This window comes from Panicum virgatum, chromosome 2N (genome assembly GCF_016808335.1).
Source record: "Panicum virgatum strain AP13 chromosome 2N, P.virgatum_v5, whole genome shotgun sequence".
Lineage (NCBI taxonomy): Eukaryota > Viridiplantae > Streptophyta > Magnoliopsida > Poales > Poaceae > Panicum > Panicum virgatum.
Window position 1 is genome coordinate 12,145,891 of NC_053146.1, and position 69,443 is coordinate 12,215,333.

At 44.1% G+C, this 69,443-nt stretch overlaps 1 protein-coding gene across 1 annotated transcript; it reads right to left on the reverse strand.

Moving 5' to 3' along the window:
* Nucleotides 1-33,571: 33,571 nt before the first annotated feature.
* Nucleotides 33,572-36,365, reverse strand: LOC120659770. The gene is made up of 3 exons (XM_039937995.1): nucleotides 35,060-36,365; nucleotides 34,888-34,975; nucleotides 33,572-34,807 (listed from the first exon to the last, which is right to left on the reverse strand). The coding sequence occupies exons 1-3, from the start codon at nucleotides 36,115-36,117 to the stop codon at nucleotides 34,388-34,390; spliced, it is 1,566 nt and encodes a 521-aa protein (XP_039793929.1). The 5' UTR covers nucleotides 36,118-36,365; the 3' UTR covers nucleotides 33,572-34,387.
* Nucleotides 36,366-69,443: the final 33,078 nt, after the last annotated feature.

Here is a 69,443-nt window from a genome sequence, read left to right on the forward strand (position 1 = left end):
CTTTCAAACGCTTAACCACCGCTACCACACACTGCGGCCTTAGCAGATTTATCAACACAGACGGATTTCAAATGAAGCTGTTGACCAAATCCGTCCATGGTCCTTATAGTGATTGCATGAAGTAAACAATCAACTCCTATGAATCTCGCGGGTGACAGGAAATCACCCGACTTTTACCGGTCCTATTAGCATAGCATCTAGTCGGACTCTATTTCTAGTGTTCAAACAAAAAGTACCTAAGATTATGCATCTAGGTTTTCATTCAACTCCAAAAACTTAAATGCACAACAAAACAGTAATAAGATGCATAAAATAATAGGATTATGCTTTGGGGCTTGCCTGTATTGGGGTCAGTAGACCTTGGTTCTTCCAAATCAGAGTTCGGGGCTTCAGTTAATTCAACGTTGGTCCGAGCTTCAGAGAAATCCCCGTCTGGTTCCTGAATAAACTCGTACGTTCCGTCTACTAACGATGTTATTTCTATATGCAATGCAGTAAAAGCAAATTAGTAAAGTGCTTGAGTATAGCTTTCCTTCACTAAAAAGTTGTTATCAAAATAGCTCAGGTCCAGAAAGCAACCATTTCATTTTCTATTTACTGGGCAATCATTTATGGAGTAGAAGCAAACATAACAAACTCCATAAAATAACATGGCTGGCTATTTTAAACATCAAAGAGTGGTTTCATTCAAATTCAAAGTTTGAATGCAAGAGCAGACAAACAACTTAGATTTAATTACAAACATGGCATGATTCAACATTTAATTACTTACATTTAACAAACATTGATGGAGTAGTTGTAGTACTTTACAAAGTAAACACGGATCAAGCATTAAATATCAAAATATTTAAGAACTCATGCTAAAGACTAGTGTTGGTCCTACAAAATTTATACAGTGCTACTCATAACATGAACAACACATGGTTCAAAAATTACAAACAACACATTATTGGAGCATGAGATATAAATAAAACATGCATTTCTTAGCATTTTTAATAAAACACATGAAATAACAAACAAAAGTCAAGCATTAGGGTCAAAATTTTTACATTAATACAAGAATCACATATACATGCAACCATAAAAATTTCCTAGCATGATATGACTCCAAACATTAATTATTTAAAAGGTAAGAACAACTAGTTTTAAATATACTATTAAGCATAAATCTAATTTTTGCAACAAAAACTTCTAACTAAAACATGTCATATTATAATTCCAGAAGATAGATATTTTGATAAGGATTCCAAAAAGTATTTATTTGCTATTTTAGGATTTTTCTACAAATTACTATGAATTTTTAAAGTTCACAGTAAAAAGATAAAAACAAAACCAAATATTGCAGATGGGTCCCTAGTTTTTACACTGGGTCCCTAGAAACAAATCAGCTCTTGCAATCGGGTCCTTCACCGAATTAAAACAGGGGAGGGTTATCGGCGGCGCTAGCCGGCCGGGTTCCGACGCCTTTGGTCGCCGGCGGCGAGGGCCCCGGGGTGGAGGGGCTATAGGAGGTCCGTGCGCACCTGTGGGTGGCTTCGGCGTGGCTCGGGGTGGCCTATGGCGGCGGGTCCGCGTGCTCCAGCGGCCGGCGGTGGTCGGAGATGGCGGATGCGGCACTCCGGTGAGCTACAGCTGAGGGGCTCGGGCCGAGAAGGATTAGGGCAGCAAGGAAAAGGCGCTGGTCAAGCTAATTTGGGTCGAGGCATAGCAGAGAGGTGGCTCCACGGGAGCAGGTGACCGGCGGCGAGGTTGTGCCGTGGTGGTGGTGCTCCGGTGAAGGCAAGGAAGGAATGGAGGGTTAGGAAGTTTTGCTGGGTCGAACTGAAGCTAACGGGGTGCTCTGTTTGGGTTGAGATGGGGTGGAGGAAGGGTCTCCACGAGCGGGCTATTTATAGCCAATGGAGGGAGAGGATGAGCAAGAGGAGAAGATAGGCTTGCCGAGTGCTATGGCCGGAAGACGGCGGTGGAGGAGCTTCTCCAGTGGGCGGGTCAGCGGCGTGGCACGTGCGGCGGCGTGGCGTGCGCATGGACGGCCAGCAGGGTGGAGAAGGTGGTGACGGGAGCTTCAAGTGCGGCACGTGGAGGCGGCGCGGCCAGTCTGGGGGCAAGACCAGCGGCGGTAAAGGCCAAACGGCGGTGAGGATGCGGCGCCCCTATTTCGGTAGACCGAGGAAGAAGAAAGGAATACAGTGGGTGGACCCAAATGCAAAAAGGAAAGAAGTTAGGGAGTTTTCTGTAAACCTAAAATTTCCTGTTGTTTTAGGGCTCAAAAGAAAATTTGTTCAACATGAAAATTGCTCAGTTTTTCAAGACCTATAACTTTCATGTTGTGCAAAAATCCACTAGATCCAAGGATTTGAAATTATTTTGAAATCTGTTAAATCTTTTATTTGCAAATAATCCTAACTTAAGTTTTAAAATTGCAAGGGCAGTCCAAAACATAAATATATCTTTTTATGAGGGTAAAAAGTGAAAAACAAAACATACATTTTAACCCCTCATAAATTTTAAAATTTTTGCCTTTTGCCAAACTATTTTAAAAAGGACTTTGTACTTTTCCAAAATAACAAAAACACCCTTGCTCAATTATGGTTTAAATTTTTAATCATCACAAAAAAATTTATTTTTAAATGAATGGTTTTGGCCCAAAAACCTGGGTTGTCATACCCAGTCAACTGCTTGTGCTTGAAGATTCCGCTGTTACTCTGAGACGTTATTTATTCGCTTAAGACTAAGATATTCGGTTATATAATAGTCTTTAATACTCTCTTTTGTTTTAACATTGTTATGATATTCGCTTTATTGTCTATCGTATGTGTGTAAACTGATCAAGCGCACATATGAGAATGCATTCAGTTTCCTTCTTAAACCGGGTGTGACAACAATTAAATACTGAACAAAATCAGATAGAGCATCGGATAACGTATCTGAAGATTGTACCTCTTTTAATAGATCAATCATGAATGGTGGCTCCCACTCCTTTATCTTGATGTGCCTTGTTCTGTTTTATGATAACAGGATAGAAGCAACCACTACTGGAAACCGGGATTTCCCAGTCGGTGCAAAACCGACAGGAAAATAGAGAAAACCAACAGGGAAATAAAAAACCGACAGAAAATTACGACAGGGATAGCTGCACAGGGAAATAAAATTTGCCTGTCGGGACACCGACAGAAACAATTTTCCTGTCGGTTCGTGACTCACAGAAAAATTGGTACTCACCAGGTTTATGTTTTCAGCCCTGTCACCGGGAACCGACAGGAAAACACACTTCAAACGACAGTAAAATTAGTTCCCTGTCCATCTGGAATAGTCGAACAATGCATCCGCAGCCATAGAAATTGAAATCCACAATTTGAGATTTAATTCTGATTATTATTTTTATAGCAGCTGCTGCTACACTGGAATGAAATAACATGGATACACATCGGACAGAGAACCATAGAGATCAGCCATATTGATTGATTAAGTATAGAAATGACACCATCAGTTTGAAATATCGTATGTAAATTGGCAGAAACCATACAAAAGAAGGGGAATAATCTCTGTTCTCAAGGCGGTAAGGCGGACGCCTAGCAAGGTGGGGCGGCTGGACGCCTAGGCGAGCAAGGTGGGCGCCTAGGCAAGCAAGGCGCAAATCGGTGGACGGCACATGGACGCCTAGGCGACGCCTTGAGAACAGAGGGAATAATCTACTCTATAAAGAAAATCTGTATCTTCTAGCCCATGGATGCTTCAGCAAACAATCCACATGCACATCATATAGGGTTCAATTTGTCTTCCACTTGCCATCAATTAGGACTTGTATCAGCTGGGTCATTGATCATCCATGAAACCTGCAGTGGAATATTTTGCCGTTAGAGATTAAATCAAACCAGATGTGACACAGCTAAGAAGCTAACACTAAAAGAATAGCCAGAAGCTAACACTGAAATTATTTGTGCTTGGTAGGAAAGATGAATTATCTGTATTTCAGTACTACAATTTAGGAAATCTTAATAAAGTAAAAAGAAACATTGACAATCCATAATTGTAGACATGAACACCTTGATGCCACTTCCGGAGATATCCTAGCCTGCACACTGCAGCCAGAAACTTGAGCTCCTTGTTTGCTGCACCAAATGCTCTACAACCAGAGGTATTTTCCATGTGAGATATGACTCTAAAATGTGGCAAGTCTTAAGCAATTATCACAGTATATAACCAATACAAAATAGAACAAGGCAACATTGCAAGAAATGTGGCAAATCTAAAGCAACTATCATCACAACACTTAACTGTAATCCAGCATAATAGGCATCTACACTTGCTATACTAAAATTTCATAAATCATTTGGGCAAAGTGACATCAGTAGTATTCACTTGTGGCTTGAAAGCATAGACTAGTTGAAACTTTCTTGAGACCTTAACATGAGATTTAGACTGATTGTCATTCTGACAAACAAAACAATTTTACAATTTAATTGTTAGTACAATAGCTGGAAAGATATGACTGAATTGAAATACATCTGGAAAGATTTTAAAGATATCTTGGTACTGCGCGCCATGGAACAAATGGTTTGCTAATCTCATCCGTAACTAAACAAGGCAGTAGTTGCTCAGGGAGACTCACAAGGCAACAAATGGGCAAAGGGTCGCGCAGTGCGAGCTCGAAGGAGGAGGAGGACATACCCCGATGCCTACAGCCCAGCCCCAAGAGCTTAGCTCCAGCTGATGCTTCCGCACAAGAGCCCGAATGCCTCGTGGGCTAGATTTGCAAAAATCACACATACATGCCGGCAGCTGCTCCATCACGACTCCTCACCTGCACTTGTGTCGCTTCTCCACCACGCCATCTCACCTGCACTTGGTTGTGCAGGATGAGAGCAGATGGTGGTGCCGGCACCAGCGCTGGGCCCGTGCAGATGGCGCCCCAAGGCGGGTGCGGACAGCGGCGCCGGAGTCAGCGGAGACGTCGACGCCAGGGCGAGGAGAAGCTCGGCGGCGGTGCTGCCATGGGGACGAGATGCGGGGGCGGCCTGCAGTGGAGACGAGATGCGGTGGCGGCGGCGGCGCTGCGGGGGAGAGGAGACGGAGGGGCTGGCGCTTGTGGCTAGGGTTAACCCTGATGGTTTTATACATCGAGGCGCACAAGTGCGCACCCTGTTGGGCCGACTAAAAGGCCACAGCGGCCCAGGCCCACGTTAGCTGCTTACTTTGCTTTGCACTCCGTGGCAGCAGACAATTTTCCTGTCGGTTTGTTACTATGCACAGAGAAATATAATTTTTCTGTGCGTTTTTCCGGTGACGCACAGAAAAATTTATTTTCTCTGTGCGTTTTTATAATTTTTCTGTGCGTTTTGTTACAACCGACAGAGTAATATTAATTTTTCCGTGCGTTATTGCAAAACCCGACAGAAAAATTCATCACGCACAGAGAAATCTTGGTTTCCAGTAGTGAACCTTTCATCCGCTTGATCGCATTCTCGCCGATACTCCTGAAGCAGTTCCTCATGTGACGATATATTGCTAGGGTTTGACAGATCGGCCATCATAGCCTGATTCTCGTCCGCAACGGAGTCGCCAATTTGTGTTGACGCCTTTTACGGGCCAACACACGAATACGCTAGGTCGCGCGGCGCGAGGAGGAGCTCCTTGCAACACCTCCTGCGTGGAGCGGTCAGACCAGTTATCTGGACCGGTAGACCGGTCGCCGTGCAGAACGGCGACGATCCGACGAACGCTCACCCGGGAGGGACCCCGTCGGGGCAAGCGCGCGTAGGGTTGCCTTAGGCTCGGCAGGCCAGCTAGGGCATCCTCAAACGCCATGGAGACGAGAGAAGAACAACATGTCAAAGTTGGAAAAGTAGGGAGGAAGAAAGGTAAAAACGATGAACATAAATGTATTTGATTGGTTTGATTGGGTTGTCCTCAATCGGCCGTGACCCTTTATATTTATAGGGTGGAGAAGACTTACCCCCACAAAAAATCATGTTTACAGATCTAAATCTATTAAGAACTCTAATTACAGTCGGACTCCTCCTAGACTGGTCAGACCGATTGGACCCACCGGTCAGATTGGTCGGGCTCCTGCTGGATCAGGTACAGCACCAGACCGGTCAGACCGCTTGGTCAGACCAGTTGATGCCAATTTTGGCTGTCAACAGGGTGGATGTGTTCCAAAATGGTCTTTCCCAGAGCTCTATTATTATTATTTTTTTGCAAAGAACAAATCTATTTCTCTACAAGGAGCTGCTGACATTGTTGATTTGCAAGAAATTCTGCATCTGCCCATCTCGGCTGAAGCTATCAGTTAGTTGGAAACACTCTTGGATAACGTAGACAACTGCAATCTTCATAATGACAATGATTCTTGGGTCTAAATTTAGGGGAGTCCTGTTTACGGTTCACAAAAAGCCTATAAATACATGAAAGGACACAGAGAGATTCATCCTTCCTTTTAGTGGCTTTGGCGTTCTTGCAGCCAACTCAAACATATTTTTTCTTGCCTACTCTTGAAAGATTGGTTAAATGTCAGAGGAATGCTCAGAAGATGAACAATGCATTTGGATGGTTATACTTGCGTTTTCTGCCCCTGTCAAGACGATGAGACTATTGAGTATCTGTTCATGGACTGCCCTTTTGCTCAGCAATGCTGAGTAATATTGGCTTGCAGACACAACCTAATATGTAAATGTCGTGGACGAAATTAAAACAACTACCACGAACTGAGAGAAAAAAAAAGTAAGTTAGAAGCAGCTAGCTTATCCTGCAACGAAACTGATACGTAAGTGTCATTAGTTTGTAGATAAACACTATAAAAAAATTAAGAAAGCAGTTATAAACTTACGTAAGCTTATCCTGCAACCAAAATTAAGAAACTATAAATATATATGTTTAATATATATCTGTTTTCTTAATTTTGGTTAATATATATGGCTAGTTAATGTTGATGGACTAGGGGTTGTTCCGAAAATTGAAATATATAGAAGCTAGTACCAAGCAAATCAAAGAAAGGGACTGGAGTCTCGAGCACTTCATACGTTGCAAGTACATATTGGATTCCAAAATTTCTCTCTCCAAACTTCACTATTCATATATCACATCAAATCTTTTGCCTCATGCATAGAGCATTAAATGTAGGTAAATAAAAAAACTAATTACATAGTTTTGATGTACACGGCGAGACGAATCTTTTGAGCCTAGTTAGGTCATAGTAGGACAATAATTACCACAAACAAAAAAAATACTACAGTGTCCGATGTGACTTTTTTATCACTATTTTACAGATCTAAACACAGCCTAAGTCAAGATAGTGACAGACTGACAGTCAGTGTTGAGTCGTTGTGCAGAAGTTGAAGGTGGTTTTGTCTTCAGAAAGAGCCAGCACCTTTATCCTTGCAAGAAAAAAGATCCAAACTTTTATGCAGGGATTAAACTGCAAATAGAGTTCTTTTTTTGCAAAAAAAAAAAACACAGTATATACAGATGCAGATGATCATCCTTTTGCCATTTCATATCCTTTTAAACTTAGGATCGGGCATCAGCCATATTACATTGCTATTTGCTAAATAATTTTCATGCTACTGTGATTTTGCTAGGCTTTTTATACACGACGTGCACGTCACGGAATATGATGGTACTTTGTGAAGATTCAGGAACAGTAGAGATTGATGATCGACTCTATGAAGACTTCAAATCAAGCACAACTCAGCAAGCAGCCAGGCAAGTGTTCACGCGTTGGCTACTTGGCTGAGATGAATAAAGACTTGAGCTAGTCAAGTCAACACATGTTCTCTTCGTCTACTGTCATAAATGCAGCTTGACTCGCTGTGGAGAGAAGACAAACCCAGCGCGGGGCCAAAATCATCCTAGTTCGGGTCCTAGCTAGGGCCGAGAAGAGATGGAATTGGCGATGATGTACCCCATTTGAAATTACTCTAAGGCCCTGTTAACCTCGTAAACGCAAAAAAAAAACGTCACATCGAATATTTGGACACATGCATGGAGTACTAAATGAAGTCTATTTACAAAACTTTTTGCATGAATAGGCTGTAAATCGCGAGACGAATCTAATAAGCCTACTTAATCCATGATTTGCAACAGTGATACTACAGTAACCATCTGCTAATTATGAATTAATCATGGATTAATTAGCATCATTAGATTCGTCTCGCGATTTACAACACATCCGTGCAAAAAGTTTTATAAATAGATTTCATTTAGTACATTAAATTAGCAAAATTCCATCGCAAAAAATTTTGCGTTTCATCTAAACACGCCCTAAGTACAGTTTTGTATTGTTCATCAGCTCCCATGTCATTGTTCCGTTAGTTAATTTATTTTTCTAATTCCTTCAAATTAAAAATACAAAAACATTCCAAAGATACAAATGAATCTGGTTCCTTCATTTCAAACAGTATCCCCAATTTCTATTTTTAATAAAGTTCAATTTATACACCCATGTCAAAACAGGGGAACAAAATAGAAAAAATAGATGCAGATGAAGGACACACATGCACCATCTCACAAAATATCATTTTCCTTGGCAAATCTCACAGAGCTAAACTCACCTTTTCTCCTCAACAATGAGATCACTTGCTTCCTTCCCCAAGAGATAGGTGCATGGTTGATGCCCAATCTGAGCATGCAGTCAAATTTTATAGGAAAAAAATCCAGTTTACACCCTTAAACTATCGTAAAAGTATGAGTTTCAACTTTCAACTACAAAACCAGATGTGATAAGGGCTATCCAACTATCAAAATCGGACAAATTTGGCCCTTAGAGTGATTTTGTATTGTTTTAAAAATTAAAAATTTACTTAGATCTGAAAATCAAAATTAATTCATTTTAAATCATAACAATATGAAACAGGTCCGAACTTTTTTCTAAAAATATCGTCTATCTACTATTAATCTATTTAAATCTTATTTATTAAAAAATAATAGTTCTAACTACAAACAAACAAATACTAGGAATATAAAAATGAATTCGAATAGTTAGAGTACCAGATAGGCTGCATTTTCAGAAAAAAATTGGTTCTAGTTTCATATTTTTCTTAATTAAAATGAATTTTTATGATTTTATAGTATAAATATAAATATTTATTTTCATAAAATGAAAAACCAACTTTGAAGCATTCCCGGTTTGACAGTTGGATGGCCTCTGTTATCCGGTTTTGTAATAAAAGGTTGAAGATCGAACTTTTGTGACAGTTCAAGTGTGTTAAACAGATTCTTTTCTAATTTTATATGGCAACCAAATGAGTGGTCCCATTCCTTCTAGCTTGGGTAAACTTATACTAGACTAAACAGCCTTGACCTGAGCTCCATCCCAGGTGAGCTTGGCGCTTTAGTGGATACTAAAACAATGCATCTATGTTTAATCCAGATAGCCAGGGTCAATTCCTGCATCTCTTCCAACCCTCACAAGCATGATATATACTAACAATCTGAACTCTTACCCTACCTTTCTGATGGGCCTATTAAAAGTGCATAAAACTGTGAAGCAGTCAGATAAATACAGAAAACATCTTTTATGGAGAGGTGTAGATTCCAATGGAAAAATCCCCAAAAGCTGCTTGGCAGATGGTATGTCTACCAAAAAGAGAAGGAGGTCTTGGAGTGATTGATCTTTGTGTACAAAATGATGCTCTCTTGTTGAAAACTCTGCATAAGTTCTTTAGCAGAGAAGATGTCCCATGGGTGGGTGCGTCTTATTTGGAATTTTTATTATGAAAATGGAAAATTACCAGGTATTGTAAAAAAAAGATCTTTTTTGGTGGAGGGATATTATCCACCTCTTAACACAGTTCAAAGGCCTATCTAGCTTTGGTAATTTCAAGATGTGGGGCTACAATCTGTCTTCGGGAAGACTTGTGGGCTGGATGTGTTCCAAAATGGTCTTTCCCAGAGCTCTATTATTTTGCAAAGAACAGATCTATCTCTCTACAAGGAGCTGCTGGCATTGTTGATTTGCAAGAAATTCTGCATCTCCCCATCTCGACTGATGAAGCTTTCAGTCAGCTGAAAACACTCTTGGATAACATAGACAACTGCAACGTCCATAATGACAATGATTCTTGGGTCTACATTGGGGGAGTCCTCTTTACAGTTCAAAAAAAAGCCTATAAATACATGAAAAGACACAGAGAGATTCATCCTTTTAGTGCTTTGGTGTTCTTGCAGCCAACTCAGACATAAAATATCTTTTTGGCTGCTCTTGAAAGATTGGTTAAATATCAGAGGAATGTTCAGAAGACGAACAATGCATTTGGATGATTATACTTCAGTTTCCTGCTCCTGTCAAGACGATGAGACAATTGAGTATCTGTTCATGGACTGCCCTTTTGCTCAGCAATGCTGGAGTAGTATTGGCCGGATGGTGGTGGTGGACGACACATGATGTCATTGCGAAGTTTGCATCGAGGTGAAGTAGAGTCGTGAAGGCGGCTTGGTCCGTCTAGTGGTCCATGGTCCGATAAAAAGTTGGACGTTTTACCCCTTAGGGTATTTGGATCGTGAGCTTAATGTAAGAAAGTTTTGGTTATTTGCCAAACGCCTATATATATGTATAGAGTGGGCTGGTTTGAGAAGCAACCTCTTCGACAGTTTATCATTTTGAGATCCTCTCATTTTGTTTTGAGAGCTAGGTTAGAGAGAGAGAGAGAGAGGGGATTTTTGATTGAACTTTTTGCCATCTTAGCTTTGTAGTGCTCAAAAGTAGTTTGTAACTGGACCTCGTGTCTGGTGTGCATCCCGAGCATTTTGTTTTCGTGATTTTTCAAATTTCGGGTGACTTTCAATTTGCGAGATTTTCTTATTATTTTCGAAAGTTTATTTTTGGATCTGGTTCAAATGTCGTTCGGATCGACGGAGTTTTGAGAGAGTAATTTACGTATGAAATCTCGGTTTTGTTCTAAAAGCATCTCTAGCAGCCCCTCATTCCCCAATAATCTTCTACTATTAGGAAAAAAATATGCTCCAGCAGTTCCCCAATATAGGTCCCTTTCCCAGTAACTATTGGAATGTACTAATATTTCATCCCATCTCCCCTCAAATAAAGGGAGGGTTTATGCTCTCCCAAAATATTGTTGTATTGGGACAAGAGTATTGGGAGACTGTAAAAGCAACTCCCCCAATAATTTTAAAGTTGCTATTGAGACATCTCTCAATACCAGTTATTATGAAATGATTATTGGGAACTGCTGGAGATGCTCTAGGTTCCCTTTGTTCGTGCGCAGGTTCTTTCGAGCAGAGGTGGACTACGGAGCGGCGCATGGCCCAGTTCGCGGGGGCGCTCAGCCCAGCGCGCTTGCGAGGCCCAACACGGGGCAGGCCACCCAGCCAAGGCCACTGCTGGGCACGTGGCCCAGTGCGGGCGTCGGGAAAGGCTGCGCCTTTTTTATTTTTGCATTTTTCAAAAAAACTTTTTACAGAAATATATTTTTGGATTTAGGTTTTACAGATCTATACCCCTACCGCCCGGCAGGGGGGCGGCAGGGGGCCTACCGCCCGGCAGGTGAGCGGTAGGGACCTATATGTAAATAAAAATAATTTTTTTTTGCGCAGAGGTCCTTGGAGGGAGCCTGCCGCCCCCTTGCCGGGCGGCAGGCCCCTGCCGCCCGCCCGGCAGGGGGGCGGCAGGCTCCCTCCTCAAATATAAAACTCCAACCCTTCCCTCTGCGCCCTCATTTTCTGCCTACGAGATCCAGAGAGGGGAGAGGGAGAGAGGAGGGGTGAGGGAGGTAAAAAAACCGGCGAAGCCCTGCAGGATTTTGGATCCGAACCGCAGGTAACCAATATTTCTCAACTTTGTCATTCCAGATTTTTTTATATTTAATTTTATGATTAGTATTTTTTATTGTTGTAAGCACTTAGGGTTCGAATTAGTGGTTATAATTGAAGGCATAGTATATTTGTAGATATTAGATTAATTAAAATGAAGTCTTTGCATGGCCAGATATGTCGAGCAAAGTGACATTTCAAGTTCATTACGGTGACTTCTATAGAATTACTCATGATTCCTATGGAGTAAATCTATCAGCATTGGAAAGAAGACAGTGCACTCTAGACAAACCCCTAGAGAGGAGTTTTGAGTCCATACGGAAATGTCTTCACAAGATGTTCAATGTGAATTCAAAGACCCATTTGCTTACGGTTCATACCTTGACTTCCTGGGAAGCTAATGGGGATTTCTGGGAGTTGACGCATATAAGTAGTACGGAAGAATGACAACATTACATGCACGCAGCTCTTGAAAGTGGGTGGCCTCTCGCAATGGTAATTCAGATTCACCAGAAGACCGGTGATTTAGATGAAGGGTCAACACACACAACATCTGACTGCAATGAAGAGATGGAAGAGGATAAAAAAGAAGAGAACGTGCAAGCTCCAGAACCAGAACCAGAACCACAAGGTTTAGCAGATGAAGGCGAGCGGATACCTGGAATTGTGGAGGACATGGAGAAAGAAGACCAGGATGCACAAATAATAGAGCAATGTGGGGACTCATTGGACGATGAGGACGATGAGCGCTTCCCAGTGCTAGGTGAATGGCGTAAAGAGGGTTTTGGTAATCCAGTGGTACAAGATATTAGATGTCCGGAGTTTGAATACAGAGTGAATGAGGTCATACAAGGGGCAAAGTATCGTACCATTGAGGATGTGAAGGATGCTGTGAAGCTCTGGGCTGTATCTCTGAGGAAGGAATTCAGAGTACTGAAGTCTAGCAGCAAAGAATACGAGGTGAGGTGTGCAGATAGAGACTGTACATGGCGAGTGCATGAATACAAGGGAAAGTTCAAGACACACTGGGAATGTTCAATTGTTACACCACATACTTGTAGATTGACAGGTGTAGTGGGACATCATCGTAATATCACATCAACTTTCGTGGCTAAGAAGATGTATGGGGTGATTCTTGACAAAATGGATTATGAGCCTGCATTGATAATTAGGGACATTGAACAGAATTTCCAGTATGTGATCAGCTATGCAAAAGCTTGGCGGGCTAAACAAAAAGTATTTGAAATGAGGTTTGGCACTTATGAAGCATCATATGACAACCTACCTCGTATGCTTGAAGCAATTGTGCAAAGAAATCCTGGAAGTGCTTTTGATACATACAGTGTACCGTGCTTGTCAGGGGGGCCAAGCATTCTGCTGCGAGCTTTCTTCTGCATTGGAGCATGTGTGAGGGCATTCATTTACTGCCTTCCTGTTCTGTGTATTGATGGCACTTTCCTGACAGGGAAATATAAGAGAACAATATTGACGGCAATCGGAATTGATTGCAACAAGCAGATAGTTCCCATCACCTTTGCCTTTGTTGAGAATGAGAACACAGAAAGCTGGTACTGGTTTCTTAAACGTCTGAAGATTCATGTTGTTGCTGGAAGGCCTAATATTTGCCTTATCAGTGATAGGCATGCAGGTCTACTTGCAGCTATAAGGCAGCTCCAAGAAGGTAGTCAATTTTCACCTCCTATATGGCCAGATGTTGTCAATAGGTGGTGTGTGAGGCATATGGCTGCTAACTTTTATGAGCGGTTCAAGAATAAGGATCTGATGAATTTGTTCAAGCGATTGTGCACTCAGAATCAGCAGAGAAAGTTTGATGCTTTGTGGGGTATAATTGATGACATGAGTGCTGAATTGCTTAAGAGCCAGGCCTCGTCATCCAGCAGGAGACGTTCTACAGATTCATTAGTTGGACATGCTAAGCCATTTTCACAGTGGATTGATGGTGCACCTAAAGAGAAGTGGTCACTTCTGTATGACACAGATGGGAGACGTTATGTGATCGAGACGACCAACCATGCTGAATGTTACAATATGGTAATGCGTCGTGTTCGTGGATTTCCTCTTGTTGGCATTGTTGAGTTCATCATGTATGGATGCATAAGGTATTTTCGGGAGCGATACACATCAGCCGCTCCCTTACTTAATGATCCAGGAGTGCATTTTTGCAGAAGGGTCAATGAGTACATGGAGAAAAAAGTTGAAAAGGCTCGATTTCACTCAGTCATATCGATGGGCACAAAGGAGCAAAGATTTGAGGTATCGTGCAGGGACAGGACCGGACAGGGTGTCCGCAGACAAAGGGTAATTCAAGAAGTTTTGATAACCATTGACGGGAGGGTGTTCTGCCGATGTCAGAAGCCAAAGGTGCATCACTTACCATGCTCCCATGTCATCGCGGCTTGTTCTGTATCTGGGTTAGATGCTGCGTCATATGTTTCTCAATATTTCACAAAAGAAGCCGCAGCACAGACTTGGTGTCATGAGATATACGGCATTGGTATTCTAGGCCCATTCACTCAAAAAAAATCCCCATCCAATTCTCATCCCTGATGCAGCTACGAAGCGGGGCATAGGCCGACGGCAGACACGTCGTATCCGGAACGGAATGGACGAGGCCGAGGCTGGAAAGAAGAAAAAACATTGCAACTTGTGTGGAGCGGACGGTCACACTTACAAGAAGTGCCCATAGCTATCAGTACCCAATGCTGCTGCCGAGGCTGGACCTTCCGGGAATCCGACGGATGGATCGGCTCCACCTACAAGAATTCGCCGCATCTAGTTGTGTATTTATTTGTGTGTACGAAATTAAGTATATTGTGTATATACTATGCCTAAATGTCTTGTTTAACTAGTTGGCAGTGCGTATTTCTATAGAATTTGGTTGTAATGAACGTAACCTTTAATGTAATATCTTATGTGGTATCTTGTTTAATGTTATATTTATATATCGTTCATTGTATCAAATTGGCTAGCCCCAAATGCTTGGACACATGGTTTGTCGCCACCTATAGCATAAGCCACCACATAATGTGACACATAGAAGATAGCTAAATGAGTACACATCCATGATACTGAAGAATCCAAATTATTTCAGTACAATTTGCTTCACAATCTAGACCGATGAACAATATATGTTACACATTATTTCATGAAATCATCTAGGTAGTCACGCACAGGGGGAGGAACATCATCTCTTGGAGGCCATGGTTTGGGGGGCATGAAATCATCTAAGTCGTGATCCCAGTTAACAGAACTTGGTGCTGGAGGTGGTGCAGTTTGACTTGACGAACCTCTTGACTTTCCCTTTCTCTCTTTTATGGTTCTACTTTCATGTACAGGGGGAGGAACATCAGGTATTCGAGGCCATGATTTGGGGGGCATGAAGTCATCCATATCGTCATCCCAGTTAACACAACTAGGTGCTCGAGGTGGTGCAGCACGACTTGACGAACCTCCGGTCACGTGTTCTTGCGGAGGCCGAGAACTATGACCCGAAGATCTTTTCCACCTCCTTCGTCTAGTTTGCGGCATAACTCCACCGAAGATACATACCAATTTTTTGAAATTTGGTATCGATTTGTTAATCAACTCCGTGTCCTCGGGGTAATCCTAGCATATAATTACACAATAATTTTACTATTTCGTAAATATGGATTACAAATAACGGATGTGATTAGAACTGAATAAGAGTTATCTTAATGTGCATCTCATACACCTCTGGCCGCATCTATATCTTACAAGTAGTTTGTAAGAATCCAATAACATGTTGATGATTCGCTAGTTCACATACCCTCATGTATATCTTCCTACGTTCTAGCAGGTATTCCTTTAAATCTTGCATTGTAATACCTCGAAATAATGTCAAATATTTAAACTCAACTAATTTGGACAACACCATCTCTATCGTACCATCCGCTAATGGATCCAACTTCTTACTGATTACAAGACGTGTCATGATCTCAAGAAATATACTGGATTTTTCTTCGGTCCATGAAAATCCAACAGAATTGGAGGCAGACATTGCCTTATGCTGCAATAACAGTAAGGTACTGTCATACTAAGTTTACTATTCTATATTTCACTATCCAAAATCTAAATCTATTCTAATTCATGATTATTTTAGAAACAAGTCTATAATAGTTGAGAAATATTGATTACCTGCGGTTCGGATCCAAAATCCTGCAGGGCTTCGCCGGTTTTTTACCTCCCTCACCCCTCCTCTCTCCCTCTCCCCTCTCTGGATCTCGTGGGCAAAAAATGAGGGCGCAGAGGGAAGGGTTGGAGTTTTATATTTGAGGAGGGAGCCTGCCGCCCCCCTGCCGGGCGGCAGGCCCCCTGCCGCCCCACCAGTTGGCGGCAGGGGGCCTGCCGCCCGGCAGGGGGGCGGCAGGCTCCCTCCAAGGACCTCTGCGTAAAAAAAAATTATTTTTATTTACATATAGGTCCCTACCGCCCACTTGCCAGGCGGTAGGCCCCCTGCCGCCCCCCTGCCGGGCGGTAGGGGTATAGATCTGTAAAACCTAAATCCAAAAATATATTTCTGTAAAAAGTTTTTTTGAAAAATGCAAAAACAAAAAAGGCGCGGGAAAGGCTGGAGTTGGCACAGGCCGAGCTACGGGGCATGCGAACCATTTGAAGGTGAGCTTGGCTCATTTCTCTCAGTTTCAAGACAGCAGCTCGTCACTTAGATTTGATTTAATTATTTCCTGCTTTCTTACTAGAGCTAGTTAATCACTGATCTTGTTAATTTAACTGATCATATGTATAGCCTGCTTAGCTAGTTCTTGGAACTTATATTTTCTAATCTTTATTAGCTGTTACATGCTTAGTTAACTCTTTTAGTGCTAGTTTTTTTATGAGATAACGATCGACTCTTTGTCTGAGTATTGCTTCCGCTTGGTTTGTGCTTTGCTAATCTTGTTAAATCATCACATACTTTGTTAAGTGGAACTGTTGCCAGCTTTGCTCGAGTAGATCGTTTCACGTTGACTTCCGCTTTGTGTCAAGCTTTCGGTGTTACTTAATTTTTGCTACTGCTTTACATCAAACTTTTCCTAATTATTTATAGGATGAGTGTATCATCAGTTGACTCGTATCATCTTGACGATTAGAAGAGAGATGTTGTGCAAAATGAATTGGACTCGGCTTTAATTTTTTTTAAAAAAAACCTCTTATTCACCTCCTCCGGTTGCCCGTTCGGGTTCGACAAATAATGACAGTGAAATTTTTCTTGCTCGCTCGCCCTTTCTTGTTTCTTCCATGGATCATGAGTGTTATCCATTCAAAACTAGAGCGCTGATGGACAGGGATGTTGAAGGCCCATGTAGGACACCCGAGTTCCCACATTACATGGGTTGTGTTGTTAGTACTGTGAAATTTGTATAAAACTATACAATTTTAAAATTGAAAAGACGCACGATGTTGACATCTAAAGTGAGCATGCTATCTAATAATAAAACGTTTTGCATTGAACAATCTTCTTCTGCTTTACGTATGATATGTGCTGTGTGCGGACGACCAATTGACCAGGAGCTCAGCCCACTAACGAAGTGGGTGCAACACACGTCAGGCCGCCATTACTGACCGGGCATGCCGTTTGCTGCCGCTTTAGGAAAATGTTTATTTTAATCCTCTTAGCAATTCACTTTTATCCACTTAACCCTCTAAATAAAATATAGGTTAAATTTAAAGTAAAATGCACCAGAGGTTCACCAACTTGTAAGGGTGTGTTATTTAGGTCCACGAACTCCAAAAGTGTATTTTCAGGTCCATCAACTTGTAATTCGTGTCACTTAGGTCCATAAAATATGAAAGTGTATTTTTAGGTCCATAAACTTATAATTTATGTCACTTATGTCCATAAACTTCGAAAGTGCATTTTTAGGCTCATGAACTTCATCCATGAGCAATCGTGTGGCTATAGACCTTTAAAGGTCACCCCGATATAGATGTCCACGAATACCTTTCAACCCTTCACCGAGAACCACTCTAACTTGATCCAAGTCTAATGTCATCACAAGATTTTTCGCCACAACACCTTGCACCACCATATCCGACCACCCACGCCATGGAGGATATAATATCCCCTACCACAATACACATGTTGTTGAATCCTTCTATGACCCCCTCCAACTTTTCAAAGCAATCACCCCCTACTCTCCATCCATATTGCGGGGTTATATCTGGATCTAAGCTCCAGACCTCACTAATGGCAGTCCAGAAACCCCCTTTGAATCCTAATATTTGTCAATAAGCTCCAAAATAAATCTTTGATCCCCCCTCTCGCCTCCCTATGCACTTGATTTGAAATTGGGGCTCAAATTTCACCATTCTGACAAAACTTCAGCAATATGTGGGAACCGTGTAGATTCATATTGGTGCGATATTAGTGCATGAAGGCTAGACGGATGGATATGGACTTAGGTGACACAAATTACAAGTTTATGAACATAGAAATGAATTTTCAGAGTTCATGGACCTAAGTGACACAAATTACAAGTTTATGGACCCAGAAATGCAATTTTGAAGTTGATGGACCTATGTAACACCCTCCTACAAATTGATGGACCTCTGGTGCATTTTACTCTTAAATTTACTTTCCCAAACTATTTTTGTTCCTCCAATCTACCTCTACTAAGATTTCTCCTTTTTATTTCTCCACGTACAAGTAGAATTTGAACTTCAAATTTTGCAAATATCACTTATAATATGATGCCCTATGCTAGAAAAATACATTATAATTTTTTATAGATATTTGTCATGCATAACTATATTTTTGTGATAAATTTTGTGTTAAGTATACCAACTTAAGAAAATAACCATGAAAAATTCTTAGTAAATTTTTAACATAGGGCATCATGTTCTCTGCCCACTCACAAAATTTGAACTTAAAATTCAATTTGTACACAGAAAAAAGTTTATTAGGGGGTAGATTGGACTATTTGAATTGTTGGAGAGTAAATTAAGCCTAAATTGTTGAAGGGATAAAATGGACCTTTTTCGCCGCTTTTATGCATGATATATGAAGCAAGTCACACACATCTGCAGACAAATTCTTTCTAGTCGTATTTGCTGGTCAATTACATCCTAGATTGAGTTTGGCTATCTTCACGTAATCTGCACAAAATGAGACAAGCTAACTTTTTCCAAATCTCTCCGGGCCCCAATCGAGACCACCATGCAATATGTGTTGATTGTGTATTTTTTTGAATATTGTAGGTGTAAATATTTTCTATAAACTTAGCTAAATCTGGATGAGATTGATTTGGGGCAAAACTAGAATGACTTACATTTGAAATGGAGGCAGTAGCAAACTGAACGTAGTTTAGTTGGTGAGGTTCTTTGTGGTACCTATCCATCCGAGTTCGAGTTCTCGACTTTGGTACAAACACTTGTATTTTTTGAATTTATTCTACAATTTAATCAGCGTTATTAATTTAGTGGTAGGTGATCTGCCCGTCGACAATGAGATGATTGTGGCGACTTTGTCAATCTTGAGAATCTGACAGCTCAAGATGCTCATAGAGATAGGATTATATGTCTATGTTAATAGAGGTAAGTGTGCCTGCAAATTTACAGGCGTCTATATCTGTATTTAAAAAAATTTAGACGACTTTTTTGCCGTGATTTGCACGGATTTTCACGAAGTCTGTGGTTTGCACTAGATACATTCGCAGTTGGGGAACATATTTGGTGCAAACTACAACTTCGTGAAAACTCATGCAATGCACGGCAAAAAAAACGTCTAAATTCACCAAAAAAATCTGGCATGTAGATGATATGATGATATACAATGTTGTAAAATATCTTGTCCAAACTCGGCTTCGTTTGTGAGATATAAAAATAACAAATTTCTAACAAATCATTTGGACAGCTTTCTGGCATGAAATTTGTTATTTTTATATCTCACAAACAAAGTCGAGTTTTGACAAGATATTTTACAAGGATGTGTACCATCATATTATCTACTTGTGTGATATTTTTGGTGAATTTAGATGACTTTTTTTTTGTGGTTTGCACGGATTTTCACGAAGTCTGTGATTTACACTAGATAAGTTCGCAGTTGGGCCACGCTATAAGCATCCATCTCACCAACAAAATCCCAACTTAGCCATCATCCACCACCATACGGTAATTAAGCCCCAGCTTCCAATGGAGATGGCGGTAGAGCTAATACTCGTACTCCTCCATTGGCTCCTCTTCCTGCATGCCGGCGCGACGTGTCACCACGGAGGTGTGTGTCTAGGGTGCCAGACAGCGGTCCTCCAATGGAAGTCCACCCTGCGGACCTCGCCGCCGGCACTGGCCTCATGGCAGCAGGGGACAAGCCCGTGCACCAGCAACTGGACGGGGGTCAGCTGCGGCGCCGTGCACCGGGGCCGCCGCCGCCGCGAGCCATTGGCGGTGACCGGAATTTCCCTGCCGTACGCCGGCCTCGACGGCCACGGTGAGCTCAACTTCTCGGTGCTCCCTTTCCTCACGTACATGGACCTCGGCTACATACCAGCTTTTCTAGGAAACCTCAGGAAACTGAGGGATCTTGAGCTCGGTACCAACCGCTTTAGTGGTGAAATTCCAGCTGCTTTGTCAAACCTTACTCAGCTAAATGAACTTGTCCTCATTGAGAATGAGCTCACAGGTTCCATTCCACACCAGATTGGATTCCTTCCCAATCTAAGCGAGCTAGCTTTATACTCGAACCGCTTAAGCGGCACCATTCCTGCAAGCTTAGGGAACCTTACCATGCTGAACTACCTTGACCTATTTGACAACCAGTTTGTGGGATCCATCCCTGCTGAGCTTGGTGCTTTGATGGATCTCCACACCATGTCTTTATCCTCCAACATGATTTGAGGCTCCATTCCTGCAACTTTCGCAAATCTCACAGCCATGAGACAGCTTTATCTCTTCAGTAACCGGCTGTCAGGTCCTTTACCACGAGAGTTCTTCAATCTCACTGACTTAGTTGTGCTCAATTTATCCAACAACTCTGTCTGGGGAACTGCCCTCTGATGTCTGCAAAGGAAGGAAACTCCAAGTCTTCCAGGTTTTTACCAACATGTTTACTGGCTCTGTTCCTAGAGGCTTGAAAAAGTGTAGGAGCCTGAAGCTGCTTCACCTGTCTTCCAACCAGCTAACAGGAGATATATCAGATCTTGGGCAGTACCCACATCTTGTTGACGCAAGATTAAGGGGAAACAGCTTTCATGGGCATTTGTCCAAAACGTGGGCTTCAAGCATCAATTTAACAACGCTGGACGTGTCAGAAAATATGATAAATGGAAGCTTGCCCCCTGAGTTTTCAGATCTTGTGAAACTGGAGGAACTTACACTTCAGGTCAACGACTTAACCGGCAATATACCGCCAGGATTACTAAGAAATCTAGGCAACCTGTACGGGCTCAATTTATCGTAGAACCAGTTTTCAGGTCACATACCACCTGAATTTGGTCAGATGAGAAATTTGCAATACCTTGATATGTCTGCGAATAAGTTGAGCGGCTTAATACCGCAAGAGCTCAGGAGCTGTACTAAGCTAGTATACTTAAGGATCAATGACAACAGCTTGAGTGGAGCTATACCACTGAGTATTGGTAATTTGGTAAGTCTACAGATCATGTTTGATGTCAGCAACAACAAGCTCACTGGCAGATTACCTGCGGAACTCGGCAACCTAGCGCTGCTGGAGCACCTGAACCTGTCCCACAATCAGTTCGTTGGAAGTATCCCTTCGTCCATTGGCAGCATGGATGGTCTGTCAACAGTTGATGTGTCATACAACAGATTGGAAGGGGCTCTTCCAACTGGACGAGTATTCCATAATGCCCCAATCCGATGGTTCTGTTAGATATCTAGGCAATTTTCGGTATATTTTAATTCCAAAATTAAATGTATAAACTAGCAATATTTCTATGACTTTAAGGAGTAAAATAAAACATGTGAACATGTTTATACTTATCACACATATAAGCATAAACAATATAAATAACCAAAGTTTCAGGGAGTACCCTGAAGCGGGGCCGTTGCCGGAGGCATTGGCTGCGCTGTTACCAACTGGAGTAGACATCTACTCGGTTGGCCTCAGTCGAAGTAGTCGAACTAAATCGGTGCAGGAAGAAGTTCGCAGTGCAGTCCCGCGAACGGTCACCAAGATGTAGTCGACGTAGTTGTTCGGCCACCAGAATGTAGTCGACGTAGTCGTTCGGCTCGTTCACCAGGAAGTAGTCGTTCAATCGGGCAAAGCCTTTGTATTTTTGAGCAGTCACGCTAGAGCGTTACCCAAAAACCTGATTGCCCGCCTATCCCGTGCAGGATCTCAAGGCGAGCAAGGTTTCGGAGGCCTGCTCACGCTAATTCTGTGCGCGCAGAAATTAGCATTAGGGAACTCAGTTGTTGCAACTGGAGAGGGAGAAGAGAGGAGCCGAGTTGCCTCAGTGCTCTGGTGCAGAATGGATGAGGGGAATGGCACTTCTTATATAGTGACTCAGGTGCTCAGGATCGTTGAACCTGGACACCATCAGAGTCATTTAGGTGATGCGGTTATGGCCATTAATTACAGATTTAATTGCACGTTTAATCGCACGATTAATTGCTGTCAACGGCAAAAATAGTCATCACATCGCACCGCGCCGCACCGCACCGCACCGCACCTGCACGTCACATCCGGCCGCGCAAGCGCCTCGCCTCGCCTCGCCTCGGCCACGGCCACGGCCACGGCCCGGCCCGGCCCGGCCCGGCGAGCGAGCGCGCGCGCGCGTGTGGTTCACCGTCCTCCTCTTACCGGCTTCACAAGTGGTGTACACGAAGTCCACCTTTTAAGTCGGTTGAGATCCTCCTCAATTCCCGGTACGGAATTAAGCATTGATTCCCTAGCATTAATAGTGGGCTTTAAATTCTTTTAATGCTTTAGAATGAATGGGCCAAGCCCATTACTCCAACAATCCCCACCAAGAAATTCAAGCCACACTAGAAATACCCTCATTCCCTCATTGATATACCAGTATTCGACAGAGACTGTTAAGTTGAACTTCCATCTAGGACAAAGGCTACACTTATTCACAACTGTGCAATAGACTATGCCTTGAATTGCCAGTTTTGTGCAAACAAGTTTGACCAGAGCCCTACACTGGTACTAGGCTGCAAAAGCATCCCCGCGGTTTGGAGCTTATAAGTCATACTCCAGGCCCTTCATGAGTTTCTAGAGAATACCCAATTCTCATAGACCATGACCAGTGGTCAAACTCATATAGGTGTGTTCCTTTCAAATGTTCTGTAGGACAACATCTTTGTTTCAAGAAAACAACTCATTTTTTTAAAAGAAACCACCTGGCACACATTAAGGTATAGACCAACCTGCCATACAGATTAGAAGAGAAATGCACCTTATACACGGAATGAGCCCTTTTCACAAAGGTTCTCTTCTCACAGTCAGACTTTAGTTTGTTTCACCATCCTAATTCACGGGATCTCCGATCACATAGGACAGATTTCCACTATAGAATGACTCACGTGGGTCTCAAGCCCAATTCCATAGATGCATTGTCTATCACATTTCGTGAAAGACCCTTTGTAAACTGATCTGCCAGATTTTTAGCCGTCTGAACATAGTCCAGGGCTATAACTCCGGAGTTTCTCAATTTTCTGACAGATTTCAACCGCCTTTTTACATGTCTAGATGACTTCATGTTATCCTTTGAACTATTCACCTTGACAATTACCGTTTGATTGTCACAGTTCATTAGGATTGCCGGTAACGGTTTTTCAACTATCGGCAAGTCCATAAGGAGCTCACGAAGCCACTCAGCCTCAACAGTGGCGGTATCTAATGCTGCGAGTTCTGCTTCCATAGTTGACCTCGTTAAGATGGTCTGCTTGCAAGACTTCCAGGAAACAGCTCCACCACCAAGTGTAAACACATATCCACTTGTGGCCTTTTATCTCATCAGCATCAGAAATCCAATTTGAATCACTATACCCTTCTAGTACCCTTGGGTATCCGGTGTAGTGAATTCCATAGTTCATTGTCCCCTTCAGATAGCGCATTACTCTTTCAAGAGCCTTCCAATGATCATCTCCCGGGTTTGAAACAAACTGGCTCAGTTTGCTTACAGCAAACGAGATGTCAGGTCTTGTAGCGCTCGCTAAATACATTAATGAACCAATGATCTGAGAATATCTCAGCTGATCTCGCATTATCCTTTTGTTCTTTCTAAGAATTAAACTGGCATCATATGGTGTTGAGACAGGTTTATAGTCGCTATAACCAAAGCGACTTAACACCTTCTCCACATAGTGAGACTGTGTAAGAATCACCCCACCATTGATCTCTTTTACCAGTTTTATATTAAGGATAACATCAGCTTCTCCCAGATCCTTCATCTCAAAATTTTGAGATAAAAACTCTTTGACTTCCTTAATCACATTAAGGCTAGTGCCAAAGATCAGTATGTCATCCACATACAAGCACAAAATCACTCCTTCAACCCCACCATAGCGATAGTACACACATCTGTCAGCTTCGTTCACAACAAAGCCGGCAGAGGTCAAAGTTCTATCAAACTTTTCATGCCACTGCTTAGGCGCTTGCTTGAGACCATATAAGGATTTTAACAACTTACAAACCATTCCTTCTTGACCCTTTGATACAAACCCATCCGGCTGATCCATATAGATCTCCTCTTCTAACTCTCCATTGAGGAAAGCCGTCTTAACGTCCATCTGATGAACGAGAAGACCATAAGAGGCTGCCAGGGAAAGTAACACTCGAATTGTGGTCAATCGGGCAACTGGTGAATAAGTGTCAAAGAAATCTTCTCCTTCTTTTTGGGTATAACCCTTGGCCACAAGCCTAGCATTGTACTTTTCAATAGTACCATCTGGCCTAAGCTTTTTCTTGAATACCCACTTGCATCCAACCGGTTTACATCCATAAGGACGTTCAACGACCTACCAGGTTCCATTAGACATGATAGAATCCATCTCACTCCTTACTGCTTCCTTCCAATAGTCAGCATCAGAAGATGAATATGCCTCTTCAATGGTTCTGGGTGTATCATCTATGAGGTATACAATGAAATCATCACCAAAAGACTTTACAGTCCTTTGTCTCTTGCTCTTTCTCGGAGCATTATTGTTATCCTCCTCAGGATTTTCTACAAGTGTATGTTCATTGTGTTCTATCGGCTCAGCAGAGCCATCATCCTCGATGAACTCTTGCCTAGATGAACTTGTTTCATCTCTCATGGGAAAAATGTTTTCAAAAAATGTAGCATCTCTGGACTCCATTATAGTACCAACATGCATGCCAGGTACTCCAGATTTCACTATTAAAAATCTATATGCAACGCTGTGAATAGCATAACCTAGAAAGATACAATCCACAGTTTTAGGTCCAAGCTTACGTTTCTTGGTTATTGGCACACTCACTTTTGCCAAACAACCCTATGTACGTAAGTATGACAGTGTTAGCCTTTTCTTCTCCCATTCCTCGAATGGAGTTATCTCTTTATTCTTTGTGGGAACACGGTTTAAGACATGACATGCAGTCAATATAGCCTCACCCCACCATTCCTTGGAAAGTCCCGCTGTATCTAACATGGCGTTAACCAAATCCGTTAGAGTGCGGTTCTTTCTTTCGGCAACCCCATTTGACTGAGGTGAATAGGGAGGCGTCCTCTCATGAATAATACCATGTTCCTCGCAGAATAAAGTAAATAAATTTGAGAAATACTCGCCACCACGATCTGACCTAACTCTTTTGATCTTTCTCTCAAGTTGGTTTTCTACTTCAGCTTTATAGATTTTAAAGTAGTGTAAAGCTTCATCTTTTGACTTCAACAAATAGATGTAACAAAATCTAGTACTATCATCAATCAAAGTCATGAAATATTTTTTACCACCTTTTGTCAACACTCCATTCATTTCGCACAAATCGGAATGAATTAATTCTAAGGGTGCCAAGCTCCTTGCCTCCGCGGTCTTATGAGGCTTACGAGTTTGTTTTGATTCAACACATACATGACACTTAGAATTTTTGACAAAAGTGAAATTTGGAATTAAGATCAAATTAGCTAAGCGCATCATACAACCAAAATTAACGTGACAAAGCCTCGAATGCCAAACATTTGTTTCATCAACGTTAATAACATTGTATGCAATTTTATTACAAACATCTGACAAAGAAAGATGGAACAAACCTCTGCTTTCATAACCTTTTCCAACAAAACTACCAAACTTAGACAAGATACATTTATTGGACTCAAAGACTAATTTGAAACCATCTCTACACAGTAGAGAGCCGCTGACTAAATTCTTCTTGATGGTGGGGACATGCTGCACGTTCTTCAGCTGCACGGTCTTCCCCGAAGTAAACTTCAGATTTACCGTACCAACACCAAGAACATGCGCATGTGATCCATTCCCCATCAGCAAGGAGGAAGTCCCGCCGGTCTGGTAAGAAGAGAACAAAGAAGCATCAGCACAAACATGAATATTAGCACCAGTGTCAACCCACCACTCGAGTGAACCAAAGACTGAAAGAACAGTAGGTAATAAATTACCGTACCCCGAAGTTCCTCCAGGCTCGCTAATAACCATGTTGGCGGAGTCGTTGCCTTTGCGGTTCGGACACTTTGCAGCAAAGTGATCCGTACTAGCGCACACATAGCAAGCTCCCGTCTTCTTCTTCTTAAAAGTGGTTGTCTTCTTAGTCTTTGGTTGGTTCTGTGGTGGCTTTTTCTTGTTCTTATGGGAGTTGTTCTTCTGAACAAGATTGGCACTTGAAGCACCAACAACTCCTTTCCCACGTATGTCCTTTGCTCTCGCCTTCTCCTCAACATCAAGAGTCCCTATGAGTCCATCTATTGTGAACTCCTGTCTCTTGTGTTTTAGAGAAGTAGCAAAGTCCCTCCAAGAAGGTGGCAGCTTAGAGATTATACCTCCAGCCACAAACTTATTGGGTAACACACATGGGGACTCTTTGCTGCAATTTTTGAGATCTTTTGCCAGAGTATGTATTTCATGAGCCTGTTCCACTACAGAACGGTCTTCGACCATCCTGTACTCAAGGAACTGCTCCATGATATACAACTCACTCCCGGCGTTAGATACTCCATATTGAGCTTCAAGAGCATCGCACAATGCTTTGCCAGTTGGCAGCCGGATATAAGAATCCACCAGGTTATCACCGAGAACACTAATGATCAAGCCTCGAAAGAGGATATCAGCCTCATCGAACGCACTCCCTTCCTCTGGAGAGAATTATTCAGGCTTACCCTCTTTCACATGGATCACTCTCGATAGTGTTAACCACAGTATAAGCCGCTCTTGCCAACGTTTGTAATTTGAACCATCAAAAGGTGATGGTTTGATTGATGCAGCAAAGCTAGATACCGAAAGCCTATTAACGCAATCAGGCTTTTGGATTGTTAGATATCTAGGCAATTTTCGGTATATTTTAATTCCAAAATTAAATGTATAAACTAGCAATATTTCTATGACTTTAAGGAGTAAAATAAAACAGGTGAACATGTTTATACTTATCACACATATAAGCATAAACAATATAAATAACCAAAGTTTCAGGGAGTACCCTGAAGCGGGGCCGTTGCCGGAGGCATTGGCTGCGCTGTTACCAACTGGAGTAGACATCTACTCGGTTGGCCTCAGTCGAAGTAGTCGAACTAAATCGGTGCAGGAAGAAGTTCGCAGTGCAGTCCCGCGAACGGTCACCAAGATGTAGTCGACGTAGTTGTTCGGCCACCAGAATGTAGTCGACGTAGTCGTTCGGCTCGTTCACCAGGAAGTAGTCGTTCAATCGGGCAAAGCCTTTGTATTTTTGAGCAGTCACGCTAGAGCGTTACCCAAAAACCTGATTGCCCGCCTATCCCGTGCAGGATCTCAAGGCGAGCAAGGTTTCGGAGGCCTGCTCACGCTAATTCTGTGCGCGCAGAAATTAGCGTTGGGGAACTCAGTTGTTGCAACTGGAGAGGGAGAAGAGAGGAGCCGAGTTGCCTCAGTGCTCTGGTGCAGAATGGATGAGGGGAATAGCACTTCTTATATAGTGACTCAGGTGCTCAGGATCGTTGAACCTGGACACCATCAGAGTCATTTAGGTGATGCGGTTATGGCCATTAATTACAGATTTAATTGCATGTTTAATCGCACGATTAATTGCTGTCAACGGCAAAAATAGCCATCACATCGCACCGCACCTGCACGTCACGTCCGGCCGCGCAAGCGCCGCGCCTCGCCTCGCCTCGCCACGGCCCGGCCCGGCCCGGCGAGGCGAGCGAGCGCGCGCGTGTGGTTCACCGTCCTCCTCTTACCGGCTTCACAAGTGGTGTACACGAAGTCCACCTTTTAAGTCGGTTGAGATCCTCCTCAATTCTCGGTACGGAATTAAGCATTGATTCCCTAGCATTAATAGTGGGCTTTAAATTCTTTTAATGCTTTAGAATGAATGGGCCAAGCCCATTACTTCAACAGGTTCCTCCATAACAAAGGTCTTTGTGGCAATCTCTCCGGTCTACCACTCTGCTCTTCAGTTCCGATGATGGAACATCACAAAGCAAGATTTCAGTACAGCTTGGTCCTAGCTATATCTATCCCTGTGTGCATAGCTATTATGTTCTTAGTCTTTTCTGTATCTGTGATTCTCAAAAGGAAAAGACCGCAGAAAACTACGGCCACAAGTACAAGGGACGTACTCTCAGTATGGAATTTTGATGGGAAACTAGCATTTGAGGATATCACTAGGGCAACAGAAAACTTCAGTGACAGATACATAATTGGCTCAGGGGGTATGGCACAGTCTACAAAGCACAGCTTCAAGGGGGGCAGATTGGTTGCAGTGAAAAAGATCCACCCAGCTGAAGACAATATTAGTGATGAAAAGAGATTCCTTAATGAAGTTGAAGTGTTGACGAAGATACGGCACAGAAGCATCGTCAAGCTGTATGGATTTTGCTCCCTTCCTAGGTACAAATTTTTAGTATACGAGTACATTGAGAGAGGAAACCTTCGTTCTGTCTTGCAAAATGAGGAACTTGCAAAGGAGTTCGACTGGAAGAAGCGAGTTTCCGTTGCTAGAGACGTGGCTCAAGCCATCTACTACTTGCAGGGCCTTGCTACGGTACTCCAATTACCTCATAGGAGGTAAGAGCTTCAATAAATCTAGACCCTTGAATTTTAGAAGAGATAAGCCAATTAATTAAATGTAAAAAAGATATTACATGCTATTTCGGTTATCATGCATGCAGCCATGCATGCAGGTGGAATCTGTCGTGGATTGCTCCCCTTGTTTGCTCGGAGGTTGTTGAATGGAATCTACACGTAGTATGTCACATTTATTTGTTGCCGGTTGGAAAAATAAAAAGTGTACAAACATATTATGTTTCAGTTAGTTCTAAATCTAATCTGGCTGTAGGTTTCGAGCAAAATCAGATAGTTGATTCCATGTATGTGTACCTTTCAAAAAGTAACAAATTATTTATATCTTTCAAAACATTTGTCACGTGTATACGGGTAACATATATCTTAAAAATGTAACATTCATATGCCATATTTTTCTTTTGTTTGAATCATGTTATAAAAACAGGGTCACATGCATAATGCATAACACGTTAAGTATATATTATTTTCTTGATCAAACACTGGGTTAGTACTCATGTCACGTGTTATTATATCACATTATAAAAAACATATTATAACACACTCATGTCACGCTAGGAAAAATTGTTACAACTCACCCATATCATGTTAGGAACAAAATGTTACAACACACCCATGTCACATTAGGGAAAGGATATTACAACTCACCTATTATTTTATTTTCCTCTAAAGTGTCAAGTATCAACCCATGTCAATGCATTCACGTTAAACAAAAAACAATGAAAAAAATATATAAACGGCCATCATGCACATATGTACGTGTTACATTTGCATAGCTAATAGTCCAAATTGTGATCACTCCGCAGGCGGCTACTCAGCTAGAAATGCAATGGCCGCTTCAATTCTAAACATGATAGTAATGCCGATGGCTCTTCCTGCACAAATTAATTTGTCACATGCACATATGAATGTGTCACGTGGAAACAGTCACGGTATATGATTTTGGAGGTTAGATCCAATAGGAAGTTAGTTCCTATATTTTTTCTACTTTTATAATTAAAAATATATAAATACTATCAAGATCTACGGTCCACAGTCATTTCGGAGTACCGTAGCAAAGCCCCTACTTGCACCATGAATGCATCCCGCCAATCATCCATCGCGACATAACAAGTAACAACATCTTGCTAGATGCAGATTTCAAGTCTTATGTTTCAGATTTTGGAATAGCAAGGATGCTAAAACCTGATTCATCCAATTGGAGCGAACTAGCAGGAACATATGGTTATATAGCCCCCTGTATGTGGTCACAGTTACTTTCTTGTTACCATATGCAAATATCAAATATACTGCAGTTTAGTTTCATGTTTGATTATTGATTGAGTCTTTATTTTGATTTTTGATGCAGAGCTCTCTTACACATCAGTGGTGACAGCAAAATGCGATGTCTACAGCTTTGGTGTCCTAGTGCTGGAGATTGTGATGGGGACGTACCCCTCGGAGATACTCAGATACAATCCCTTGCTTCCCGGGAACAGCATCAGGAGCTTGTAATGGAGGATATGTTGGACAAGCGCCCATCATCTCCAACAATTGTAGAAGAGAAAGAAATTGCTCTTCTTGTGGAAGTGGCATTTGCTTGCCTGCAAACTTCTCCTCAGCTTAGTCCAGAGATGGAGGATGTCTATCAGAAACTGGCTCTGCACAGACCACCTTCTTCGTTTGCCTCACCTTCTCATGCACATAGACAGGAAGAAATAACAGAAGCATAGTCCATTCTACAATCGACACAATGCCAAATTTCTCTATACAATACACTTTCAAGTTACAGCAACAACCAGCTAGCTGCCACTTTCAGGGCAGAACCGATGTGTACATTTCTGTTTCGCTAACAGGCAAGATCACTCATTCACTCCCTTCTTCGGCTTTTGTGACGGTGGTGATGGCGATGCTTGGATTTCTTTGTGTCCTTTTCCTTTTATCTCTTTTCTCTTTTTTCTCAGTCTTCTTTTTCTTTTCCTTCTTGCTCTGTGGTTCAGAGCTTGATCCCCTTCCATCCAACGTTTCCTTACACCAATGATCATCAGGAGACTTGGATCTCAAAAACAAAGGCTTCTCTGGGCCTTGTACTCGACGTTCCCATTTTTCTTCCACACGTGTATCAGGGCTAGGTCCGTTGTCATGACAACGGGATGAAGAATCAAGTATGGACCAGGCTCATCCATCCTTGAACCAATGGCCCCACGTCCTCGTTTCACCCTAACAAAATAGAAACAATAACTTGTTACCGAATACCGATAATTGCTCATAGGTAACCCATAGAAAGGTTTACAACACAAACAAATTAAAATATACCATATAATAGGGTACCAGCACTCATCAACAGAATAATGGGGTACTTATAATTAAGTTGAAATAATCTAACTATATTGTCAATTTCTACAAAAACTAGGCTTATGGCCCACGCATTTGCGCGGATAGTATTGAAAATTTAAAAATTTGCATATCATTGTATCCTTACTATTTTTTAGATATTATACTATTTATTAGCATACATCACCCTATTCATTAATCATATATTATGTCTTTTTGTTGATTAAAACAATTCAAATATGATCTACCTATAATAAAATTTTGATTTGTTAAGCTTTAATAATATTATTATGCATATAATTATTTTTATTTCCTTTTTATTTTGATTGATTGTTGTTAGATTTAGTTTTTATTAATAATATGTTTGTAACTGATACATAGTTAAATGATATTTTGTATTTAATTTTTCATAATGACATTGGTGGGTAATATTTAATTAGACACACGAATATTTTAGACTAATTTTTATTATAATGGCAGTGGTGGGTAATTTTTATTTTTCTATTTATCTCCGATTAACGTGAGAATTTCTAGACCTTGAGAGCGAACGTGGAGGCTCCGTTTGTTGGTCAAATAATAAGATAATAGATAGATGAACATTGTCAAAAGGCATTCCGTATAGTAATATATTGATACAAATTTTGTATATCGAACATGCATAGAATTGAACTAATTCTTGGTCAAAATCTACAAAATTATAACTTTTCCAAAAACAAATTACACCTTTGATTGATGGACAAAGGGAGTATTATTGAAGATGTATACAAATTGCATGGTTTTTCATACATAATTATAATTAAAATAATATTTAGTTATATGTCAGGTGTTACATCAAGAAAATAATCAATTTCTTGCATTGAAGAAATGAAGAGAATAATGAATATTCTAGCTGACCTAATGAAGAAATCTTTCGATTTCATCATCCACTACAAGAGATTTGACATTAGAAGACGTTCTATTTATGTCACAGAAATGATTATTTTCGTCATGTTTTGCATTTTGTGACGTTCGGACGACGAAAATACAATCATCGCTTAATGTGGGTCATAAAATGTATTCTGTGACAAAAACAAGTTTTTTGTCACAAATTTTGTGACAATCGTTACGATGTCACTAATTTGCGATGCTCGCTTTTCATCACTAATAAACCCAAAAAACGTCACAAATATTGTGCCATGGCTGGCTATGCGAGTGCCACAAAAAATATAATCTGCTGATGTGGTGATGACTAGGAGATGACATGGCAAACCCTTTGTGACGATTTAATTCGTCATAAAATAAAAAATAGCCCAACGAAGCCCATGTACCAAATGATATTTTTTGGGCTTGTTTTAGACATGACCCCAACAAAGTCCACGTAGTGATGCTTTTTTTTTTGCAGCTGAACTGGATTTTGAATTTTAGCTTTTTCCAACAAATTGAAAGCCCAAAATTGAATTGAACCAAGCCCATATAGCACATTATAGCCCATTCCTTATTGCAAGCCATAACACACTCCAGCACATACAAAATCTCAAATAGGATGAAAATATCAACACTGTGGCAGCATACAGAATAATATATGAAATTAACTCATGTCACGTTTCATACAGAATCTCTCCATATCAAATCTGTGCACAGTTCAAATCAACTCATGTCTATATGAAATTAACTAAACAGTAGCCCAGAAAGCCATCTCACAGCAGCCACATCACAGCGTAATCTGACAACATGACCACATAGAGTAATCTGGCAACATGACCAGCGCAAAAATACATGTGGCAACATCCCAAAAGGCCATCTCACACTAACAAACTCATGTGCTTTTGCTTACTATACATGTGCATTAGTACATTCAGATGCTCTGATGAAACTATTGACATCTGAAGCTCAGGAAGATGCAGTAAAGAGAAGGGTAGAGAAGAAGGCCACAGTGTTTGGCCAAAGCGTAACATCAGATATTGCCAAAAGGATGAAACAGAAAATACATCATTCAACAGCCTGAAGTGTTTCACATTGTTACAATCTGAACCAGCACATCAGGATTTGGGATGTTGCAATATGCCTATTGCAGATGTTCCCAAAAAGGCAAAATATTGACAATTGGAACACCATCCGTACAAAATATTATCAAACATGTTTGGCAATGGCAACACCATCACTCCATCAGCACAAGCAGGATTCCAGTAGAGTTCAGTGGAAAGAAAGTTAAAATATTTGGACTGTAAACATGTGCTATCATTTGGCCTACAGGAAATGCCACCTTCTGAACCAGCACATCATGTACAGGAAACTCCCTCTCCTAAGAACCTCCTCTAGAGTCCAGACACAAACCGACTGATACCAGCCACCGCCAAACTGGTTCCAGCGCCCTAAAATAATTTCTTGGAAGTTTGAGACACTAACTGGTACTCCTTGCCAGCCAAAAACATCTCTACTGAGACACCAAAGGAAGTGAGCCATTGTGCAGCCAAAGATTATGTGATCAGCAGCCAAACATCTCTACTGGTTCTCTAGGTGATGAAAAATATCAGCTATATCAGATCTGATACCAGTATGTGAATGTGACATGTCAAGACATGTGTGCCATTTTTCTGGTGCATTCTGTTCCCCTTATAGTTGCAGATAGAAAAGGCAAAGCTTCTATGTGAGGCTACTGCATTACAAATGAATGGGAGAACTTCTACAACAAATTAAATAACAGTAAGAAGTAAGGAAATGGTTTTACCCTGCTAGTCGACATCGCTATCATCGTCGTCGTCAAGGCTTGTTGGACCTTCATTATCATTGACATATTGCCATAATGTTTCGTCATTTTCATCATCGTCTTTTTCTTCCATTTCCTCTTGCCTCTGGGCACGAAGATTATCAACTATACTTGCGTCAACTTGAACACAATCTTCATCTTCCAGCTGTTCAATATCCAAAATTTCTTCATCATCCTGTTGTTCGGTGTCCAACTTTCCTGCATTGAGTTCCACTTGAAAACCGTCACTTGCCTCATCTTGGTATGACAAACCAGGACCATTGGGTATTTCATCATTGTCCTTTGCAGCCACATCCCACAAGTGCCTATGACAAAAATTTTGAACAATCCTCCAGCTTTCAGTAATCTTGGAGTCATCAGCATGCTTGTTGTCCTTCAAGTAAAATACCTTTGTTGCCTGTGTTGATAGAATAAAAGGGTCAGCCTTGTGCTTCCATGGTTGATGCTTCTGAAAAATCCCTCATCCTTCATTCTACATTTCTTGCTGTGAGTATCAAACCAGTCACAACGAAAAAGAACCACTGTAGGAGAGTAATCCATTTCTGTAGACTTATACTGCAACTCAATTATTTGTTTCAAACAGCCATAAAATTCAATACTTTCTCCATCATGTGTACCCTCAGCCATTACTCCACTATTTTGTGTCCTCCTATATTTCTCCCTGTCAGTAGTGTGGTAGCGGACACCATCGACAAGACATCCCGAAAATATCCGAACTCGAAGATCTGGCTCACATGATAGCGCATATAGACTATCAGAGACATCTTCTTGCATCACGTAACGTAGTTTCGCAATCTGTAGATTTAAATATCTACCATCAGGATTTAAACAATAAAACCAATAATGCTTCAATGAAACTATCAACTGAAACTCACATGCTTCTTGAACCAAGAGGCAAATTGCTTCTCAAGTGTTTTTTCAACATTAGGAACTCCTTCATTCTCTAACTCTTTCCTGTATATCCTGCAAACCATATTTAATTCAAATATTAGAGCTGATAGTTATTAGTCTATGAAACAAACTAAAAGCATACAAGGGATGACATACTCCATATATGGCTCCACCTCTGGGCAATTATTCAGCACATACCAAACCATTCTATCATAGTCTTCTTCGAGAAAAGTGATCCTTGAAGCACCAATCAACTCAACCCCATGCTGGAAAATAGAAAGATCACCTCTATGCAGATCAACACGCTCTGTATTTCTGCCCTCCCGATTATGTCGTGTGTCAACATCATCAAGGTACCTTGAGCAAAACGTCAAGCACTCGCTAGCAACATATGCTTCTGCAATGGATCCTTCGGGTCTTGCCATGTTCCTCACAAAACGCTTCAAGGTATGCAACCTTCTTTCTACCGGGTACATCCATCCATATTGCACGGGCCCTCTCAGGAGTGCATCATCAGGTAAATGGACAGCCAAGTGCATCATGACATCAAAGAAAGGAGGAAATATTTTTTCAAATGTGCAAAGGATGATTGGGATTTCGGCTTTCATTCTATGCAAAACATCTACCTTGAGGGTTTTTGAACATAAGTTCAGAAAGAAGTTTCCTAATGTAGCAACTGCATCACATATGTCCTTGGGCATGATTCCACGGATAGCAGCAGGTAAAATTCTTTGGAGTAGTATATGGCAATCATGAGTTTTTAGTCCTTGCAGGTGGCATCCATCAGAAGTAACATGTGTTGCTAGATTAGAAGCATACCCATCTGGGAATTTCACACTTCTTATAAAATCACAGAAGGCTTCCTTCTGTTTCTTACTCATCGTGTAAGGGGCATGTGGAACAGTATATGATCCTCCATCACGCTTCAAGTGCAGATGTTTTCTTATTCCCATGTCTTCCAAATCAGGCCTAGAATTGACAGTGTCCTTTGATTTCCCAAGAATGCCAAGAAATATAGCAAGAATATAGTTACATATATTTTTTTCAATGTGCATCATGTCAAGATTATGCCGCAGCTTTAGACTTGTCCAATACAGCAAATCAAACAGACAAGACCTTCGCTTCCAACATTGACCATCTGCTTCCCGCTTTCTCTTTTTGCTTTCAGGATGCTTTCCTGGCCTAACATCCTTGACCCTCTCCAATTGCTGCATCAGCTCTTCTTTACTAAACTCCTCTGGCTTCCCTTGTCCTTCAGTTTGACCATCAAAACATTTCTATCGCCTCCAAGGATGGTCCATGGGAAGGAAACGTCGGTGACCAGCATAACATATTTTATTCCTGATTCTTCTAGAGCAAGGATTTTTGTCACATCGCACACACGCACAGTAACCTCTTGTGACTCTACCTGACAATGTGCTCAAAGCTGGATAATCGTGAATGCACCATATAACCGCAGCATGTAGGTGTTGGTATTTTGTAACGTCACGAATAAAATCCGCAAGTGCACGGATACCGCTATAGCTTTCACCCAAGAGTATTCAAGGGTATCGTATCCAATAGGGAATGTGAGTACACTACCTACGGGTTCAGACTATCCAAGGACACACACTGGTGTAGGAGGATAGTCAAGAGAGGACTTTCTATATCTAGAATCTATGCCTAGAAGAAGAGATCATGTCACCGTTATACTTCAAGCTAAAGGCATCGACCGGCTTATAAAAGCCGGTAGCTCCAATATAATGCTCTATCCGAAATCCGAACGTGGAGGATTACTAGAATGCTCGAACAGGGCTGTCACCACCTGCCGGCTACCTCTACAAACCGTGGGACTATCAGACAACTGAGTGGTATAGTCTAGCCTAGACACCACGTCTACGCCTTTCCCTACTAACTCTAGAGGCGATCAGGGTTATCCTTTTCTATCCGGAACCCAGTCTAGAGTCAAATGCTACTCGCTAGCATACACATCAACTAATATAAGGCAGAGATGATAACTTGTGATCTAAACTCTAATTCTAAATAAACAAACAAAGAAAGTCTCGAACACTTACAACCGAATAAGCATCCGTCGAGGTACAAGCGGAGAAGAGCGCCGACAAGCCCGGCACATCCCCCGACTATCTCCCTCACTCTCATAGAGGTACAATTAGGAGAAGAGCGCCGTTACCGGCGCCCCTCCTGAGTACCTCTACTCCTAAACTCCCTAAGACAACTCTCACCAAAGTGAGAACTCAAGAGAAGTGTGAATGGTGTGGTGTTTGGTGTGTGTGATGTCTTCATTTGAGCCCCCTCCCCTTGTATTTATAGGAGGGAACCACCAGCCTCTTGCCCGGGAATCGAGCCAAACCGCCATTCTCAGACCAGCATCTGTGGAATTCATCAAATAATCATCCTATGCTAACATTTATTCCTTCTGATGCTCGACTTTTGCATGATAGTTGACGGTCAAAATGGGTCATTAGTGACCGTCAACAAGATCCCCCACACTTAGTTCTTTTCTCGTCCTCGAGTAAAGGCAGGAACTAAGGCGGACCTGTCTTCATATGATATGACACCTGCATACAAATTATTCTAGGCCTTACCTTTGCTTGTGAATTTTGATGTGTCTACCATAAATGTTTGGGAAGTTGAAGAGCGGAATGGTGTTGACTTCAGTCTCCTTCACTTTCTTGCTATATGACTGGGTTTTGGAAATAGTTGTTTGCGAAGACCAACCATAGCTTTACTTCTCCATAGGATCTCTCATGTCGCTCACTGTGTATATATCCTCACCAAGGCTTTGCTTCTTTTCACCCTACTTCTAAAAATGGCTTATGTGGAGCTCAAGGTAGGAGAAGTGGAAGCATGCACTTGTGTCACATATATTGCAAAATCAAACAAAGGATCCATGGAGATGACAAATCACACAAGCTGATCAAGATTGTGCACATATGTGGAAGGTGGATGATGGAGTGCAATACTCCTTTTATGAATATATCTCTCCTTTATTTGGATAACATGAGGATATGGCTATGTGTGTGTGTGTGTATCTTTTTTTCATGGACATTGATGTGTCCATTTTTTTTGGGTCATGCTTCTTGGGCGTGCCATCTTTTCTTTTTTTTTCTTAATAGCCCATGCCTCATTTGAGATATACTAGAGAGAGAGATCATTCAACATGGAGTTTTATTCTGTAGATGGATGGAATGGCATAGCTAACTTCTAGTGTAGAAGTTTAGCTGGTGGAGTGCACATGATCTTGATCAAACATGTATGAAAGACATCTCACTAGGGTCACAAGGTTTGATGAAGCTCAATGTAACAACAAGGCACATATGTGTAAGATTTGTATCATGAAGGTCAACATATGGCTTTGGTAGGACAAACACGTGGAGTTGTAAAGCTATGGAGTTTTTCTTTTTGAAAAAAATTTCCCAGACACATAAGCAGATAAAGCAAGAATTCTTTCATCAAACCATATCTCACTGGTCAACAACTTAACAACTATGGGTTCCCTAAAATATGATTCACAAGCTCAGGTTTAGCGAAGAATAAAAAGTATGCAAGCCAACCATAGAGAAGCATAGAACCAGAGGATATCCTTGAGTTTCATTTTAATGATGAAGCAAGATTTCATTTAAACTCATGGGTTAGGGAGAGTATGAGGGGTAGAGTGCACAAACCGTCGTGATGAAGACGATCGCAGCTAGTGCTAGTCATCCAAACCTGAGGTTCTACTGCCCAATACGAGCTCTGATTCATCTTGGCCTTTTGCATTATGGTTCGTTCGGTGTTGTGCACGTGTTGTGGGAGATCTCGAGTGTGTATGCATGAAAGTTCCGAGAGATCCCCCCCACACTTGTTCTTGTACCTGGTGCTTATTGAAAAACAAAAATATGGAAACAAACTAATAGCTCTACTGGTTTTAAGAACCAGGGAGCTCCTAAAATTTATTGAAACTAAAATTTAATCTCACCAAGATACTTACTCAGGCAAGGCTGAATTAAGATCGCATCAGTATGAGAATGCCGAGCAATATTAATCCAAAAACCTCTACTTACCTTCCAGTTTGAATTCAGCTCAACGACTTATCCATTTGGAATTGATTTTCCTGCAGGGGTTAGTCCAAATATGCAACCAAAATCTATACAAGTATTAACTCTAGAACGTCAATCAAACTTGATGCAAGGTCTAGTTTGATTGAGGAGGACATTTTAACCCAAACACTATGCTTGATTTAAAAGGCCTATGAATCTGTGATGCATCAAACACATTCAAACTAGAGCATGCGCGAACAGATAAAGGGAGCAAGGAGACATGATTGAGCATTATTCAAAGAGAGATAGGCATGAGTACATACCTGGTCATCCTCGGGGACCTCCCGGCAGGGCTTTGTTTAATGTCAAAAGCAGGACATTGAGAGTACTTACCATGATGATTTGTTGATGAAGACTCAATGTTGTCACCATGGCAACTCCTCTCATTTTTTTTATTTTTTATAGGGCAAGATGCGAGGATACACACCAATTCCAAGACAAGATATGAATTGAGAAAGAAACTTACTTCGGGGTACTCACATACCTCCCCCACACTTGGAGTTTGCAAAACTTCAAGTGTATGGAGTTCAAGTCTCCTTCAGTAGTTGTTCCTCCATCAAGGCATATCGAGGTGTTGTAGTCGGTATAGCTCTCATATTCGTAGGCTTTGCTTGTCCATCATTCTTATTGATCTTCCCCTAGAAAGGTTAGCGATCAAAAATACCCGAAGGAAAACTATATCCTAGAACATGCTCTTGATTTTATTGAAAGGGAAATAAATAAGTAAATATATAATAGTTCGGGCTATCTCCTGACAGTGCTTTATTTCTGGTCATAAGCTCGACTATGATAACTCTTGCAGCCATCATTGGTGATGGGTCATTGTTTCACCACCAATCGTTGAAGCTGGCTACAAGGTTAGTGCCACGGTGCACCCACGAAATCTGCAATGTTTACAATATATATACATCTACAACCAACCTTCTAGAGATTTTGCAGAGGAGAACCTTGAGTTGGTTGTAGTCCTCGTGTGTGCACGGTGCACTAAACATGCCTGACTCTGGAGTTGCATTGAATGAGCATGGTTTTCATGGTATGTCAAAAGTGAAACTCCCATGCTCATTTGTGGAATCCTTTTCTTCGGACTCCAAAGTCGGCGTCTCACAAAATTCCATGGCCCATTGATTCTCCATCATAGGAGGTTCATCGTGAAAGCTTGATGTTGATTATCGATTAAGGTCGAGAACAACATATTCTAGGCCAGTGGGAAGAGGCTCAAACTCGATCAAGGGTGATGATGAGCGTTCTTCTTCACAAAAGTGAAGGCTATCTTCCGAGTCGTATTCTTTAGAGGATTCTAGAACTCCCAATAGAACAGGCTCGGATGATATGAACGAAGATGTATGCATCATCTCCTTGAGCAGGTTCTGCTCGGGAAGGGTCTTTGCCAGAAGATTTTCTGAGCAAGAGGTGGTAGTGGCAGGACCAGTTTCCCTAAGCTTTTCATCTAGGCTCCCATGAGATGCCAGAAGTTTTTCTAGCTGGAGGCCTAGGAGAAGATCAAAATCGAGGATATCGTAGATGTAAAAATCTAAATGCACCTCGATTTTGTCTATTGTGATAGGCACGTCCCTTTCAATCCCCCGACATTCAAAGTACAGTCCGGATGGACTTTTAAAGTACTTGTCGGTTAGGGTTAGAGGCTTGTTACCCATGAGAGTATCCAAAAGACACTCGGGGTAAGATGCAAACCTCAGCAGCAAGGTCATGAAGAGCTTCTACGATATTTCCTTTCATAGAACAAGGGATGGTTGCAGAGGTTGGGCTAATCCGAATTGCTTCGGGAGCACGCTTTGCCTCCTTTGACCAATCCATTGCGGGTGTATGGCGGAAAATTTTATCGAGGGTCTCATAATGACACATCGATTTCATAGGCTCCTCGTGCCTAAGATGATTCGAGGTATTTTGGATATTTCCCGAAGGATCATCCTCGAATCGGGAAGAGAACTCCGAAGATTGAATTTCTTCTTCCTCCGGTGTTCGTGGTTCGGGAGAGGGCTCAACAGACGAATATTGGGATGTGAAAGATGAAGGCTCAGATTCGGGTGTTGAGAGATTCTCATGGCTCGCCGCGGATTTCTCCCGGCGGGGTTCACTATCGGTAGATAAGAAAGAGTCGTCGAAGAAACTATCTAGGATGTCTCTTCTATCTTCCGGAGTTGTGTGTAAGAACCATCCTCCGCTGGCGTCGTCAAGCTCTAGGGTAGTTTCCATGTCTAATCCCAAGTAGAAAACTTCCAACGATACTTCATTGGGTATAGACATGTCTGGGATAGATGCCAAAAGGCGTGAGAATCTATCCCATGCTGCACCTATGGACTCCTTCTCTAATTGCTCAAAATCGAGGATGTCAGTCGGTAGGGAGTCTATGCGTCTGATGAGGGAGAACGAGTAACAAAAGTCATCTCGAAGCTCCTCCCAATCACCGCTCATATTTCCTATCATGCGGGTGTACCATTGCACCGCCCCCTCTATAAGAGAGAAGGGAAACAATTTCCACCGCAAGGCTTCCTGTGTCATGCCTAGGATTTCTAGACCCGAACATAGTTCCTCGAATTCTTGCAAATGCTCATAGGAATCTTCATGAATTTCTCCTGAGAAGGGTCGCTTCCGAACCATGGCTATAAAGCCAGGGTCGAGTTCATGGTTAGATGATGAAGATGCTGATGGCTCAGAGAACTCGCCCATTGGGGTAGAGAGCTGTGGAAAGGATAGCTTCTCCATGGGTAGCGGGGGTAAAGGTAGAAGGAAAGAAAAGAAAAAAGATACGAGGACGACTGAGTCCGAAGATAATGTAGCTGCCGTTCCCCGGCAACGGCGCCAGAAAGCTTGTTGGTATTTTGTAACGTCACGAATAAAATCCGCAAGCGCACGGATACCGCTGTAGCTTTCATCCAAGAGTATTCCAGGGTATCGTATCCACTAGGAAACATGAGTACACTACCTACGGGTTCAGACTGTCCAAGGACACACACACTGGTGTAGGAGGATAGGCAAGAGAAGACTTTCTATATCTAGAATCTATGCCTAGAAGAAGAGATCACGTCGTCGTTATACTTCGAGCTAAAGGCATTGACCGGCTTGTAAAAGTCGATAGCTCCAATATAATGCTCTATCCAATATCCGAACGTGGAGGATTACTAGAAGGCTCGAACAGGGCTGTCACCACCTGCCGGCTACCTCTACAGACCGTGGGACTATCAGACAACTGAGTGGTATAGTTCAGCCTTGACACCACGTCTACGCCTTTCCCCACTAACTCTAGAGGCGATCGGGGTTATCCTTTTCTATCCAGAACCCACTCTAGAGTCAAATGCTACTCGCTAGCATACACATCAACTAATATAAGGCAGAGATGTTAACTTGCGATCTAAACTATAATTCTAAATAAACAAACAAAGAAAGTCTCGAACACTTACAACTGAATAAGCATCCGTCGAGGTACAAGTGGAGAAGAGCGCCGACAAGCTCGACACATGCCCCGACTATCTCCCTCACTCTCGTAGAGGTACAATTTGGAGAAGAGCGCCGTTATCGGCGCCCCTCCTGAGTACCTCTACTCCTAAACTCCCTAAGACAACTCTCACCCAACTGAGAACCTTGTATTTATAGGAGGGAACCACCAGCCTCTTGCCCAGGAATCGAGCCAAACTGCCATTGAGCACCAACCACACACTGCCACGCATCATCTGAGAGTCGGTAGGGCCCGTGGGCCGCCAGGACTTGGTCGGGCGACCTTAAGGTCGGCCAACCGTGGGCTGGGCCCGTTCGGCCTGGTCTTCGGTCAGGTGGCTGCTAGGTGGACCCCTATGTCATGTGTATGAGTAAGGGCCTATCTTGAGTCGGTTTTGGTGCTCTGGTGGGCCCGTAGATCCTTGTGAACGCTTCTGATTGGTTGAGGTGGAATTGCTTTGGATCGATGACATGTCACGCCTGTGGGCTGAGTTTCCCTCTCATGTGCAGCTGCCAAGTGGGCCCTTTTGGCCTTTGGGCTTGCTTGTGCTTGGCCCAAGAATTTATGCCTTGGATAATATGCTCGTTACCTGCAGTTTTGGCCCAAATTCTCCTGCACACATTCTCAGACCAGCATCTGTGGAATTCATCAAATAATCATCCTATGCTAACATTTATTCCTTATGATGCTCGAATTTTGCATGATAGTTGACGGTCAAAATGGGTTGTTAGTGACCGTCAACAGTAGGCCAAACGATTTTCCACTGAATGCATCGAACATCTGGATACCTGTCCAAAGTGCTAGCAACTCTTCAACTAATGGCTCCAAAAAGATATCCATATCCTTGCCTGGGCATTCTGGACCAGGAATGAGTAGGCCCATCATCAAGTTGTATTGCTCCACACACACCCATGGAGGAAAGTTGTAAGGAACAACAAATACTGGCCACATGCTGTATGAAGCATTCATTTTGCCAAATGGATTAAAACCATCTGTAGCAAGACCAAGCCTGATGTTCCTTGCATCTTTAGCAAACCACTCATATTTTCTATCAAAGTCTTTCCATGCCTCACCATCATCTGGATGGCTAAGCTCATTCTCCACTGGTTTCCTCTTCAGTTTGTGCCACTGTGCCTCCTCTGCTGTTTTTTTGGAAGAAAAAATCCTTTTCTGCCTTGGAATCAATGGAAAATGCCGCAACACCTTTTGAGGAATCTTTTTCTTTCCATCTCCATCTTTCCACCTCGATGCATCACATACCGAGCATTTATCTTCCTTCTCAAGTACCTTCCTGAACAAAACACAATTATTGGGGCACACATGGATTGAAACATATCCCAGTCCCAATGCACGGATAAGTTTCTTTGCTTCATGGTAAGATGTAGGTATAGAGCAAGCCGAAAATGCAGAAGATAACAACTTCAATATTGCATTGAATGCAACATTGCTTATTCGATAGAAAGACTTGATATGATGTAGCTTCACCACAAAAGAGAATCTTGAGTGATCTGAATAGGGGTGTAGTTCCTTCTTTATCTCTTCTAATACAGTTGCAAACATAGATTTCTCTCCACTTTACGGTCATCAGCCACATACAACTCTTGTAGCACATCAGGAAGTCTATCATCAGGGTCTTCATGCTCCTCATCCATAACAACATCCTCATTAGCATCCTCATTGAAGTCAATGTGCCCCTCCAAATTGCCTACATTTTCAGTTGTTTCATCATGCAATGGTTCTCCGTGATGAATCCACCTAGTGTATGTGCTAGACATCCCATTGAAATATAAGTGATCCTCCACAAGTCCTTTATGCCTATTTACCAGATTTAAACACTTGGAACATGGACAAGGTATCTCTTGGCTGTCACCAAATCTCTCTGAAACAAACTGCATGAACTCATTGACACCATCCAAATGTTCCCTGCTAAATAGCCTACTATTGACCCATATTCTATCCATATCTGCACAACAAAATAAGAATTAGAACTTACAAGGCTGCTGATGCGAGATAGGCTTAAAAATCCTCATCTGCACGAAATTGATTGCTACTAACTTATACTAGTTAAAGCTAAAATGATAGTAGGAATGAAATTAGTTCATTAATATGCATGCCAAATCAGTGTCTAACATTGCTAGCCGTTAGAGAGAGCGCCAGTAATAGAAAAAATCAAATCTTCCCCTCGCTGGATGCCAAATCAAAGGGATGTCAAGCCAATGTGGAGGGGGGAAGCAGCAAATGGGGAGAAGGTGTATGCAAAATCAAGGGCACTAGTCGTCGACTAGCTGCCAGCGAGCAGGACGGCGCTTACCTCGAGTTCCCACCGAACGGGGACCAACGCCGGCCGGTCCCAATCTCCCCTCCGCGTCCATCTCCTGCTACCCGTCCTCGGATAGGGCGTGCAGCCTAGGGTGGCATGTCCATTGCGCGGCCCGTCCGCGGCGCTGGCAGGTCCATCACGCGGCGCGGCGACGGGTGGTGGTTGGAAGGGCGCGGCACCGGGCGGTGGATGGAAGGATGCGCCCGGTTGGTTAGAAGGGCGCGGTGCTGCGGTGGTGGTTAGATGCAGAGGCGCAGCGCCGGACGGTGGTGATAAGGGTAGGGCGCCGGTGATGGACAGATGTGGCGGCGGGTGGGTGGCGGCCGGTGGTGCATAGAAGAGGCGGCGGGCGGGTGGCAGGCGGACGCAGCGCGGCACGGTGGACAGAACGGCGTGGCTTGGTGGATAGAATGGGATTAAAGACCCCTTGTCCTTTTATTAATCTACAAATAAAAATGTTTGCCTTCAGCTTTCAACAAAGCGATTGTAGTGTAGTGGTTAAACCACAGCACGTCAAAGAGGCCGGTTGTGAGTTCGATTTCTGCTATACGTGCATGTTTTTTTGCTTCCATTTTTCCTGTAAACGCCAACCCGGCAGCCCAATTGTGTAAACGTCAACCCGCCGGCCCAATTGTTAAAATAAAAAGCCCAGCCCAGTGGACCACTTCTGGATTGGCTACGCTAGCCCGCCACCCCAATTGTTAAAATAAAAAGCCCAGCCCAGCGGGCCACTTCTGGATTGGCTAGTCAACTGCAGCCACAGCCCAGTTAGGATGTCAGCCCAATGAAAATCTATATGGGACCTAGTTTTAATTTGTTTGAAAGTTTTTATGAAGAATTGGAAATGAAAATTTGTCATAGATTAGTGACATTTGTTGGATATTCTTTATGACACAATAAAATTCATCAAGATATGGACCTGCATTCTTTTGTGACGATTTGCAGTTCGTGTTAACGACGAACACTTCATTTTCGTCACTAAACTATAGTGACTAATAAAAAACGTCACAAATCAAATTGCCATAGTGACGAATAGCTCTGCTGTCATGCGATATACGTCACAAAAAGTCATATTTGTTGTAGTGATCCCTGTGACCATCCTCCTGTTCTGAGTAAGAAGTACGATAAGTGGTCCCTTCTTGTTCAACCCTTGAGCTGGAGCTATGGTTTCTCATTTCACTTTTGCGCTTCTCGCCTCTAGAATCATCTGTTAGATTTAATTATCCATGAACAGGATCTTAGCTTAGCCTAATCATGATCACTAATTAATCTTAATGCGTAAATCTTAGATTAAACTAACCAGAGCCTTTAGATCCCATTATTGCTTCCGTAGTTGAAGCAGTAGGGCTGATGTAGAAGTAGATTTGATCTTCACCAATTAGAGAGATTTAGATCTCTCCGTTGACGAAGTTCTTGATGTTGATGACGAACAACAGCTCCTCCTTTGTGTCTGCCATGAAATAGATGAGGAAGTCGCGCTTCCAGCCCCTCCAGTGCCCTAATTGATTGGTGTTTTGCTAATCACGAGATTAACTGATTAGGGTTAGAGAGGGTACCCCTCTACCTCATATTTATATATAGCACTGTGGGACCGGGGTCGACTTATAGATGGAAACATTAGGTGTACCTGTCAATCACGATACATGACTTATTTGGTATGTTATCTCTAATTTGTGGAAATTTATTTGCTATGCAGATCTAAGTTGTTATCCTAAGATCACAAATTTCCAACATTCTCCCACTTGATCGAACGGTTAACAACTTAGGTTCATTTTAAACCTATGTTCACACTCAGTACAACAGTCAGACCGGACCAATGCATCGTCAATAGTATTTAATTCACTACCGGGACACCATTACCCACAGTTCACTAAAATATCTTGATAGAACGCTTATTTCTTATTTGGGAATGATCATGTACCCAAAATCAAATCCAAGACTGGTTCACGAATCTCATACTAATTTCGCAAAAAATTAAATGGGATGAGCGACCAATCTTTAATAAGATTTGCTAGCATTAACTTAAACTTATTTCTTTAACTTTAATACCTTGATCCTGGGACCTTTCTTTACAACATAGTACATAATCATCAGTAGTCTAGACATCATCAATAATTATGTTGTTACTCGAAAAAATACCGCAATCATAGCTGTCGTGGCTCTAGGAAGAGGGCCACAGCCGGGTGGCGTAGTGCACCCGCCTAATCCCAGAGGGTGGTTACTCGGGGAAGTGCAAGCGATTACTCATATCTCCTCATGAAGCAAGAACACAAGAACACTCGAGGATTTAGAGTGGTTCGGGCCGCCGGAGCGTAATACCCTACGTCCACTGAGAATTGTATTGCTCTTGTGTTCTGTGGATGAGTCTATCCTCTGCCTCCAAGTCTTTTCTTAGACTTGAGTTCTTCTCTAACGGGCGTCTCCCTTTTATAGCGCAAGGAGGACGCGTACACAGGCGTTGGACCCCGACAGGTGGGTTCAACAAGGATGTATAGTCTACCACAAAAAAGATATTGATGGTGCTATAGTGATGGAGAATCTTTTGCCGGATACACTTCATCGCCCTATGGACTCTCTGACCGAGGGGGGTCTTCACCTGTCCCATCGGCGAGGCCCCCGTTGAGGCAGCATAGGTTGCGGCGTAGACTATTGGGTCTACCGCGCATGCATTATGATGGGCAAAAGCCGAGCCGCAGTGTCTAACTGGCGTAGCAGACTGACGCGCATGGCGTGGGCGGCGCAATCGGCTGCACTGTGCGCCTTGGTGACTCGCAATCAACAGTACAGCCTGGCAAAAGTCGCCTCGGGCTCTGCTATGGCAGAGCGCACTTATGTCTCCCGCATTGAAAGCGGTAGGTGGGGGAGTCTTCCCGAGGAAGCTTCATGCCCCGTGCATGCCTGCGCCTGCGGACACGTGGCGGCTCCAGACCCCCCAGGCAGGGTGTCTGTTCCCTCCCCGCTGTGGGGTCCGGATAGTATATGGGGGTCCGGGACCTCGTGAGACGTCCGGGGGCCCCCCGGCTATTTTGGCTCAGCGCTCCCTTCTCCGGGACACGCGGCGTCACCGGACCCTTCCCTAGCAAGGAATGGGTCTGGGGCTGCTGACCGGGTGAGAAGGGCTTCGGACCACGGGGGTCCGGCTGCTCAAGCTGTCAGCGCGTAGTCACGGATGACTACGAGGCTCTTGCCTAGACACAACAACACTTCTGGGACGCGTGGTGACACCGGACTCGTCCCTGAGCGGGAAGCAGGTCCGGGTCCATTGTTCCGGTGAGGTGGAGTCGGACCCCAGGGGTCTAGCTGCTCAGCTCCTTAGGGCGTAGTTCCAGATAACTACGCGAGTCTTGATGCAGCAAGAGGGGGTACCCTAGTCCAGAGGTACCAACAGTGGCCCCCGGGCCCAAATCGGGGGAGGTATGAACTTGCAGGTGGGGCCATTATCATGACGTGTTCCGACGCAATCCTGGTTGCTTGGGGTGCTCATGTCGAGAGCGGGTGCTCCGGACCCCCAAAAGGTCGTAGCACTTGTTGCCAGGTTCACGTACTAGAGTGCTCTCCGCTGGGCGGCGAAGGTGCAGGCTTAGGGTATGGAACCAAGCTAAGCGGCTGCACGGACCTCGAACCGCCTAGGGAGCGAGCACCACTTCCCCGGACCCGGCTTCAGGCGACCATGGCGAGCGATCTCCGCCGGAGCGGGCCACCGGAGTGGACATGACCGACCGTGGTGAGCGGTCTCCGCCGGAGGGGGCCACCAGAGTGGACTTGAGCGACCGTGGCGAGCGGTCTCCGCCGGAGCGGGCCACCGGAGTGGACTTGTGCGACCGTGGCGAGCGGTCTCCGCCGGAGCGGGCCACCGGAGTGGACTTGGGCGACCGTGGCGAGCGGTCTTCGCCGAAACGGGCCACCGGAGTGGACTTGGGTGACCGTGGCGAGAGGTCTCCGCCGGAGCGGGCCACCGGAGTGGACTTGAGCTGTTGCCATTGATCCAATGGGAGACGTCACCGGACCCTGTAGTAGGGCATAGGAAACCATGCCTTATACTAGAAAGGAGTCTGAACCTCTAGGCACGGCAGCCTCGGATACTAGGGGACTCGTAATACGGCAGTGAAGTGCGTAGGCTTAGGGTACGTTACTAGGCTAAGTGGCTACGCAGAACTTCTCCACCCAGGATACAAGCACCACTTCCCCGGAGCAGGTCCCTAGGAGTTCGGGCCGCCTTCCAGCTCGAAGGGGTATCACAGCCTGTCCACAAGCCAGCAACTCAATGTGAATCGTTAGCAACAATGGAAAGAGTCCGCACAAAAGAAGGAAATAGTCAAGCCGAACGGACAAGTGCCATTAAGTTAATGTAAAGATAAGATTGAGAAAGCAAATCTCCTTCATTACTTGGTTCGTGGTGTACATCAGAGGTCGGGATTACAAGGGCGAACCTCTACCGCTCTGGACCACTTGCTGGTGTCGCCTGTTTGTGCGATGAAGCCAGAGGTCGGGTTTACAAGGGTGGACCTTTACCGCTCTGGACCACACGTAGGCACCACATCATTACAAAGGAGAAACACACTCAATCCTATCTAGTGGTAACCTACAGCAGTCATCCCGTAAGGCATGCACGTTCCTGGCCAGAGTGGAGCTGCCACCTTGGAGGTTCCTCTCAGTCGTTGGGGGCGAAGGCGCCCTGGATGAGCCTATACAGCATCATCCAGCATCACCTCGGGAGCTTGCAGGGTCCTCCTCAACACAAGAACTGTTTCATGCTCAGATAGCATGAGAACAATTTCTTTGGCTTTGAATGGGAGTGGCCTTGCCATTGCCAGCTGCCGTCGGAAGCCAGCCCGATGGCCGCTCATAGTTAGCTGAAGCCAGCTTGACACCCTGGCGCAGCGGAAGGACGGGTGCTCGTTTGGACGAGCACGGAGTGTGGAGAAGGGCGGTCATTCACCGGCTCCACCTTGGTGCTGGCGCAGGGCCCCCGTGCCTTGCGATGGAGGTCGACGCCTGTCTGTAGCAGCTCCAAGGAAGGCTTGAGCCAGGCGAGGGACAAGGCGACAGACATCCTTCCCGAGTCACAGCCATCGGCTCCATGCCCCATCTTGAGAGGAAACCTTGAGCCGACGCCGTGCCGCCGCAGGGGACCCCCGGTGGTTGCTTGAGAGAAAACCTTCAGCCGATGCTAAGGTGTCGCAGGGTGATGCGCAGCAGGCGTCGCCCCTACGCGCCACCGTGCCGGCTCTGAGGTGTCGTAGTGGCGATGCACAGCAGGCGCCGCTGCTATGCACTACCGCACCGAGGACACTGCTGCCTCCGTGTCAGGGCATGCGGCGTAGGTGACGCCGTGCCACTCTTCATCTTCTCGTCGTCGTTGCAGAGGATGAGCTCAACCTCAGAAGCCAGGAGGTGAGCGAAGATCTGGCCAATGCTTCCGCGGACCCCACGGACGGCGCCAGATGTCATGGCTCTAGGAAGAGGGCCACAGCCGGGTGGCGTAGTGCACCCGCCTAATCCCAGAGGGTGGTTACTCGGGGAAGTGCAAGCGATTACTCAGATCTCCTCATGAAGCAAGAACACAAGAAAACTCGAGGATTTAGAGTGGTTCGGGCTGCCGGAGCGTAATACCCTACGTCCACTGAGAGTTGTATTGCTCTTGTGTTCTGTGGATGAGTCTATCCTTTGCCTCCAAGTCTTTTCTTAGACTTGAGTTCTTCTCTAACGGGCATCTCCCTTTTATAGCGCAAGGAGGACGCGTACATAGGCGTTGGACCCCGACAGGTGGGTTCAACAAGGATGTATAGTCTACCACGAAAAAGATATTGATGGTGCTATAGTGATGGAGAATCTCTTGCCGGATACGCTTCATCGCCCTGTAGACTCTCTGACCGAGGGGGGTCTTCACCTGTCCCATCGGCGAGGCGCCCGTTGAGGCAGCGTAGGTTGCGGCGTAGACTGTTGGGTCTACCGCGCAGGCATTATGATGGGCAAAGCCGAGCCGTAGTGTCTAACTGGCATAGCAGACTGACGCGCATGGCGTGGGCGGCGCCATCGGCTGCACTGTGTGCCTTGGTAACTCGCGATCAATAGTACAGCCTGGCAAAAGTCGCCACGGGCTCTGCTATGGCAGAGCGCACTTACGTCTCCTGCATTGAAAGTGGTAGGTGGGCGAGTCTTCCCGAGGAAGCTTCATGGCCCCGCGTGTGCCTGCGCCTGCGGACACATGGCGGCTCCGGACCCCCCAGGCGGGGTGTCTGTTCCCTCCCCGCTGTGGGATCCGGATAGTATATGGGGGTCCGGGACCTCGTGAGACGTCCGGGCCCCTCGGCTGTTTTGGCTCAGCTCTCCCTTCTCCGGGACACACGGCGTCACCGGACCCTTCCCTAGCAAGGAATGGGTCTGGGGCTGCTGACCGGGTGAGAAGGGCTTCGGACCACGGGGGTCCGGCTGCTCAAGCCGTCAGCGCGTAGTCACGGATGACTACGAGGCCCTTGCCTAGACACAACAACACATCTGGGACACGTGGTGACACCGGACCCGTCCCTGAGCGGGAAGCGGGTTCGGGACCGTTGGTCCGGTGAGGTGGAGTCGGACCCCAGGGGTCTGGCTGCTCAGCTCCTTAGGCCGTAGTTCTGTATAACTACGCGAGTCTTGAAGCAGTAAGAGGGGGTACCCTAGTCCAGAGGTACCGACAATAGCAGTACAAATTTGTTGTCCTTAAACTTAACACTGGAAGATAACTCTTAAGCTTCATAAGTTAAAACATGCCTTATACAATCTCAGTTTTCATTATGCCAAGTTTGCTTAGAGCTCTCAATGTTATTGCTCTTTTTCTGCAAGAATGAAAGACATAATCTAATGTGCACTTTTACATCCATACACTCATACAGAACTCTTAACTGAATAGTTCATATAAACAAGCATGTTTAAGTGTCTTGTGCATATCCAGTGGACCTCTTTTGGATAATACTTAAAGACATAGCTTTCCGGCTTAAGAATGTAAAGTCAATCACTTAGAGACTAATGCATAAGCATTAGATAGCTGAAGCATAAGGAACGTCTTCCTTTTTCTTTATCTTTATTCTTAAGATATTAGATATAATTTGCTTTATTATGCAATCAGAACAGCATATCGTAATATTTATTCTTATTGTATCACTTTAGACTACTTATATCTCAAGTGATGATCCTAACACTTTCTTGATCCAATCATAGTGTACATTAATGCCCAAAACATAAGAGGCTTTCACTAAAATTGCTTTAAATCTAACTAAATGATAGAAAAGCTCTTAACTTTTACGGCATATTGCAATCGCCACTTTGTTTAGCATCCATTTAAAATGTTAGAATAATAACTTTGCATCTTAGTATACATACCTTTATCCATGAAAATTCTAAATCATGGCAAACTATAAGCTTAGTATTTTAATTCCTTTTTGGAATCACACTCATGGCAAAAAAAACTTATTTGATTCCATCAGAAATTTATACTAAAGCTCATAGACTCAATTTATGGCCTCCTTAATAGTGACCTTCAAAACAAATGAGGTTCATTCTTTTATGCCAACATCAACAGTTACTATATATACCACATTTTCATGTTGGAATTAATCAACTTATGAGAAACCTCAACAAAATCTATGGTAGTTTGAGATGGAGGTTTACTTAACTGATGGCATGAATTAAACATTATGAGAATCTCTTACTTGAATCATCAATGCTGGAAACTAAGCCCACATCTCTTCAAAATATCTCTCCCTCCTTTGCAAGCTCCCACTTACTCCCACTAATCTCTGCATTCCTTTAGGAACACAACTGAAAAACAGTTAGAACAGTAGGAATGGTACCCCTCCGACTTATTTAGGGCATCCATAAATGGTGGCTCATCATGACTTAAGTTCTTTATTTTTAATATACCATTGATCAACTTCCTTTACTGATCAAGCCCACATCAGCGATGGCCAGAAATGAATAAGACCAGCAAAGCTTATGGTCAAATATTTACCAAACCGCGATAGCTAGAAATGATAAATATAATCATACTTCAAAATTCTCGAGATTCATTGAACTAGTCAAATAGTGATGGCTAAAATGAACTAGAGTAACAAACCTTTGTGAACATGTATCAATTAATCAGCAATGGCCAGAATAATGAATAAAGTCACACTTAACTTTATTTGAGACGATTGGCCATTATGGAGTAATTCTCCTGTCACAATGGTTTTTTTTAGAGCATTGTCCATCATATTCACCCTTTATATGAGCCGATTTTCTAATTCAGCCTTTTGAATATCAATCTTTATGGGCAAATAAAATATGGTGATAAGTTATAGCTCTTTCGCTATCTTACATCTAATGACTGGAGTATCTCTTACATTTGATGAGACATTCCAATTCTCCCATTCGAAATGTGATTTTAACTAATATCACAATTTCGGCAAAGTCTCATCAACAACTTACTGAAGCATTACATAATATGCAAGAAATATATAAAATAATTTCTTGACAAGATAGCAAAATCAACTATGATGATATACTTATTTTAGCAAAATATTCAGAATCACTTATTACTGAAAAGAAATATGGCTAAATATATAAAACTAATGCAAAGCATTTAACATCTTCGTCTTCTTCTTCATCATCTTTAGAGCTCCCCATGAACTCCACTCATCTTATGGGCCAGACTTAATGTTGTTGGGAGTGCATCTCAATCAATCCACCAAAATTTAGGGGAAACTTTAACTTAAAGCGCTTATGAGACAACTTTATTACTCTTCTTTTGTACTTGATGGAGTGACTCACAGAACTTATATCTTACTAGAGTATCCACATTTTGAGCACACTTATTATAATTCTTTGGTAGAGAAGCCATAAGATATTGCACTAGCAGATCATCAGAGATGAACCTGCCAAGTGCTTTCAACTCAGCAGCCATATTGTACATTCTCTTAATGTGTATACTTAGTCCATTGTGCCCATCATAGCGTGAGGTAGACAACTTATTTATGAGGAATTTGGAATAATTCACTTTATAACTTTCCTCAATGGAGTTCATAAACTCCTTCACACTTAGTTCCCTATCATCCTTCATATAAGGAAATGCTCTTCTTATGGCATTGGATATCGAATGTTTTATAACTAATTTTGCAAATTCGTTGGATTTTTGCCATTTCTCCAACTTGGAGTTGTACTCCCTTAATTGATCATTATGATTCTCAGTATTTATAGAAGGATTAACAGGTTTATCCTCATAAAGTGCGTAATCAAAATCCAGAACTTTGAGAACGGCACGCATCTCTTTATTCCACTTAGGAAAGTTAGTGCCATTAAAGGGCTCAATGGTACTTAGTAAGTCCTTATAATTCACTGAAAAATCATAAAATTGAAGTCTCGATAATCTTATATAATAAGATGCACATAAAGGCACAAGATTAGCCCTACAATGGTCTGATTAAAATCATGCCATAAGTTTCAATTTGCATCACCGATGGGGAAAACAGAAACGTATCATTAACTCATAATTAAAACAACGATGGTTAGAATTAATTACAAGTGTACTCTAATCAAACTTCCTGATGGTTCCATTTGATTAGAGAGTATCTTAATTGTACATGGTGGAAAATATATAATTTTTCAGCTTAAACAATGCGAGCTAATGCAATGTTCATCAGTAAAGCATAATGGAAACATTAAGACAAATACATTTATTCTGGAAATTTTAAAATCAAACTTAAACAGTGAAAAATAACACATAAATCATGAAGAGATCAAAATTCACTGTAAATATAAGCCTCATAAAACCTTAAACTTTGCCTTATATAATCAGAGCATAAAATATTATTAAACTTAATTGCACTGAAATTTAAACTTTCTTGCACTAAGATGATAAGGCTCATTAATCATTAGATTCTTTCTCATTTAACAATCACATCTGACATCATGAATTAATTGTACTGAAATAACAAGACTCGTTTATAGCAAAAATTAAACTCATTATCAGTGATAATTTTTAATGATTATTCTCATTATCAGTGATAATTTTCCATAGTTATTCTTAAATTAACCTGATAACATCAAAATTATGGAAAATATCACTATTCATAATTGAGAAATATATATCATAGATAAATTCAACATAAACTTATTTGCGAAATTAATAATTAACAATAGATATCTCAAATATGAAATAAATACTCATGGGCATTAAATAAACATAAAGCTGGTAATTATAAGTGCAACAAAAAAAATAAATCCTTTAAACATAAGCTGTGCTCCAACGCAAGGCGACGGCCCCTCCCTGCGTTGTACGAGCCGCTGCCGGTCGCGGCGTCGGCGGCGTGGATCCGCAGCGCGCGCGGAGGCTCTGACCGCGCGTCTGCCTTGCCCCTGGACGCGAGCGGCGCGGCGCGTGCAGGCCGTCGACCGCCTTGCCCCTGGCCGCGGGCGCTCTGCGCGGCGCGTGCAGGCCGTCGGCCGCCTTGCCCCTGGCCGCGGCTGCGCAGTGCGTGCAGGGTGTCAGCTGCCTTGCCCCTGGCCACGAGCGCTCCCAAGCTATTGTTTTTTTTTTTGAATTTGTAACCAGGGTCTGTTTAGATCCAAAACTTTTACGCCAAAAAACATCACATCGAATATTTAGACATATGCATGGAGTACTAAATTAAGTCTATTTATAAAATTTTTTGCACAGATGGCTGTAAATCGCGATACAAATCTAATGAGCCTATTTAATCCATGATTTGCAACAGTGATATTACTGTAACCATCCACTAATTATGGAATAATCATGAATTAATTATTATCATTAGATTCGTCTCGCGATTTACAACCCATCTGTATAAAAAGTTTTGTAAATAGACTTCATTTAGTACTCTAAATTACCAAGATTTTTTTCTAAAATTTTTTGGGCAAGAGATCTAAACACGACCTGATTTGTTTTGGATTTCTCTTGCATCTTGTTTCAATTTGGTGCATAGATGATTGGCTCCGTTGATTTTGTGTGTGATTCAGTTAGTTATATTGTTTCAATGTATTGTGCATTTTCTCACGTATGTAACAAAAATGGCTATAAGAATCAAGTGTGCACTAAATCACCATGATTTATGTGTTAAAGGATGAATTAAACACCTTGCAGTTAGCTAAACAGACAACCTATTATACAATCTGTCTGTTCAAACTGTCTATTTATGCTAAAAACATAGCAGCTGTCTACACTGTTGTATTTGGCCTAATCTCCTCACTCCCAATCTCCTTCACGCGACAGCAGCCGCCGGCCTCTGCTCACAAGTCCTGCCGCCGGCCCCCCCTTCTCATGCACATGGGCTTGTTTGCTTGGTGCCCTGGCAAAGCTGCCTAGCCCACGCAACGAGCTCAGGCGTCCGATTTTGATATCCTAGAGTCAGGATCGCTGCCTAGGCGGCGTGCTGACTGGCAGGGCTGCATCCAAACAAGCCCGCGCGTCCCGTGCGTCCCCTCCTGTTGCGCACCGCCGCCACGGGCCTGCAGCCATAGGTCCGGCCGTCGGGTCCCTGCATGAGCTGGCCGCTGGTGGGGGCCTCGCGAGCGGCAGCCTGGAGCACTCAAGCCGCGCATCGAGGAGCTCGCCTCTGGCCTCGCGCCACCTCACGCGCGGGAGCTGCGCGGGCCATGCGGCCTTCAGGGACCCGGCCACGCGCTGCCAGGAGCGCTGCCGTGCAGCCAAACGCGCGGGATTTGCACGCGCCGCACGTGCCGCGAGCGCCGGCCGCCGCTTCAACTTGACCCAGCCGCACCGCCGCCTATGCGCCTCTGCGGGCCCTCCCGCCAGCGCCGCGTGCGATCGAATCGCGCGCGGTTCTGTCGGGGCTCCACCGGGGTGCTGCTCATGGCGGTTCACCAGCGATTAGAGGTATGGAGAAGCATTTTGAAAAGGGTGAAACTGCTTAATGAAGGGATTATTTGGTGCATAGAGAATAGTGAGTCTGTGGATATTTGGACAGGCCCTTGGATTCCACTTGGTGATACGAGGCGGCCAGCTACATATAGAGGGCAAACATTACTGTCCAAAGTTGCAGACCTGATCGATCCGGGCTCCGGTTCATGGGATGAATCTCTAGTGCAGGACCTTTTCTCAGAGTTTGATGCTAATGCTATTCTTAAATTGAGAGTGAATCCAGATGTGGAGGACAGACCGGCTTGGCACTTTGATAAAAAAGGGTTGTTCTCTGTGAAATCTGCATATAAGTTGGCGATTCAAATAAGGGAGAGGACACGGGGCAGAGATGCATCAGGTTCAGTGCTAGGAGGGCATTCTATTTTAAGTTGGGATAAGATTTGGAGTATGGAGGTCCCAAACAAGGTTAAAATGTTTACTCTTGATTTCACCGGACAAAGCCACGGCCTCTCGAATTTTCAATGCGGTCCCATTACTAGAAAACAGTCTAAAGATCTAGGCCAAAGGAACCACTTGTTGCTTAAACTGGTACTAATGTGAGACATTAGCACCGGCTGCATCAATAGCCGGTACTCTTGGCCTGCGCCGAGCGCTGGCAAGGCGCGCCACGATACAAACCGGTGCCAATGCACTGACAAAGGCACCGGTTAACTTCATAAACCGATACCAAATTGACCATGCATCAATGGCACCGGGTGGTAACAAGCACCGGTACTAAAAATTGAGCTTGTGCACCGGTGGAAACGGCCACCCGGTGCCAATGACTCCCTCCTCGATATTTTAAACGGTAATGTTGGGATCCAAACGTCCGGACGGAGGAAATATCGGACGCGGGGCCACTCGTTCACTCGTTCCACTTCTCCATCGCTTCTCATCCACTCATTCTCATCAACACTACTCTCTCTCTCTCTCCTCTCTCATATGGGTTTGAATGCCACACCCGCCGGCCGCTGTGCAGGAGCAAGAAGGAGGCCTACCTCGGCCTCTGCGATGCCGCCGGCGCGGCTGCCGTCGGCGAGGACGGCGGGTGCCGAGTCTGGCTGGAGCGCGCCACCGGTGCCAGGTGCTACGCGCTGTCCGCGTGGAGGCTCAGCCTGCCCAGGGACGACGGCGATTTCTGCTGGAAGTACGGCGGGCTGGCCGCCGCCGCAGAGCCGCGCGGTGCGCCGACCGCAGCCGTGGGGCCCCGGCCGCCGCCGCCATGGAGCGCGCAGGCAGCTTGCCGCCGGCCGCTGCTGGGGGAGCCCGCCGGCCGCCGTGCTGGAGATCATCGAGTTCGGCACCACCGGCCAGGTCGCCGGCTTCATAGCCAAAGCCATCCAGGCGCGCTTCATATACACTAATGGAGTCGCAGTACTTGCTTGCCCTCATCTCTCTCTCGTGCAACACTAATTGATTTGTGGCTGCAAGGGGCACCGGCCGCCGCCGTGAAGCGCGGGGACTGCCGGGCGCACAGGCAGCTACCCGCTTGCCACCACTGGTGGAGCGCACGGGCCGCTGACGGCCGCCGCGGGAGCCGTGGAGCGCGTGGGTCACCGCTGAGGAGCACGGGAGCCAGCCGTGGTGATTTTTCCCTTAGTTTTCTGAAATAGAGATAGCATGTGGGATTGTATGGCTTGTATCTATTTTGTGATTGATTTTTTGAATGATTTGTGGGATCTATGGATTTTGCATCAATCGATTCATATACTTTCGTTGATTCTTCGAATGATTTGGCATTACTGGAGAGCGATGCGAGGGGAACGAGAGAGGGGATGGGAGGGAACGAGCTTATTTTTTTTGTTTGCCGAAAATGCTTTGGTACCGGTTGGTCTTTCCAACCGGTACCAATGGAAGCCTAAGACACCGGTTGAAAAACCCGGTGTCTTAAGGCGAGGCCATTGATCGCGATTGCGGGGCACCGGTTGGGAAACCGGTGCCTTTGTCCCTTCTCAGCCGATGCCCAAGGCCCGTTTTCTAGTAGTGGCCTGCCATTCATTCTACCTCCTGGTCGTCTACACGTGATGCCGATGGTCACGGTTCAGTGACTCGACTGCCGGCGTCCTGCCGGTAACGGCGCAGATCGTGGCCCCGCGGAATCCCGGCTCATGCGTGGGAGTTGGACACTTCGGCGCAACTCCTCAACGAGTGGTGCCTTCCCTACGGCGTGCTTTCGGAGACAGAGGGGCAGAGGTCGTCGTCCCACCTGACGGCTTGGTGCTCTGACCCGTGCGCCATTCCGCCGATCATGGACCTTGAAATTCCTGAGCCGGTGGTGTCGTCGGGCCGAAACGCTCGGGAATGGCATTGCTAACGCTACCCCATCTCCATCTCGGTGGTACCGCTTGGAGGCCTGGCGGGGCAGGACGATGGGCCACCACCCTCTCCTCCGGCTGACGATGATGCTCACCGTCGGCGGCGGCGGCGGCGGCGAAATCCTTCTCCGGCGTCTTCTCCAGCGCCGGTGGAGCAGGGTGCCCCTGCGTCGACTGGGGCCCACCGAGCCCCGGTGCATTCGCAGCTGGGTCCCCTGACCGTTGGGCGCCAGGATTCTCCCCAAAACGACGCGTCGGGTCCTGTGCAGCCACGATTAATTGATGTTTCCTCTGTTCCCGAGGCGCTCGACGCGGTGCACGAAGGGGCCATGGAGCTGGCCGCGGTTCGCATTGACAACTCGCGGGTTCCCGAGGATCCCAGCCTGGCACTCGTGGAGACATTGGAGGCGGCACCTGATTCTTTGTTGGTGGGTGCGGCGGCGGTTGAACGGAGTCAGTCCAAGGAGAATTATGTCACAGCAGCTCCGGAGCTCGTGCGGTCGGGTCCACCTCCGGCTCTGGAGGCGGAGGCCACCACGGAGTCTGCTGCGATCTCCACTTCACTCTCTGCTTCTACGGCCCCGCCACCTCTGGATGTGGCTGTCGAGAGGGTGGGCTTTAATCTGCTGATCCCGACGGCCACGGAGTTCGCTGATAACGGTGGCACAACTCTGATCTGCAGCTCCCCCTTGCGTCCCTCTCCTACTGTCGCAACTCCAGCCCCTGTAATTTCTTCAAGCGCGGCTGTCGAGTTGGTGAACCGGGATGAGCGCGATGCGCTTGGGGACATTGCCCTGGAACTTGAGGAGGTGACCTCCAGGATTGGACCGGCTATCCCCGCGATCACTAGGGACGAACCGAACTCCTGTACTGTTCCTACACCCATGTTTAGGGTGCTGCCTGATAACCTGATCATCTACTCTCGCACCCGTCGGACACGAGATCCTCCACCTTCGCCTGATGCTGCTGCAGAGTTCATCGATCGGATTACCAAGAAAGTGGATGCTCTTGTTCCTGTGCCCGCTGTCAACAAGAGGAGAAAGAAAACAATAGGACCTGTACACATGCCACGTCGAAGTCGACGGATTGCAAAACTGCCTCCTGAATTTGATAGAACTTCTGCAACCACTATCTGTCGGAACCTTGGGTTCACTGATGATGACGGGAAGATCTCGGATGAATCCCTTGAACGGTACTCGTCTTTCTACTGGGATCATCCAAGCCGAGACCATATTGTAGCCTTGTCAGCTCTTTCTGGATGGGTGGTTCCATCGGAAGATGAACTTGTTAGGGACATGTCAACAGGTTTTGTGTGTTGAGGGTTTTTCTGTCATCGTGGTCAAGTCCTAATTATTGATGTCAATGGATAGAGCAATGTTCTTATTTGGAATGTAAGGGGCCTTAATGATCGAGCAAGAAGAGACAATTTGAGGAAGGTTGTTGATGATTCCAAGCCAGCAGTGGTTTGTTTATAGGAAACAAAGTTATCTAATATTATAGAATGTGATGTCACTACCTTCCTTGGTCGAGATTTCACCAATTTCGTGTTTTTGCCAGCACAGCAAACTAGAGGAGGCATTATGGTGGCTTGGAAGGAGGGGAGCTTTGAGGTCTCACAACATCGTGTTCATCGTCATTCAGTTTCTGTGCTTTTCAGCAAACAAGTTGATCCGCCCTGGTGGCTCACTGGTGAGTATGGGCCACACCGAGATGATGAGAAATTGGCTTTCCTCGATGAACTTCATGAGGTACGATCATACTGCCATGGTCCTTGGATGCTTGCTGATGACTTTAACATGATCTATTGCTCGGAGGACAAAAATAATGAGAACATTAATCGAGCTTCGATGGGGTGTTTTCGACTGTTTGTCAATGAATTAGAACTGAAAGAAATTCCTCTCCTAGGGAGAAGATATACCTGGTCCAATGAAAGGGATTCACCAATGCTCGTCAAACTTGATCGTGTGTTGTGCACCAATGACTGGCAAGACATCTATATGGATTGTGTGCTGCAAACTCATGCCACTAAAATGTCTGACCATTGCCCTCTTATCTTGGGACTCAGGGAAGGCTTCATTGGCAAGCGGAGATTCCATTTTGAGAGTTTCTGGACAAGATTAGATGGATTCCATGAAACTGTGCAAAAATCTTGGGAGAGTCCAGTACAGGAGTGCTCTCCTCTCTTGAGATTTTCAATCAAGCTGAAAAGACTTGCAAAAGCGCTTCAATCTTGGAGTCAAAAACAAGTCGGGAACATTAATTCACAGCTGGCTTTGGCTCGCCACATTCTCCATAACCTTGAATTGGCCCAAGACCATCGAGAGCTGTCTGTGGAGGAAATTTGGCTGAGACGCAAACTGAAGAAGCACTGTTTGGTCCTTTCATCCTTTCAGAGGACAATTGCTCGTCTTTGATCCCAAACTCGTTATCTGAAAGATTGTGATGCCAATACAGCCTTCTTCCATAGACAAGCTTGTTTCCGAAAGCGTAAGAACTTCATCCCTAAACTGCTGGTTGATGATCAGGTGGTCACGGTTCAAGAGGATAAGCACCTGATCCTCTTGGAGCATTTTGAGGGAATCTTAGGCCAGGCAAGACATAGAACGGCTTCTTTGGATTTGTCTGCATTTCATCGGGCGGGTATTGATCTGTCAAGTCATGAGGCGCCTTTCTCTGAGGAGGAAGTATGGGCCACCATCAATGCTCTGCCTGCGGATCGCGCTCCAGGCCCAAATGGTTTTACTAGCTGTTTCTATAAAATCCTGCTGGCAGATTATTAAAGCGAATGTGTTGGCTGCATTGGTGTCAATTCATCAAGGTGATTTGAGGCATTTGGAGCTGCTGAACTCAGCATATCTAACTCTAATCCCCAAGAAAATAGAAGCTCTTGAAGAAAGGACTATCGTCCAATTAATCTGGTTCACAGCTTTGCTAAACTGGTCACCAAATTGCTGGCAAACCGTTTGGCCCCACTGCTGAATACTTTAGTTGCTACCAACCAGAGTGCCTTCATAAGGGGCAGATGTATTCATGATAATTTCATGCTAGTGCAGCAGACTATTAAGGTGCTCCATCACCGTAAAATTGCGAGCCTCTTTTTGAAACTGGATATCTCAAAGGCATTTGATTCAGTGGACTGGTCTTTCTGTTAGAACACTAGGATCACACAGTGCACGAATCAAGTTGGGTATCCATTGACTTTCCTTTTCTTGAGTACAAAAGAGTCCTAGATCTAGAACAGTGAGGGAGAGAAACTACACAAAGTGAGGGGAGAGAGAGAGACCATCACTGCCGCTCGAGGAGCTTGAGGCCATCTCGGGTTCGTTGATGAAGATCTGCTCTAGGGCAGCGGCGAGTGATGCAGCGGCTTCACAGTCGCAGCGATGTTGTCGTGGACGACGGCGCCAACGGCGATGAGAAGAGGATGAAGATGGCGGCAGCGATGGCGGTGCTTCCCACTGCTCCAGCGCCCCCTCTAGATCGGCTTAGGGTTTAGGAAATGTGGGTGAGGGCATCGGCGGCACGGTGAACCTCGTACCGAGTGCCCCGGACCCTCACCCCTATTTATTTGGCGCTGTACAGCGCGGCCCACCAACCATTAAGGGTTGGGTGCCCCTGATCAGGGCGCGTGATTAAGGGGCCAAATACGCTGTTGGGCTTATTAGGAAAGAGATCAATCCAACATTATCCCCCTTGATCTCACTTTGTACTTTAACTTTATACTTTAATTTGAAACTTTTTCTTTTAATTGTTCCATAACAGATTAATGAATAGAGCATGCTTTATCGTTACGGTCCAAGACCGATAGACTCAACAGCTACCACACATATCACTATTTTTGAAACAAATTCTTTAACTTTTGGGCCCTTTTATTCTCTAGAAATCACAGGCTTTCCCTTAAACCCATGCCGGCTATGTGTTCCATGAACATATTGGGTGGTAAGCCTTTACTGAGCGGATCCGCAAGCATTTTCTTTGTACTTATATGCTCGAGAGTAATGGAGTGATTCTAGATTTTCTCTTTCACAACATAAAACTTTATGTCAATATGTTTGGCAGCACCACTTGACTTATTGTTGTGAGCATAAAACACTGCTGGTTCATTGTCGCAGTACATTCTAAGTGGTCTTTGAATGCTGTCTACCACCCTTAAACCGGGTATAAATTTCTTTAACCATTCTACCTGCCCCGAGGCCTCATAACATACCACAAATTCAGCGTACATCATTGATGATGCATTGACACTTTGTTTAGAGCTTTTCCACAATATAGCTCCCCCTGTGAGTGTGAACACATAACTGGACGTGGACTTTCGGTCATCTATGTCTCCCGCAAAATCCGCATTTGAGTACCCTTCTATCTCAAAGGAATCGGATTTTGTCTATGTTAGCATGAGGCCTTTTGTGCCGTGCACATAACGTAAAGCTTTCTTTACCATAGTCCTGGATTACTTTGATATCTGCCAAGTATCCCAGTAACAAATGCTAAGTCAGGGCGTGTACAAACTTGAGCATATTGTAGACTTCTGACAGCTGAAGCATATGGAACCGCTTTCATTTGATCGATCTCATACTGGTTCCTGGGACATTGAAATTTCCCAAATCTATCGCCCTTGACTATTGGAGCATGTGAAGGCTTGCACACATGCATACTATACTTCTTTAGTACCTTTTCTAAGTATGCCTTTTGCGATAGTCCTAATACCCCTTTTGTTCTATCTCGGTGAATTTCAATTCCCAAAACAAATGAAGCTTCACCGAGATCTTTCATGTCAAAGTTTGAGGACAAGAATTTCTTTATCTCTAGCAGCAGACCGACATCGCTACTAGCAAGTAGAATGTCATCCACATACAGGATCAGGAAAATAATTTTTTCACTTCTGAACTTTGCATAAATGCAATTGTCCTCCTCATTTATTTAAACCCAAATTTCCTTATTCTTTCATCAAACTTTAGATACCACTTCCTAGAGGCTTGCTATAATCCATAAATGGATTTCTTTAAGCGACATCCCATATGTTCTTCTCCTTCCACAACAAAACCTTTCGGTTGTGCCATGTAAACGTTTTCATACAGATCCCCATTAAGGAATGCCGTCTTCACATCTATTTGATGTAACTCTAAGTCATAATGTGCCACTAGTGCCATTATTATCCTAAAGGAATCTTTACACGAAACCGGAGAAAATGTTTCGTTATAATCTATCCCTTCCCTTTGCGTGAAGCCTTTTGCCACGAGTCATGCTTTGAACCTTTCTACATTCCCTTTGGAGTCATGTTTGATCTTGTAGACCCATTTACAGCCTACTATTTTGGCTCCTTTAGGAATCTCCTCTTAGTCCCAAACACTATTGGAACTCATTGATCTCATCTCATCCTTCATAGCTTTCAGCCATTTAGATGAGTGAACACTTCTCATGGCTTCTTCATATGAAGTGGGATCACCCTCCACATGAATCTCTTCAGTATTATATACTTCATAGTCGCTAGAAATAGCCAACCTTTTTTCTCTTTGTGACCTTCTAAGGGGCACTGCCTGTGGCATATTTTGTGCCTCAACTTCTGGCACATTTTCTATAAGGGGCTGTAGCTCCTCCTGCTCATGTCCAACCGCGGGTTCAGGCGGTTCCTGGATGACAGGTTCCGAACCTTCACTCATTATTGGTATGGGTGGAGTTGCGACAGGTGTTGACACCGTAATATCTGGAATAGTTGGCTCAGCAACAACCGAAGAAGGTGCTGGCGTCACTATCTCTGGAACTTTTGGTGCAACATCAACAGGTAGTGAGAAAAATGGCTCTTGAATCAAAAGAGTAGGCACATACACCCGCTTCTCCTCAAGGTCAATTTCTCTAGGTACCATGCTCCCCCTGATCATTTCGTCTTCTAGAAAGATAGCATGCCTCATTTCTACAAACTTTGTATGTCTGTCTGGACAGTAGAAACGAAAACCTTTTGACTTTTCAGGATAGCCAATAAAATGGTAGCTTACAGATTTGGGATCCAATTTTCCAATACTTAGATTAAACACTTTAGCCTTAGCTGGGCTCCCCCAGACCTGCAGGTGAGTCAGTGAGGGTACTCTTCCTATCCATAGCTCATACGGTGTTTTGGGCACCAATTTGCTTGGCACTCTGTTGAGAATATAGATGGCGGTTTTTAATGCCTCCATCCACGGACTCAATGGCAGTGTGGAATAACTCATCATACTGCGCACTATATCCATCAGTGTACGGTTGCGCCTTTCAGCTACTCCATTTTGCTGAGGCTCCCCCGGTGTGGAATATTGGGCAACTATACCATTTTCCTGTAAAAACCTTGCAAAAAGTCCAGGAACTTGTCCATAAGGAGTATGTCGACCGTAGTACTCCCCTCCACGGTCTGATCTTACTATTTTAATTCTTTTGTCAAGCTGATTTTTAACCTCAGCTTTAAATATTTTAAATTTATCCAATGCTTCTTATCTTTCTCTAATTGGATAAATGTAACCATAATGGGAGTAATCACCTGTGAATGTTATGAACGAATCATAGCCATCCACACTTTTCACAGGAAACGGGCCACATATATCAGTGTGGATTATTTCTAACATTCCTGCACTTCGTTTGGCACCCTTTTTAATTTGCTTTACAAATTTTTCTTTAATGCATTCAATGCATTGTTCAAGATCAGAGAACTCTAGCAGAGGAAGAATTTCACTCTTCACTAATCTTTCAATTCTCCCCAATGTCATAATTTCGATGAAGTATCTTGAGTTCTCTTTCTTTTCTTTGTTTCTTTCTCTGACAAGGATTCAATCACATTCACTTCACATACAGAATGTACTTTATCACACATGGATAATAAATAAAGATCATTGTAAAGGAAAGCATCACCAATACAATTATTATCCAACCATAGTTCACATTTGCCATTTGCAAAATAACAACCAAAACCATCTGTATCTAAGCGTGATACACTAATCAAGTTTCTCTGAAGTGAAGGAACAAATAAAACATCTTTTAATACAAGCATGAAACCATTAACTAGCTAGAGGGAGACATCGCCAACAGCTTCCACATATGCTTGTACCCCTGTAAAGAATTTGCAACATGCACAGTTGCACCAGAGTCAATCCACCAAATAGATTTAGAAAACTTTATATACAGGGATTCATTTACAAATAAAATAACATTCTCACCATTCTTTGCCATTATCATTTTCAGGTAGCTGGGACAATCTTGCTTATAATGTCACTCCTTGTAACAGTAGTGGCACTCATTCTTGCCTTCTGGAGGACGCTGCTGTTGATGCTGATGTGGCATGGGAGCTTTATCTTTTGCCTTAGGAGAAGAAGCAGCATGGAAGGGCCTTTTCTTGTTATTATGCACAAAATTGATAGACCCACCATTCTGTTTCTTGAGTCTATCTTCCTCTTGCGCACACATTCCAATTGCCTTTTCCATGTTCCATTTTTCTGGCTGCATGTTGTAATTTACAACAAATGGTGCAAACTCCTTTGGCAAAGAAGCAAATATCAGGTGAACCAGAAACTCCTCCTTGAGATCCAAGTTCATTGGTTTTAACTTGGAGTTCAAGGCGCTCATCCCCATGATATGATCCCTTATGGTACCGGGACCGCCATAGTACTTCTTTGTGATTAACTGCTCTATGATCCGTGTAGCATAAGTCTTTGAAGAACCAGTAAACTGGTTCTTTATCTTTTTCAGGTACTCTGCAGCAATATCACACTCTCCAATTGAGCCTAAAATGTTAGGCTCAATTGTGTTCTTTATGACTGCCACACACTTCTTGTTGGCGTTGGTCCACTTTGTATTTGATAAATCAAATGACATCTTTAAGGGAGCATAGTCCCTTTCCTTTTTCTGCCAGTCAGCATTTGAGCCATCAGTTCCCCTCACTGGAACCGGTGGCTCAGTGGGCTTTGGCTCTTTGATTATCTCATCCACCTCTCCACAGACAAAAGCGAGATCAATCTTCTTGATCCATTCGCCATAGTTGTCACCTTTGAGAATCGGGATGTGGTTGATGAAGCCCATCAAGTTCATCCCCACTGAAAATTTCAAAAAATAGCGAGAACATAATAACAATAATGGCATGTAATAATTCCAACGTTGGTCAAAATTAAAACATACAACGGTATATGCAATTAAATCTATATCACCGTTGGGCAGAAATAGAAATAAATGCACAAGAACTACAATATTACAGTATTGAAAATATCAACGTTGGTCAGAAAATAACAATACCATAATGCTGAAAATAACCTTTTAACCAAGCTCTTAAACTTTAATTGTCTCGTTGGTTCGAATTAAAGTAAAACGCAACCACATAAACTTTGCAGCGGAAACATGTAGGAATTTCTATTTTCAGAAGCAAAACTATGAACTTTCATCTCTAAACAATATACACGTTGGTGCAAATATGAATAGAGATCAAATTATAACAGCATCCATTCAAAAACTATTGAAAGTGCTTCTGGAAAAAGAAAAAACAATAAAAAAGAATGCTTATCAGGCGGCCCAGCCGCGAAAGCCGGCCCAGCCCACTCGGCGCACGCGGCGCCCCCGCTCCCCATGTCGCAGCGTGGGCCTGGGCCGGGAAAGCGGCGCCCGCTCAGCCCCCTCTTGGGCCGAATTCGGCCCGACCGGCGCCGGCCGCTCCTGGCCGTCGAATCTTGATCCGACGGTCGTCCGTCTTCCCCGCGGGAACAAAACCGGCGGCCGACTCTCTCCCTGAAACCCCAGCGACATTTCCCTCTCCCCTTTCTCTCTCATGCATGCGACGGCGGCCAGAGCGTGAGGACGACGGTCATGGCGACCGCGGAGGAGGCGTGGCTGGCACCGGCGAGCAGTTTGGCGGCGGTGCCCCGAGCCTGCGCGCGCTCGTGCCTCCGGCGTCCCGGACGGCGAGCGGCTGCTTGCTGCTGTGGTGTGCCCCTGGCGAGCGGCGGCGCTCATCCGTCCCGCACACGGGCAGCCAGTGGTGGCGCATGGACGAGGTAAGTCCTGCGTCCCCTTTCCTCTAGGGTTAGGGTTTGATCTGTTTCTGTTCGATTCAAAATCAATTCGCTTTTCTTTCACTTTTGTTTCGATTCACATTCAAATCCTTCTTTCCCGACCTCGATCTACACATGTGTAGGCTACTGATACCATTGTTAGAACACTAGGATCACACAGTGCACGAATCAAGCCGGGTTTCCATTGACTTTCCTTTTCATGAGTAAAAAAGAGTCCTAGATCTAGAACAGTGAGGGAGAGAAAGTACACAGAGTGAGGAGAGAGAGACCATCACCGCCGCTTGAGGAGCTTGAGGCCATCTCGGGTTCGCTGATGAAGATCTGCTCTAGGGCAGCGGCGAGTGACGCAGCGGCTTCACGGTCGCGGCGGTGTTGTCGTGGACGACGGTGCCAACGGCGATGAGAAGAGGATGAAGACGGCGGCAGCCATGGCGGTGCTTCCCACTGCTCCAGCACACTCTCCAGATCGGCTTAGGGTTTAGGAAATGTGGGTGAGGGCGTTGGCGGCACGGTGAACCTCATACCGAGTGCCCGGCCCCTCACCCCTATTTATTTGGCGCTGTACAGCGGGGGCCCACCAACCATTAAAGGTTGGGCGCCCCTGATCAGGGCGTGTGATTAAGGGGCCTAATAGGCCATTGGGCATATTAGGAAAGAGATCAATCCAACACTTTCTTGTTGGAGATTCTTTCACACTTGGGATTTGATCCTGCTTGGCAACAGGCCCGTCCCCTGGCAGGTGCGGATGGTGCGACCGAACAGGGCCTCCACCTGCCAGGGGCCTCCAAATTAAGCCACTAAGTATATGTATAATTAGCAAGCCAAGCAGCCCAACGAAAGCCCAAACAAAAAACCTTATATGCGGTAATTTTGATCGATCATTTCGCCTCCCGTCCATCAATCGCACGACCCTCCACCTGCCCCGTCCCGATTGTAGTTCACAGCCCCTGCCGACTCGCTCGCTGCCCTGCTGTCAGGCGTCAGCCGTGCCGCCGCCCTGCCTCCAATCTCCATCGGCGATCCCCAGTGCAGGCTCAGGCTGCAGCTCGCCCCCACTGAAACTGATCAAAGAATGGAAAAAGAATAATGCACTTCAAGTGAGGATTAAATAACAGGTATAATTTTTGTTATATTTTTGTTTTATGAAGTACATTATGAACCATATAAATTATTTATTGGTATTTTATCACTTAAACTATAGGTCTTAATTAGTATTTCGCACAAGGCCTCCAAAATACTCGGGACGGCCCTACTGGCGAACTATCATCTCCAACTTGTTACATACTGCATCCACCCAAATTATGCTTAGTGGAGAACTAGGGCATTCTATTTCACATCAGCGAGGTCTACGCCAAGGGGATCCTCTCCCTGATGCTATTTATTTTAGTTGTGGATGTTCTAAACAATCTGTTTCTCAAGGCTGAAGCTGAAGGATTAGTTTCTCCTCTACTATCCACCGGGC

Coding starts and splice junctions, on each gene's coding strand:
- LOC120659770 (XM_039937995.1), bottom strand. CDS start 36,117: ATGCAGCAATTGGAGAGGGTCAAGGATGTTAGGCCAGGAAAGCATCCT. Junction 34,976..35,059: donor GAGGTGGAGCCATATATGGA/GTATGTCATCCC, acceptor TATGGTTTGCAG/GATATACAGGAAAGAGTTAG. Junction 34,808..34,887: donor CCTCTTGGTTCAAGAAGCAT/GTGAGTTTCAGT, acceptor TTAAATCTACAG/ATTGCGAAACTACGTTACGT.